Here is a 72,089-nt window from a genome sequence, read left to right on the forward strand (position 1 = left end):
TTTTTTTTTTTTTTTTGAGACGGAGTCTCACTCTGTCGTCCAGGCTGGAGTGCAGTGGCACAATCTCGGCTCACTGCAAGCTCTGCCTCCCGGGTTCACGCCATTCTCCTGCCTCAGCCTCCTGAGTAGCTGGGACTACAGACGCCCGCCACCACGCCTGGCTAATTTTTTGTATTTTTAGTAGAGATGGGGTTTCACCGTGTTAGCCAGGATGGTCTCGATCTCCTGACCTCGTGATCCTCCCACCTCGGCCTCCCAAAGTGCTGGGATTACAGGCGTGAGCCACCGTGCCCAGCCTGTTTACTTTTATTATCTGAAAAACGCATTAAAATACAAATATTAAACACTCTACCCTAAAGGAGATCACATTTGTATATTCAGCGTATTTTTTCAAGTTGGAATGTGAGTTGTCTACCAAGTCTAGAATCTACAGAATTGATAGCACTAGCAAAGCTGTGAGACTGCCCTTCTTTTCAAAAACCTAAGCCCCATCTCATGAAGAGAGCAGGGAATCCAGAGACGACCTGCCTCCAGTCCTGTTCTCAGCATTTTTCTACTTAAGATAAATCAGACCCAGGTGATGTAATCATTTCTCTTGAGCAGGGAAGGAACTAAAGTTTATTGGGAGGTTCTTAACTTCTAGGCACTCTGCTGGATACTTTTATATCCTCCACTCGTGAGGCAAGTATCACTAGACAAAGTAACTGGTCGCAAATTGCACAGCTAGAAATTGGCAGTCATGACTCAAATCTAGCCCTGTGATTCCAAAACCTATGCTATTTCCCTGGGTTCCTTACTATCTGCTTTTTTGTGTTTGTGTGTTTACCAATATAGATGCCTGCTTTAGTGTGAAATAGTCTATGCATTAAAATTTGCACTTAACTGAGTCTTCCTTAGAAGAGTCCTACAGTGGGCACATTCCTGTCATGACCTGTCTTTCTTTAACTGGCTAGTGACTCATGTATTTTTCCATCCGTCCATCCATCCTTACATATATCATCTGCATTCATCCATCCTTTTGTCTAGAATTTGTTAAGAGCAATATAGTTTATAGTTTAAAATTATGATCCATAGAACCCAATTGGCTGGGTTCAAATTGTGGCTCTACTGCTTAGTAGATATAATGGACAAGTTGCTTAAAAACTTTGTGCCTTCTTTTCCTGTAAAATGGGAATGATAACAGTACCTACCTCATAATGTTGCTGTGAACATTAAATGAGTTAATCAACATAAAGTACTTAAAGCAGAGCCTGGCATGTAATAAGCACATCATCTCCATCATTAGTATTAATACCATGCACCAGGCACTGGGCTAGATGCTGAAATTTCAAAATAGAACAAGATAGGGTTTCTGCCTTCAGGGAGCTATACTATATAGCTCTTTTACTAGTATAGCTAGACTATACCATACGGACAGAGTGTTGTGCTGGCAGCACTGGCGAGGGTGGGGCCAAGGGGGGCTTTCCAGGGAAGATGTTGTCTAATCTGAAGTGAACCCAGCAAACCTGGGAAAAGCAGGGACCAAGACCTGGAAGCAAGGATGGGTGGCCAGCTTGAGGCACAAAGTGGTGGAGAATTACTGAGGTGCAGAATGCCGGAGAGGTACTGAGGAGATGGAACTGGAGAGGGGACGTCAGCTCTTGTTCTTTGGCAACATTTTTTTGTTTTTTTTTTTTGAGATGGAGTCTCCCTTTGTTGCCCAGGCCGGAGTGCAGTGGCCCAATCTCTGCCCACTGCAACCTCCACCTCCCGGGTTCCAGTGATTCTCCTGCCTCAGCCTCCCAGGTAGCTGGGATTACAGGCACATGTCACCATACCCAGCTAATTTTTGTATTTTTAGTAGAGACAGGGTTTCACCATGTTTGTCAGGCTGGTCTCCTGACCTCAGGTGATCCGCCCGCTTTGGCCTCCCAAAATGCTAGGATTACAGGCGTGAACCACAGTGCCCGGCCCTTTGGCAACTTTTATAAAGTCCCCTGAATCTAATGCACCTGACCATACTCCTCTCCTTTTCTTGCTTTTAAACCTTTCTCCCTATTACAGCCGTTAATTATATCAGACCTAAAAGATAAGGTCAGGATCATAGGCAAAACCTCTCCTTTCATTATGCATTCAGTTTCTGTGGTTGACTAACTGAATGTTCCAGCTACACCTGTGTCTGGAAACTTCAGCATATTTAGAGTGTCAGACTGTGAAAGTGGGATCCAAAGTGTCCCAGGCTTTGGGGAAAACTGACTTCCCAGGCATCTGAGTATGGCAGGCTTTTCTGCACAAGCTGCCTCCCAGTACACAGAGCAACATCATATGCTGGGGGCCGTACCCCTGCCTTCAGCAGAAATCACAGCGTGCCTGCGGGGCAGGCTGACCAGCTTAGGCAGGCAGAGTTTATTACAGTTCTTATATTGTCCTTCTCAAAAATAATTATGTTCCAAGGACAGAATGCCAGTGATGCAACTCTACTGACTCTGAGTTTTACAAGTCTGTCTTAATCAGTCTCCAGGATTGCTCTCCCTCTATTTCTTAATTCCCCTTTAAAGTGTCAAGTAGTACATGTTTTCAGATTATTCAGCTTTAATTTATGCCCCATTCATCAAGAAAATTGTGTATTTTTAATTTTGGTCTTCAGTCATTGCATTCCACAGGTTCTCTCTGCGTAAAATATAGTTAGGCCAAAAGATTCTCATTCTATTTTGAGATTCTGTTTGAAAGTGAATCAAGGGTGCTCAAAAACTGGTTACCATTTTCCAGAAACGGTTCAAACCCTGTTACCTATATTTATCTTCAAAAGGACTTTTGTAGTTTTATCATAATACCCTTGGTGTTTCTCTTTTGGCTTCAGCTTGCTTTCTGTTTTTTGGTGTAACATCCTCCATTGTGTATTTTTGGCAACAGAGCTAGTCTGAATCAGTCTTCCTTTCATTTCTGAGGCAAACTGGTGATTCATCTTTAGCATGGGAACCACTTTCACAAACACGGCTGTTACTGTTTTCTGTCACTGAGGTTTGAGTTAGGAAGATAGATCAAGGAAAGTTGTCTCAAGAGACATTCAAGTTTGCAATTCGTTCTTCATGGTTGCTGCTGTCTACAGCACCCAAAAGAATGTGAGTGCAGGTCAGGTCCCTTTGGCCTGCCTTTGACACCACCCCTGCTTGAGGGGGAAGTTGAGATGTGTGGAGGAGGATGGGCTGAAAGTTGCATGGAAAAGTAATAAAATCATGTGCCTCCTCATGTGCTATACTGAGAAGGGCCTACCATCACCTATATTGTATTCCTGCCAAAAATGTTTAATCTGAACCTGATGGTGAGGAAACAATTGTGCACGTTCAAATTGAGAAGTATTTTGCAAAACAGCTGGCTTAGGCTCTTCAAAAATGTCAATGCAATGAGAAACAACAACAATAAAAACTTGGAGAATCGTTCTAGATTAGTTCTCAAAATGTAGGCCCTGGAACTAGCAGCATGGGTATCACCTAGGAGCTTATTGGAAAAGCGTAATCTCAAACCCCACCGCAGAACTATAGAGTTAGAATCTACATTTTAACAAGAGCCCAGGTGATTTGTATGCACACTCAAATCTGAGAAGCTCTGCTCTAGTATACAATTAATATTCAAATTGTCCCAATAATCTCAGCAATATCCCTCTTTGCTGTTCCCTGCCCTACACCCTCCCCAAGTCTTAATCTAGTCAAGTATCTCACATTACATTTAATTGTCAAGTCTCTTTTACTTTAGAACTGTGGCTCTAAAACTTCAGCATGCATCAGATTCACTTGGAGGGTTTGTGGAAACACAGATTGCCACCCCTCCCCCAACCTTATTTCTTAGTGGTGGTGTTAGTTGCTGTTGACTCTGGGACCACACTTTGAGTACCAAGATGTCAAATAATAGTACATATTATTTCAGTGTTAAATTTCTAAGTGTAATAATCATGGTTATATAGGAAAAGGCCTTTGTCCCTAAGAGAGTCTTGCTAAAGTATTTGGAGATTAAGTATCATGCTATCTACAACTAACTCACAGGTGATTCTGTAAAACAAAGAAACCACTAGATGGATGGATGGAGCATGGATGCATGGAGTGGATGGATGGATGTGATATGGACAGGCGATAGGGAAATACCGGGTAGGAGAGGGTGCTTCCCTGGCAAAGGCTCCACCCTCAAGCCTGAAGACCCATGGCCCTAAGTGGGAACAGCCATTTCTGTTTTCATGCCCAAAAAGTTGCCTTTCAGCTCACGACACCCCCTATCCTGTACCCCGTAGCTATATAAACCCCAAGTTCCAGAAGCAGAAGAGCAGATGAGGAGATAAGGAGACAAGCAAATGGCAGAATGATGTGGCAGAGAAAGAGAGAAGAGAATGTCTGAACACCAAGAGGAGTGTGACTGGGGGCGGTTGGAGAGAAGTTCGGCCACTGGACAGCCAAACTCTAGGGGAAGATCATCTTCCCACTCCATCTCTCCTTCCAGGAAGCTCCCCATCCATTGTGCTGAGAGCCACCTCCACCACTCAATAAAACCCCACTTTCATCCTTCAAGCCTATGTGTGACCCGATTCTTCCAGGATACTGGGCAAGAGCTCAGAATACAAAAAGCTGTCACAGTGGCCCTCTGCCCTTGAGAAAAAGCAGAGGTCCATTGAGCTGGTTAACACTTAAGCCTTCTGTGGACAGCAAGGCTAGAAGAGCATTGTAACACTGGGGCCACAGGCACCCACCTGTAGACACTACTGTGGTGCCAGAGCCCAAAGCGCTCACCCCAGCTCCTGCACCTGCCTGTCTGCATGCTCCCCCATCCTGTCAGGGGTTTGAGCAGCAAACAGGCGAGCCACACTCCTGTCACACGTCCTATGAGGGAAATCAGGGAACTCTCCCATTTCAGGTAGATGAGGAATAGATGGATAAAACAAATGTGACAAAATATTAACAATCAGTGAACATTAACATAGATGAACAATGAACATAGTGAACAAAATAGTTGAGGGAACAAATAAACAAACTGTAGGAGAGGAAAAAACCTTTTCCTCTACCCTCTTAGGCTCACTGCCCAGGATTCTGCAAATTAGACTGCTAAAAGACAGATCGACAAGTGAAAAGGCAGACATATTTTATTTTATGTTAATTTTTATGTAACAAGGGGGCCTTTTTTAGAAAAGAAGTGAAGACCCAAAGAAGCAGGTCTGGGAACTTATATGGCATTTTAAACAAAGAACAATACATTGCAAGATATGTGACAAGAAAAGAAAAGGGTTTGGGGCTTCCAAGCACTGCAACCTGTGGGTAGGTAAATATGTGGGGAAAACTAATGGAAGATAAAGCTATCTTAGCAAGATTTGTTTGTGCAGGTCCACCTCAGTGCTGACGTTCTGTTTTCTTCAAAGTCGTGGTACTTTTCTGGGAGAAGAGATTTATGGCAGTCCTTATTTCTCAGGAGTTTCTGCTTTTACTCAGGTAAGGGAAGCTCTGGGAAGCCTTCTTTCTGCATCTGTTGAATCCCAAATATCTTCAGCTCAAGATAATTTTTATGCTAAAGTGGCATATTTTAGTGCAGCATATTCTGATCCTCTTCAAAACAGTGTCGACCTAGAGGTTGTAGATTTTATGTGGAGTCTGGAAAGAGTAGTGTTTGGGTGGATCTGATTTGCAACTCCTCACTGCTTAGTGAGCAGAGTATAGTATGTGACTCAATAACCAGCCCTATTATTTTAACCTGAAGAGCTGAATCAAAGCTGGTCTTGTAGGTAGTGTTTTGTCCCATAATGACCAATGGGAGGGGTAACCATACTGAAATGATTTCACTAATATTAAGTCTTCAACCAACATTTTCTTACCATTTGTTTATGGCGTCAGGAATATTTGACCCTTGCCATCTCTGTCCAGTCAGCAACCATCCATGAGTGTTTAGAGTAGGCAGTGGGAGGGGTGTTCCATTAATCACTGAGATGGGTAGGTCAAAGCACCCTGGTCTAGTTGAGGAAGGAATGTAGATTCTGGTTCTGGCAATGCCAATTAAGAGGTAATGTTGTCAAGGCAGGTCACTTAGGCCCTTTGGCTTGGTGTTTCTGTGTCTGTAGTCTGATCGTTGGACTAGAGCAGGGATTTTCAAATTGTGTTTTGTGGAACCTTCAGAGATTCCCTAAAGATACCTCAGGGACTGCTGAAAGGAGTGGGGGGTACCTGTTAGGAAGGTTTGCGGGGAAGGTTCCTCCCCTACTCCAACCACACATACTGAACCATTCACCCCTGTGTGGTGATGGCAGGTGGAACACTGATGGAAGGAATAAGGTGGTGGAGTGGGGAGAGAATACAAAGAAAGGCAGGGTGCTCCTTGGCCACATATGAACCACCTCATGCTTGTGAAAGTTTATTGAGTGCCTCCTAGTTCAGGCCAGACATCCTCATGAAGACTGAAGAGGTGGCCAAGGCAGCACAGGGTCCAAGGACACAAGGCTTCTTAGAGGAGGTGTTTTTCAGTCAGATCCCCAAAAGCAGCTCCAAAACCCATGACTGATTCTAAGGCTGGTGTATGCTCTGTCTTGCTCTCCATAGCAAAAAGAGAGGACTCTTTTCATGTTTGCCACTGTAAATGCCCTGTGTGAGCTACATGCTTCAGTAAGAAATGCCCAGTATCCCTTGGCATCAGCCAAAATTTGCCTTAAATTGTGAACTAATTCATTTTTTGTTGAATTATTTCACTGTTGCTTACACTTAGCTGTAATTCTAAACAAACAACTTTGCCAGCGAGCTGTAATGTTTACACTGACCATAACTCAGTTTCTAGATTTCCAGATACTTTGTTAACAGCACCTCCTGCCACAGCATACTGTCCCACCAGTCAGGCGAGGTCTGCAGGCCAGGTCCCCTGCAGGAAGACATGGCAATGCTAGCTAAGATGTCTTGGGTTAGGCATCTGTTTCTCCTATGCATGCACACACACACACACACACACACACGCACACGCACAGTAACTAGATAACTATTAGTCGCCAAGGCATAAATTTTAAACTCTGAAAAATATAAACTGACACCACATTCCCTATTGTTACAAGTTTAGTCTAGCAGTTAGTGCCACTTTTGCTTCTATAGGAACTAGGAAATAAACCCTAATCACATTGGTGACCCACAGTCTCAGATATTACAGTAGGCAAGAGTTTGATATTACTTTTCTTTAAAATCACATATATACACAAGCATACACGCACACAAACAAGCCTCATATTAAAGATTTCTTCTTGGATTTGCATTCACTTCCTCTGTATCCACTGTTGCACTTGCTTCTGGTCACACTAATCTGCCACAGTCTTGCATAAGTCACTTAGCCTTTCTCAGCCTTACCATCTCTATTTATAACATGAGAGAGTTTGCAAGTTCCCGAGGGGCCGTGCTGTCTTTGGCCTAATTCCATGCCATGTTCTCTGCCTAGAAGCCTGCACCACTCTCCAAGTTTGCCCCTCAGGAGACATTTGGCAATATCTAGAGACATTTTTGGTTGTCACAACTTTGAGGAAAGGGGATGTGACTGACATCTAAGTAGAGGCCAGAGATACTATTAAACATCCTATAATGCAAAAGTAAGCCCTTACAACAAATACTTATCTAGTCCAAATGTCAGTAGTGCCAAGGTTGAGAAACCATTTTCTAGACCTAGTAATTCCTACAAGTTCTTTACCTTGAAATTTAAATGTCACTTCCCCCAAAGACCCCTGTCTAATACCCTAAACTGAAGAAAAAGCTATCAGAGCACTTGTCCTCATATGCTGTAATTGTTCTTTACCCATTTTTTTCTTTTTAGAAGATGAAGGAATATTTCTTGTTTAGTGCTTTATGTATCTCTCAAGCTTAGCACATAATGTGGCAGAATAAGGGAATGGATAGATGGATGGATGGTGTCTTAGTCCATTTAGTGTTGCTATACAGAATAACTGAAACTGGGTAATTTATTTAAAAAAGAGAGAGAGATTTATTTAGCTCAGGATTATACAGACTGGAAAGTTCAAGGGCATGGCCCTGGCTTCTGGTGAGGTTTTTCATGCTGGGACATAACATGGTGGAGAAGGTCAATGGAGAAACAGACATGTGCAAAGAAGACACAAAACCCAAGGGGAATCGTTGGCTTTATAACAAACCACTATTATGAGAACTAGTTCAGTCTTGCCAGAGTGAGAACTCACTACCATGAGAACAGCACCAAGCCTTTCATGAGGGATTGACTTCCATGACCCAAACACCTCCCATTAGGCCCCACCTCCCAACACAGACACATTGTGATCTAAGACTCCAGGCAAGCTCCTTTAGACTGTAAGCCTGTAAAATAAAAAAATAAGTTACAGTTAATCATTATTGTACAACATTGGTTGGAACTTCATGGGTCCACTTATACATGAATTTTATTCTACTTCTGCCACCCCTAAGACAGCAAGGCCAAACGCTTCTCTTCCTCCTCTTCCTCAGCCTATTCAAAATGAAGGATATTGACCTTTATAAGAATGAAGGATAGATCTGTAGAGGGCTGGCAGCCAAGATGGCCGAATAGGAACAGTTCCGGTCTACAGCTCCCAGCATGAGCGACGCAGAAGACAGGTGATTTCTGCATTTCCATCTGAGGTACCGGGTTCATCTCACTAGGGAGTGCCAGACAGTGGGTGCAGGACAGTGGGTGCAGCGCACCATGCGTGAGCTGAAGCAGGGTGAGGCATTGCCTCACTCAGGAAGCACAAGGGGTAAGGGAGTTCCCTTTCCTAGTCAAAGAAAGGGGTGACAGACGGCACCTGGAAAATCGGGTCACTCCGACCCTAATACTGCGCTTTTCTGATGGGCTTAAAAAACGGCGCACCAGGAGATTATATCCCACACCTGGCTCGGAGGGTCCTACGCCCACGGAGTCTCACTGATTGCTAGCACAGCAGGCTGAGATCAAACTGCAAGGTGGCAGCGAGGCTGGGGGAGGGGTGCCTGCCATTGCCCAGGCTTGCTGAGGTAAACAAAGCAGCCAGGAAGCTCAAACTGGGTGGAGCCCACCATAGCTCAAGGAGGCCTGCCTGCCTCTGTAGGCTCCACCTCTGGGGGCAGGGCACAGACAAACAAAAAGACAGCAGTAACCTCTGCAGACTTAAATGTCCCTGTCTGACAGCTTTGAAGAGAGCAGTGGTTCTCCCAGCACGCAGCTGGAGATCTGAGAATGGGCAGACTGCCTCCTCAAGTGGGTCCCTGACCCCTGACCCACGAGCAGCCTAACTGGGAGGCACCCCCCAGTAGGGGCAGACTGACACCTCACAAGGCCGGGTACTCCTCTGAGACAAAACTTCCAGAGGAACGATCAGACAGCAGCATTCGCGGTTCACGAAAATCCACTGTTCTGCAGCCACCGCTGCTGATACCAAGGCAAACAGGGTCTGGAGTGGACCTCTAGCACTCTCCAACAGACCTGAAGCTGAAGGTCCTGTCTGTTAGAAGGAAAACTAACAAACAGAAAGGAAACCCACACTAAAAACCCATCTGTCCATCACCATCATCAAAGACCAAAAGTAGATACAACCACAAAGATGGGGAGAAAACAGAGCAGAAAAACTGGAAACTCTAAAAAGCAGAGCGCCTCTCCTCCAAAGAAAGGAACGCAGTTCCTCACCAGCAACGGAACAAAGCTGGATGGAGAATGACTTTAACGAGTTGAGAGAAGAATTCTTCAGATGATCAAACTACCCTGAGCTACAGGAGGAAATTCAAACCAAAGGCAAAGAAGTTAAAAACTTTGAAAAAAATTTAGATGAATGTATAACTAGAATAACCAATACAGAGAAGTGCTTAAAGGAGCTGATGGAGCTGAAAGCTAAGGCTTGAGAACTACATGAAGAATGCAGAAGCCTCAGGAGCCGATGCGATCAACTGGAAGAAAGAGTATCAGTGATGGAAGATGAAATGAATGAAATGAAGCGAGAAGGGAAGTTTAGAGAAAAAAGAATAAAAAGAAACGAACAAAGCCTCCAAGAAATATGGGACTATGTGAAAAGACCAAATCTACGTCTGATTGGTATACCTGAAAGTGATGGGGAGAATGGAACCAAGTTGGAAAACACTCTGCAGGATATTATCCAGGAGAACTTCCCCAATCTAGCAAGGCAGGCCAACATTCAGATTCAGGAAATACAGAGAACGCCACAAAGATACTCCTCGAGAAGAGCAACTTCAAGACACATAATTGTCAGATTCACCAAAGTTGAAATGAAGGAAAAAATGTTAAGGGCAGCCAGAGAGAAAGGTCGGGTTACCCACAAAGGAAAGTCCGTCAGACTAACAGTGGATCTCTCGGCAGAAACTCTACAAACCAGAAGAGAATGGGGGCCAATATTCAACATTCTTAAAGAAAAGAATTTTCAACCCAGAATTTCATATCCTGCCAAACTAAGCTTCATAAGTGAAGGAGAAATAAAATACTTTACAGACAAGCAAATGCTGAGAGATTTTGTCACCACCAGGCCTGCCCTGCAAGAGCTCCTGAAGGAAGCACTAAACATGGAAAGGAACAAACGTTACCAGCCACTGCAAAATCATGCCAAATTGTAAAGACCATCAATGCTAGGAAGAAACTGCATCAACTAATGAGCAAAATAACCAGCTAACATCATAATGACAGGATCAAATTCACACATAACAATATTAACTTTAAATGTAAATGGACTAAATGCTCCAATTAAAAGACACAGACCGGCAAGTTGGATAAAGAGTCAAGACCCATCAGTGTGCTATATTCAGGAAACCCATCTCATGTGCAGAGAAACACATAGGCTCAAAATAAAAGGATGGAGGAAGATCTGCCAAGCAAATGGAAAACAAAAAAAGGCAGGGGTTGCAATCCTAGTCTCTGATAAAACAGACTTTAAACCAACAAAGATCGAAAGAGACAAAGAAGGCCATTACATAATGGTAAAGGGATCAATTCAACAAGAAGAGCTAACTATCCTAAATATATATGCACCCAATACAGGAGCACCCAGATTCATAAAGCAAGTCCTGAGTGACCTACAAAGAGACTTAGACTCCCACAAAATAATAATGAGAGACTTTAACACCCCACTGTCAACATTAGACAGATCAACAAGACAGAAAGTTAACAAGGATACCCAGGAATTGAACTCAGCTCTGCACCAAGCATACCTAATAGACATCTACACAACTCTCCACCCCAAATCAACAGAATATACATTTTTTTCAGCACCACACCACACCTATTCCAAAATTGACCACATAGTTGGAAGTAAAGCTCTCCTCAGCAAATGTAAAAGAACAGAAATTATAACAAACTGTCTCTCAGACCACAGTGCAATCAAACTAGAACTCAGGATTAAGAAACTCACTCAAAACCGCTCAACTACATGGAAACTGAACAACCTCCTCCTGAATGACTACTGGATACATAACGAAATGAAGGCAGAAATAAAGATGTTCTTTGAAACCAACGAGAACAAAGACACAACGTACCAGAATCTCTGGGACACATTCAAAGCAGTGTGTAGAGGGAAATTTATAGCACTAAATGCCCACAAGAGAAAGCAGGAAAGATCCAAAATTGACACCCTAACATCACAATTAAAAGAACTAGAAAAGCAAGAGCAAACACATTCAAAGGCTAGCAGAAGGCAAGAAATAACTAAAATCAGAGCAGAACTCAAGGAAATAGAGACAGAAAAAACCCTTCAAAAAATTAATGAATCCAGGAGCTGGTTTTCTGAAAGGATCAACAAAATTGATAGACCGCTAGCAAGACTAATAAAGAAGAAAAGAGAGAAGAATCAAATAGACACAATAAAAAATGATAAAGGGGATATCACCACCGATCCCACAGAAATACAAACTACCATCAGAAAATACTACAAACACCTCTATGCAAATAAACTAGAAAATCTAGAAGAAATGGATAAATTCCTCAACACATACACCCTCCCAAGACTAAACCAGGAAGAAGTTGAATCTCTGAATAGACCAATAACAGGCTCTGAAATTGTGGCAATTATCAATAGCTTACCAACCAAAAACAGTCCAGGACCAGATGGATTCACAGCCAAATTCTACCAGAGGTACAAGGAGGAACTGGTACCATTCCTTCTGAAACTATTCCAATCAATAGAAAAAGAGGGAATCCTCCCTAACTCATTTTATGAGGCCAGCATCATCCTGATACCAAAGCCAGGCAGAGACACAACCAAAAAAGAGAATTTTAGACCAATATCCTTGGTGAACATTGATGCAAAAATTCTCAATAAAATACTGGCAAATCGAATCCAGCAGCACATCAAAAAGCTTATCCACCATGATCAAGTGGGCTTCATCCCTGGGATGCAAGGCTGGCTCAATATATGCAAATCAATAAATGTAATCCAGCATATAAACAGAACCAAAGACAAAAGCCACATGATTATCTCAATAGATGCAGAAAAGTCCTTTGACAAAATTCAACAACGCTTCATGCTAAAAACTCTCAATAAATTAGGTATTGATGGGACCTATCTCAAAATAATAAGAGCTATCTATGACAAACCCACAGCCAATATCATACTGAATGGGCAAAAACTAGAAGCATTCCCTGTGGAAACTGGCACAAGACAGGATGCCCTCTTTCACCACTCCTATTCAACATAGTGTTGGAAGTTCTGGCCAGGGCAATTAGGCAGGAGAAGGAAATAAAGGGTATTCAATTAGGAAAAGAGGAAGTCAAATTGTCCCTGTTTGCAGATGACATGATTGTATATCTAGAAAACCCCATCATCTCAGCCCAAAATCTCCTTAAGCTGATAAGCAACTTCAGCAAAGTCTCAGGATACAAAATCAATGTACAAAAATCACAAGCATTCTTATACACCAATAACAGACAAACAGAGAGCCAAATCATGAGTGAACTCCCATTCACAATTGCTTCAAAGAGAATAAAATACCTAGGAATCCAACTTACAAGGGACGTGAAGGACCTCTTCAAGGAGAACTACAAACCACTGCTCAATGAAATAAAAGAGGATACAAACAAATGGAAGAACATTCCATACTCATGGATAGGAAGAATCAATATCGTGAAAATGGCCATACTGCCCAAGGTAATTTCTAGATTCAATGCCATCTCCATCAAGCTACCAATGACTTTCTTCACAGAATTGGAAAAAACTACTTTAAAGTTCATATGGAATCAAGAAAGAGCCTGCATCACCAAGTCAATCCTAAGCCAGAAGAACAAAGCTGCAGGCATCACACTACCTGACTTCAAACTATACTACAAGGCTACAGTAACCAAAACAGTATGGTACTGGTACCAAAACAGAGATATAGATCAATGGAACAGAACAGAGCCCTCAGAAATAATGCCGCATATCTACAACTATCCGATCTTTGACAAACCTGAGAAAATCAAGCAATGGGAAAAGGATTCCCTATTTAATAAATGGTGCTGGGAAAACTGGCTAGCCATATGTAGAAAGCTGAAACTGGATCCCTTCCTTATACCTTATACAAAAATTAATTCAAGATGGATTAAAGACTTAAACGTTAGACCTAAAACCATAAAAACCCTAGAAGAAAACCTAGGCAATACCGTTCAGGACATAGGCATGGGCAAGGACTTCATGTCTAAAACACCAAAAGCAATGGCAACAAAAGCCAAAATTGACAAATGAGATCTAATTAAACTAAAGAGCTTCTGCACAGCAAAAGAAACTACCATCAGAGTGAACAGGCAACCTACAAAATGGGAGAAAATTTTCACAACCTACTCATCTGACAAAGGGCTAATATCCAGAATCTACAATGAACTCAAACAAATTTACAAGAAAAAAACAAACAACCCCATCAAAAAGTGGGCAAAGGACATGAACAGACACTTCTCAAAAGAAGACATTTATGCAGCCAAAAAACACATGAAAAAATGCTCACCATCACTGGCCATCAGAGAAATGCAAATCAAAACCATAATGAGATACCATCTCATACCAGTTAGAATGGCAATCATTAAAAAGTCAGGAAACAAAGGTGCTGGAGAGGATGTGGAGAAATAGGAACACTTTTACACTGTTGGTGGGGCTGTAAACTAGTTCAACCCTTGTGGAAGTCAGTGTGGCGATTCCTCAGGGATCTAGAACTAGAAATACCACTTGACCCAGCCATCCCATTACTGGGTATATACCCAAAGGACTATAAATCATGCTGCTATAAAGACACATGCACACGTATGTTTATTGCGGCACTATTCACAATAGCAAAGACTTGGAACCAACCCAGATGTCCAACAATGATAGACTGGATTAAGAAAATGTGGCACATATACACCATGGAATACTATGCAGCCATAAAAAATGATGAGTTCATGTCCTTTGTAGGGACATGGATGAAATTGGAAATCATCATTCTCAGTAAACTGTCACAAGGACAAAAAACCAAACACTGCATGTTCTCACTCATAGGTGGGAATTGAACAATGAGAATACATGGACACAGGAAGGGGAACATCACACTCTGGGGACTGTTGTGGGGTGGAGGGAGTGGGGAGGGATAGCATTAGGAGATACACCTAATGCCAAATGACGAGTTAATGAGTGCAGCACACCAACATGGCACATGTATACGTATGTAACTAACCTGCACATTGTGCACATGTACCCTAAAACTTAAAGTATAATAATAATAAAATTTTAAAAAAAAAATTAAAAAAAAAAAGAATGAAGGGTAAAGACCTTTATGAGGATGAAAACCTTTATGATGATCCACTTTCACTTGATAAAGAGTAAATGTATTTTCTCTTCTTTATTATTTTCTGAATAACATTTGCTTTTCTCTAGCCTACTTTATTATGAGAATGCAGTATATAATACACATATAAAATATGTGTTCATTCACTGTTCATGTTATTGGCAAGGCTTCTGGTCAACAGTAGGCTATTATAGTTAAGTTTTGGGGGAGACAAAAGTTATATGTAGATTTTTGACTCTGCAAGGGGTCAGCACCTGAACTCACACGTTGTTCAGGGAGTCAACTGTATTTACTTCGAAGATAAAATGGTTGTACTGGCATTGGGTAAACATTCCTATTCCAAAAGGGAGAAATTAGTCAAAAGAAATAAATGACAAGCCCCACACAAGTCCAAAACCCAGAAAGGAAGTCATTAAATCTTCAAGCTCCAGAATAAACTCTTAGATTCCATGTTTCTCATCCTGGACTCAATGGTGCAAGGGGTGGACTCCCACGGCTTTGCTGGTTGTAGCCCACATGGCTGCTCTAACAGGCTGGAGTTAAATGTATGTGGCTTTTCCAGGCTATGGCTGAACACAGCCAGTGGCTCCACCACTGTGGGGTCCTGGCTGTAGCCCCACCTGTGTGGCTTCACTAGGCATTTCTGTGGTGGGGACTCTGCAGCAATTTTGACCTCACATTTCTGCTCAGCATTTCCCTAGTAGTCGCACTCTGTGGTGGCTCCACTCTTTCAACAAATCTCTCCCTGGGCCCACAAGCTTTTCCATTCAGCCTTTGAAATGTAGGTGGAGAAAGCCACACTTCCATAGCTCTTGCATTCTGTGAGTCTGCAGACTTAGCACCACATGGAGGCCACAAAGGCTTACTGCTTCAGCCCTCCAGAGCTACAGCCTGAGCCATATGTGGGGCCATTTGAGACATGGCTACTCTAGCTCAAGCAACCAAGATGTGGGGAGCAGTGTCCTGAGATAATGTAGGAGTGTGGTACCCTGGGGACTGTCCCCCAAAACCATTCTTTCCTCTCAGGCCTTTGGACTCATGATGGGAAGGGTGTCTTCAAAGATCTTTGAAATGCCTTTGAAACCTTTTACCCATTGTTTTGATTATTAGCATCTGGCTCCCTTTTGTCAATGCGCATCTCTATAGCAAGCAGTAGCTGAGTCACACCCTTGGATTCCTCTCCTGAAAATTCCTTTTTCGTTCTCTGTCACATAGCCAGACTGTGAATTCTCCAAGTTTTTAATACTCTGATTCTCTTTTAATTTTAAATTCTGTCTTTAGGTCATTTCTGTGCTGCCATAACTGAGCATAAGCTGTTAGAAGTAACCACACAGCTTCTTGAGTGCTTTGCTGCCTAGAAATTTCTTCCACCAGATATCCTAGTTCACTGACTTAATTTCAGCCTTCCACAAGGCCCTAGGCATGGACACAATGCAGCCAAGTTCTTTTCCCTGGTGTAACATTGGTGACCTTTGCTCCGGTTCCCAATAAGTTTCTCCTCACTTCTGTCTGAGACCTTGTCAGAATGTCCTTTACTGTCCATGTTTCTATCATTATTTTGGTCATGACCACTCAGCCAGCCTTTAAGAAGTTCCAAACTTTCTCATGTCTTTTTGTCTTCTGAGCCTCCACCATAGTCACCCTCAATGCTCTGTTCATGACAATACAGACTTTCTAGCCTACTCTTCCAAACTCTTTCAACCTCTGCCCATTACCCAATTCCAAAGCCACCTATCTTTATAGCCACACCCATTCCTCGGTACCAATTTTCTCTTAGTCTGTTTTGTATTGCTATGACAGAATACCTGAGACTGTGTAATTTATAAAGAGGCTCATTTATGCCATAGTTCTGCAGGCTGAGAAGTTCAAGGGCATGACCCTGGGCTCTGGAAAGGGCTTTCATGCTGTATCATTAAATGGTGGAGAAGATCAAAGGGGAAGTGGACATGTGCAAAGAAGAGAGGTGTCCTGGCTTTATAACCCACTCTGGAAGGAACTAATTTAGTCTTGCCAGAGTGAGAATTCACTACCACAAGAATGGCACTACATCATTCATGAGGGACTCACCTCCAAGACCCAAACACCTCCCACTAGGCCCCGCCTCCCATTACTGTTACATTGGGAATCAAATTTCAATAAGAGTTTTGGTGGGGACAAACAATATCCAAACTATGGTGGATGGATAAAGTATTATTAGTTTGCTAGAGCTGTTATAAAATGCCACAGGGTGGGTGGCTTAACCAAAATAAATTTCTCACAGTTCCAGAGGATGGAAATCCAAAATCGAGGTGTCAGCAGGTGTTATTGCTTGAATGTTTGTAACCTCCAAAACTCATGTTGAAACTTAGTCCCTGGTGTGGCAGTATTAGAAGATTAAGAGGTGGGGCCTTTAAGAGGTGATTGGGTCATGAGGACTTTGATCTCATGAATGGATTAATTCATTCTTGGACTAATGAATTAATAAATTATCATGGAATGGGACTTGTGGCTTTGTAAGAAAAGGAAGAGAGACCTGATCTAGCACACTCAGCCCGTTTGCTATGTGATGCCCTGTGCTGCCTCAGGACACTGGAGAGAGTCCCCACCAGGAAGAAGGCTTTTACCAGATGCAGTCCTTTGTTCTTGGACTTCTCAGCCTCCATAGCTGTAAGAAATACATTTCTCTTCTTTATAATTTGCCCAGTTTCAGGTTTTCTGTTATGAACAATGGAAAACAGACTAAGACAGCAGGTTTAGTTTCTTCTGAAACTTCTTTCCTTGACTTCCAGATTGCTGTCTTCTCAGTGTGTCCTCACATGAGCATTTGGTACCACTTTAGAGCCTGACTTTTCTACGTCCATCCAAATTTCTCCTTCTTATAAGGACACCAGTCAGATTGGATTAAGTCCACCCTAATTTTTAACTTGTCACCTATTTTATCTTAATCACCTCTTTACGGGCCCTATCTCCAAATATAGTCACAGTCTGAGGTACTAAGGGTTAGGTCTTTAACATATAAATTTGGGGGTGGGGAACACAATTCAGCCTGTAACAGATGGATTTTCATTATCTCTGACATTCTGAGTTTCAACTCCTTAGGAATATGTCTTAATTCAAGGCAATTCTCCTGGTCTCTTCCCAGTACTAGCAGCTTTTCTTCAACAATCTCTCCACCTTTTATTTCAAATAACTGAGGACTGTGAGATCGGCAAATAAAAATTATCTGTTGTAACCTTAGAGCTCACATCCTTAAAGAGATTATCAAAGGCAGACATCAATCCGTCGTTGGATCCTGCCTCCCCTACTTACAAACTGTGTGCTCTTGGGCAATTTCAGTTTCTGCTCTGAAAAATGGTATGATAATTGTATGAACCTCCAAAAGATAGTGCCAGGATTCAGTAACATAATACATAAAATATGCCTAAGATAGTGCCTGGCACATAGTAAGTATTCAGTGAATGTTGCGGGGGTGGGGGTGTTTGGGTGTTTCAGCTATTGAGGTTTTTTGTGTGTGTGAATTACACTTTTTTTCAATATCACAGTAAAGTTTTTCTTTCACGTTAGTAAAAACTTTGATATTTTCAAGGCAAAACATATTTTTTGCTTTCTAAGTCTTTCCTTTTAGTTGAAGTTACAGATAACTTAAGAAACCAAATTGTCATCAAGTTTTTACTCTCAACTCCTACCCTGATACCCTGTGTAACCCCAACTCTCAGAAGCTAATGATGGGCTAATGGAAAAATGAGAGGAAAGAGTATTTTAGGACCTAGATCCCCTCTGTCAACTTCATCATCTCCCTCTCATCCATCCCAGCATTCACTCCTGCATTAATCTTGTAGATTCTTGTTCCTTACGATCTCTTAAATGTTTCTCCTTCCTGATAGGCTCATCTCTCCACCTTGGCTGAGACCCTCACCACTTGTTCAGTACCACTTTAGAGCCTGACTTCCCTGATCCTGGACCATGTACCTTCACACCCACACCCTGACTCTGCCCTCAATTTGATTTTGCCAAAATATAATGCCTCAATGGCTTCCTCTAGCTTTCAGGATAAACTTCAAACTACTTAATCCATGCGCCCTTTCCAATTTGACCCCTACTTTCTTCTCTAGCTTCTTCCTCTCCCTGCCCCTCCTTCTGAAGGCTCTGTGCTGTCTCACAGGTCTGTCCCTCTCCACATGTCACACTTTCTACTTCAAATCCCCTTCCTCTGTCCTTCACCTGGTCAACTCCTGCTTGTTCTTCAAACATCCACCTCCTCCAGGAAGCCTTCTTTACTCTCTAGGCTCCAATAGTAGCTTTTATTTATTGAGGAAAATTTGCATACAATGAAATGCACAAATCTTAAGTATTAATTCAAGGAGTTTTAATAAATGTATACACACCCATGTAACCACTACCTCAATAAAAATATAGAAAAATGTTTGTGCTCCTTCCCAGTCAATCCTCACCCCCACCATTTATAAACACCCACCCCACCCTCCTAATTTCTACCACCACAGATTAGTTTTGCCTATTCTTGAACTTCATATAAATGGAATCATGGAATGACACTCTTTTGTGTCTGTTTTCTTTTGCTTAATATAGTGTTATTGCCATTCATCCATGTAGTATGTTACAGTAGTTCATTCTCTTTTTTAAAATTGCTGAGTAGAATTCCATTGCATGAACATATTACAGTTTGGTTAAACATTCACTGCGCTATTGATGGGCATTTGAACTGCTTTTATTTTTTGGCTGTTATGAATAAAGCTGTTATGAACACTGCTAGCATTTTTTACACATCCATGCTTTGCTCTTGATCTTAAGAGAAGAGTTTAATATCTCACCATTAAGTTTAGTGTTAGCAGTAGGTTTTTTTAAATTTTCCGTTATCAGAATAAGGAAGTTTTCTCCTTAGTTTGCAGAGCTTTTTTTTCTTTTTAAATGATGAAGAGGTGCTAAATATTTTCAAAAATTCTTTTGCATTGATTAAAATAATCATTTGTTTTTTCTCCTTTATTCTGTTTATATAGTGAATTAATTGATTTTGAATGTTACACAATCTTTGCATTCTTTGCATGAATCGTAGTCATGATTAATACAATTTTATATATTGCTAGATAAAACTTGTCAATTTAAAAGTATTTTTTGCTTCTATGTTTATGAAGGATATTGGTCTCTGATTTTCTTTTCTCAAAAGCTTTACTTAAGTTTTGGTATCAGTATTCTGCTGACCTCATAAAATAAATATGGAAGTATTCCCTCATCCTTTGTTTTCTAGAAGAGTTTTTGTAAACTTGATATCATTTCTTTAAAAAATGATCAATATAATTCACTAGGGAAGCCCTGGGCTGACAGTGTTCCTGTGAGACTGTTTTTATTATTATTATGAACTCTATTTCTTTAATAGATATAGAGCTCTTCATATATTCTATTTTTTCTTGTATCAGTTTTAGTAAATTTATCTTTCAAAGAATTTGTCCATTTTATCTACTTCTTAAAATGTAAACAAATTTTAAAAATTATTTTAAAAATTATAAAATTAATTTTATAATTGGTTATCTAAACCTCATTTTTTATTTGTCAGTCTTGCTTGGGATTTGTCCTTTATTTTATTTTTTGAGACAGAGTCTCGCTCTGTCACCCAGGCTGGAGTTCAGTGGCACAATCTTGGCTCACTGCAACCTCCCTCCCAGGTTCAAGAGATTCCTGTGCCTCAGCCTCTTGGGTAGCTGGGATTACAGGCACACTCCACCATATCCAGCTATGTTTTTGAATTTTTAGTAGAGGCGGGGTTTCACTATGTTGGTCAGTCTGGTCTTGAACTCCTGGCCTCAACTGATCCGCCCTCTTTCGCCTCCCAAAATGCTGGGATTACAGGCATGAGCCACTGTGCCAGTCTGGATTTGTTGATTTTATTAATCTTTTCAAAGAACATATTTTTGGCTTTTCTTAATTTTTTTGTTTGTTTTCTATTTCATAGATTTCTGCTCTTTTCCTTATTTTCTTCATTCTACTTCCTTCAAGTTTATTTTGCTCTTCTTTTTTTAGCTTCTTAAGATGGAATCCTAGTGATTTTAGACCTTTTTTTGTATTATAAGTATTTAATGCTAAAAAGTCCCTGCACAGGATAGGTGCGGTGGCTCAAGCCGGTAATCCCAGCACTTTGGGAGGCCGAGGCAGGCGGATCACAAGATTAGGAGTCCGAGACCAGCCTGGCCAACATGGTGAAACCCCGTCTCTACTAAGAAAAAAAAAAGCTGGGCATGGCGGCTCACGCGCCTGTAGTCCCATCTACTCGGGAGGCTGAGGCAGAAGAATCGCTTGAACCTGAGAGGCAGAGGTTGCAGTGAGCCAAGATCATGCCACTGCACTCCAGCCTGGGCAACAGAGCAAGACTTTGTTCAAAAAAAAAAAAAAATTAATTAGCTGCATCCCACAATTTTGGTATGTTGTGTTTGTATTATTACTAATTCAAAATATTTTCTAGTATCTTTTGTGATTTCTTCTTTGACTCATGGGTTATTTAGAAATCTATTTCTTAATTTCCAAATACTTAGGACTTATCTAGCTATCTTATTATTAATGATTTCTAATTTAATTTCATTGTGGTATAAAATACATACTTTGAGATTTTGAAATTTATTGAGTTTTATTTTACGGCTGAGAATATGACCTGTCTTGCTGGTCATATTCTTGAATATTCTATTTGCAATTATAAAGAATGTTTATATTGAAGTTGTTGTTAGTGTACCATAAATAGTAGTTAGAGCGAGTTGTTTGATAGTTGTATTAGTCCATTCCTCCATTCCTGTGTCACTATAAAGAAATACCTGAGGCTGGGTCATTTATAAAGAAAAGAGGTTTAATTGACTTACAATTCTACAGGCTGTACAGTGCTGGCATTTGCTTCTGGTGAGGGCCTCAGGAAGCTTACAAGCATGGCAGAAGGCGAAGTGGGAGTAAACATGTCACATGGTGAGAGAGGAAGCAAGAGAGCAAGGGGAGAGGTGCAACACATTTTTAAATAACCAGATATCATGTGAACTAACTGAGCAAGAACTCATTTATTACCAAGGGGATGGTGCTAAACCATTCATGAGGGATCTGCTTCCATGAGCCAGTCATCTCCACCAGGCCCCACCTCCAATATTGGGAACCATATTTCAACATGAGATTTGGAGGGGACAAACATCTGAACCATATCAACAGTGATATTCAAATATTCTGTATACTCGGTGATTTTTTTTTTGTCTAGTTGGTCTACAAATTACTGAGGGAGGTGTGTTAAAAATTGCCAATTATAACTGTGGATTTGGTTATTTGTTCCTTTAGTTTTTTCAGTATTTGCTTCATGTATTTTGAAGCTCTGTGTTAGATGCATACACACTTATAATGTATTCCTGATGAAATGATTCATTTATCATTATGAAATGTTCAATGTTCATCTCTTTCACTGGTACTACTTCTTGCTTTGAAGTGTATTTTATCTGATGTTAACATTAGAACACACCTTCTAATACTTAATGTTTTTATCACATATCTTTTTCTGTTCCTTTAAACCTACCTATGATTTTATATTTAAAGTGTGTCTCTTGTAGAAAGCATATAGGTGTGTTTTATATTTTTACAAAGTCTGTTTCTGCTTTTTAATAGTGTTTAGTCCATTTTCATTTAATATTATTAGTTATATGGTTGGATTGAAGTCTATCATTTTCCTGTGTGTTTTCTCTTCATCCCATCTGCTTTTTATTCTTGTGTTTCTTCTTTCCTGCCTTCTTTGGGTTAATTAAATATCTTTATTATTATATTTTAATTTCCCTCATATTTAAGTATTCCCTCCTTTTTTTTGAGACAGAATCTTGCTCTGTCGCCCGGGCTGGAGTGCAGTGACACGATCTCGTCTCACTGCAACCTCCATCTCTCGAGTTCAAGAGATTCTCTTGCCTCAGCCTCCCGAGTAGCTGAGATTACAGACACCCGCCACCATGCCCAGCTAATTTTTGTACTTTCAGTAGAGACGGGGTTTCACCATGCTGGCCAGGCTGGTCTCGAACTCCTGACCTCAAGTGGTCCACCCACCTCGGCCTCCCATAGTGCTGGGATTACAGGCATGAGCCACCATGCCCGGCCTGGTATTCCTTTTTTAATCCTTTTGAGCTACTACTAGGATTATGATATTAATTTTTAATTCATCATAGTCTGTGTAGTGTTAATTTGTACCACTTCATGTTAAATTTAAGAATCCTAAACAATGTAATTTAATTTACCACTACTCCATCTTGTATGCTGTTATTATAGATTTTTTATAATCTCCACAAGAAGATGTTATAATTTTAATTTTTGGCATTAAACAGTTACTGGTCTTTGAAGGAAATTAAGAGAGGAAAAATGATATAATTTAATATTTACCCATATATCAACTATTTCTATTATTCTTTATTTTTTCCTGTATATCTGAATTTCTTCTGAGATCAGATGCCATTGGGCATGTTCAGGGCGATATGGCCATAGACAAATTTCTATCTGCTATTATTTCCTTTAGTTTGAAGAACTTCCTTTAATAGTTTTTGTAGGAAATCTATTCGCTTTTAAAACTTTTTTTGAAAATACATTTATTTTGCCGAATTTTTGAAGGATATTTTTATTGAATATAGAATTTGGGGTTTAGTTTCTTTGAGGCATGCTAAGGATGTTTTTTCATTGTCATCTTTTTAAATGTTTTATTAATATCTCCTCAAATTTTATCAGTTTTTTCATTTTCTTCTGTCTTTGTTTCTGATGAGAAGTCAGATATCATTCTCGTCATATTTTTCCCGTAAATAATGCATCTTTTTTTCTCTTCTGGACGCTTTAAATTTTTTTCACTTTCTCATTGGTTTTACCAGTTTAACTATGGTAGGCATCATCATCTTTGCATTTATACTGCTTGAGATCCTCTAAGGTGCTTAGGTCCACACATTAATGTTTACCCAATTTGGAAAATTTTTGGCCACCATTTTTATAGACTTTTTCTGCTTCATTATCTCCCTTGTTTCCCTCTGGGACTCCAATTTCACATTTTAGACCAATTGATATTGTTCTATGTCCCCAAGGTTCTAACCACTCTTCAACTTTCATTCTCTGTGTTCTTCAAATGGGAATGTTCAAATATATGTGTACAAGTCCACTGACCCTTTATTCTGCTATATTCAACCAATTAAGTCCATCCAGTGGTTTTTTTACTTCTGATATTATACTCCTTGGTTTTATAATTACCACTGCTTTTATAATTTCTGTGTTTCCTAAGACTCTCATCTATTCACTCACTATAACCATTTTTCCTTTAAGCCCTTGAGCACATTTATAATAGTTGCTTTAAAGTCATTGTCTGCCAATACCAATCTTTGGATTATCCTGGGGTATATTTCTCTTAAGTGCTTTCTATACTCATATTTTCCTATTTCTTCGTGTGCCTATTATTTTGTGTATACTGATATTATGCATGATACATTATAGAGACTGCAATCTGTTATCTTTCTCTAGAGATGATGGCTATTTGTTGTAGTAGGCATTTAAATTACTGGCTCATCACTTGAATTTGTGGAGGCATGATTTCACATTTTTGTTAGGATATGTTTGTTTTTGTTTTGCTTTTAGTCTTAGGATTAATTCCTATATCTTGACTGCTAAGGACTAGCCTCTGTGGGGTTTCAATGGAAAGCCCAAGGTGTTTGCCAAGTCTCTCTGACTTGATGGGAACTATATGCCAACTCTATCTACACTGAAGTGAATACCAGCTGAAATCTCTGCTGAGCCTTTCAGATAGTGCTGTCCATTGGGCTCCTGAAGTCTCTCTTGTCCATGCACAGTTCAGGGACTGCTCAAGGATTTGAGGCAGTTTATGGGCAGGTTTAGAGGCTCCCTACTCCAACTTTCTCCCTCAATTCCCAGCTACTCTGCCACCCCAAACTGTGTTCTCTGATCCTGCAAATCAATACACTGAAGGCTTCTGCTTGAGTTCTGGTTTCTCTACATCTCATGGATTGGAGAGAGCCCCCAAGGCAAAAGTCATGTAAATGTAGCTCTCACTCATTATGATTTTCTTCTTTCAGTAATCAAACTCTCTTCACTTTTGCCTACTTTTCACTGTTCTTGGTGGGTGAATTACAAATAGTGGCTTTTCATATTTTATTTGAGGCTTATCGTTGTTATTTGTGGGATAGTTGGTCTAAACTACTTGACCATTACCAGAATCGGAGCTTTCCCATAGTATTTCTTTTAGAGATGGGTCTCACTATGTTGCCCAGGCCAAACTTGAACTCCTGGGCTCAAGCAATCCTCCAGTCTTAGCCTCCTGAGTACCTGGGACTACAGGCATCCACCACCACACCTAGGTACCCATAGTAGTGAACATTCACCTATCACAGAGTGTGCCACACTGTGCTGTAATTATGAATTTTAATTGTATGTCTCCCCAACTAGACTCTAAATCCTTTCCAGCAAGATCTATTTTCTGTAAAATAGACCAGAAAAAATAGAGGACATTACACCAAATTCTGTATGTTTTAATATGGTACCAATCCATGCTTGACAAAGTGATGTTTTCTGATTGTCAAAGGAACATAAACAGTACAAACAACTGTGGGATCTCAGAATGTTTTACTCAGTGTAACTCCTCTACATGATTAGGGACTTTTCTGCCATTTTCATGGTAATGTAGCCTTACTACAAAGCATGTATTCAGGGAGTGGACTCTATATCTGGCTCTGTAACCTGCAAGAAGCCAACCTACTACTGCTAAGACCTAATGCTCTAAGTTGACTGGTAGGCTTCATAAACTGACCGGGCTCATTTTACAAAGAGTGGGAAGGGGATTCTACATTCTTGTTTTCTATAGTTGGTTAGCCAGAGAGGATACTCCTAGAGGGGGGGTTACACCTTAATTTCATTTAACTGGGGGTTTGGTGAGGATCTGAATACCATCATTCTTTTATAAAAGTTGTGTGGAAGATAATTTAAAGTGTGGAATTGAGGAGTCTATGAATTCAGCACTCTTCAATTGTAAGTGACAGAAATACAATTGAAACTGGCTTAAATATAAAAGGGGATTTTTTTTTTGGCTCACGTAAATAGGTTAGCGGTGAACCTTCAGGCACAATCTGTTTCCCTTTCTCTTACTCGGCTTTTGTCTGGACTCAGAAAGCATTCCCCAAAGAATGATAAAGATGGCCACTGGTACTCTAGCCCAAATCTCATCAGCTTAGCAACCCCAGTAAGAAAATAATATCTCTCTCTAAATAATTACAAGAAATGGCACAGAAAGTCTTCCCATTGCTCTAGCTTGTGTTATGTACTCACACCTGGAGCTGGGGATGGAGTGAGACCAACCCCAGTTGACCACATAGACTGATAGTTGAGCAATGAGGGATTTGCAGAGAAAAAGAGGGATTCTGATAATGGAAGAAGGAGGATAGATGTTAGGCAGACAAAAACAAAAGGTTTTGGTTTTTTGTTGCTTTTCAACAGAGAAAAAGAAGTTACAACATTAAATGTAGAAGCAACAGAGGCTAGACTAGAAGTGAGCAGAATCAAGGGATAAAAAACACTAAATAATGCAGAAATAGTTAAAACATTGAGACTATATTGAGGAAACCTATATTACGCAGAAAATAATGGTAAACTTTTGTAAGAAGGAAGTATGATCAAAGGCAGCTGTAAAAGAAGATTTAATTTATGTGTTTAATTAAAATGCTGCAACCTCAGATCTTTCTTCTGTGGCAAACACTAGGAACATTTTTTTAAATGACTTCTTCATTTATTAAGAAACTGTGTATTAAAATACAGTTCAGTGAGGCCAAGTTTGTAGAAAGGAGGTTCTCACATGGGCTATTTGTCATGAAAGAAATTCCCTAAGTGGGATGAGGTGAGAATTCAGCACAAGCTATTGTCACTACAGGCAAAATAAGTCTGAAAACGAGCTTCTACATTGTTGAATGTGTAAACACTTTATAAGACATTTTCCCATACCTTATTCCATTTTATCTTTGTGAACATTCTATGATCTTAGAGAGGCTGATTTATTACAGCTATTTCACAGATGAGGAAATCTGCAGCATGTTTCTGGCTTCTTCACAAATGAAGGATAAAGCGTAACAATTTCCCGGTTAAAGAACTAAAGAGAACCCCAACCAGATTAAGGTCACGTTACCAAGAGCCAGTGACCAGGCATTCTGCCAGTTTCAGGATCCTGCAAGCTCCCTTCTCCGCTGTTTCTGTGTGAGCAGGTCCATCCCGAAAGGTATATCACAGCATGTTTCAAACAGTCCTGTTCTTCTTCACACTTAAGTTCTGTGGATCCAAGAAGAAATGATTTTCCTGGCCCTGAGGATCCTTTTAGAACTGATTTAGGTAGTGGAAATCTTTGTAAAGTCCAGGATAGAAAAAGTTGAGAATTTTTTTTAGAATTTATATTGTTTGCTTTTCGCCAGGTACAGGGTGACAAGGTCCTGATGTTCTTAGAACTGGGTGTCTGTATGTATTTGCATTGTTTCAATAGGTGGCAGCATGTCCTCTTCTTTAAAAGGTATCTTTTTAAAAGGACATAGTGAAAGCTTCTGTTGAGAAATGAAAAAGTGACAATAAGAGAGGCAAATAGGAAATGTTCCCTGTGACACACCATACATATGTTGCTCATAGTCACAACTCAAGTCATTTAACAGGTTTTGATCCATCAGTAATAACTTTAGAACAGAAGTTGTATCATGGCACTTCTACTTCAAACTATAATGCCACTTAGGTCTCTCCTCACTGGGGACTCAATATATTGGAAAAGTTTCGGGTAAGCAATGTGAAGCACTTTCCCACACGCCATTTTGTCAATGATTCTGTTTCCATCTTGGCTGCACCCTTTCCTTGTCTACCTTCTTCAGTGTGAGCAGCTCCAATCTCTCTTCTCCCTTCAGGATGGATTTATTAATCAATAGGTGTAAATATTTTAATTCTATCTGCAGTGGAGTTTCTCCCAAAGGGACCCTCCAAGGAATGTTTGGTTCTCACTGGGTCAAACAAGAAAGGGAGAGGCTTACTAGAAGCTTAGAAACTGTCAACTGCCCTATGTTCCAATAATATTGAAAGAAGTTAGCCAGCTTGCTTTAGGCAGACAGTAAGGGAAGGGTCCCCTAGAATCTCTGACCCGTCCTACAAGTGTTTATACCAGATGTTTTGCGCAGGTAAGGGAGCTTGCCTAAACATGCCTGCAGTGGAAAATTCCGTTCCTTAACACAAGTGCAGTAAGGGAAACAAATCAATATGGAGTAGCTCAGTCTAAGGGCCCGAATGCGCACTGAAAGGACGGGGTAGAGCCTCCAGGAATTCATGCCTTAAGCTGGGATATTTAACTGTGAAGGAGGCAACTGGCTTTCAGGACCCCTCTCTTTGCTGAGAGCTTTCCTTTTGCTTAATAAATTCTACTCTGCTCACTCTCTTGGTTCAGTGCACCTAATTTTTCCTGGTTGTGAGAAAAGAAGCCCAACCTAGCTGAGCTAAGGAGCAAAAATCCTGCATTAATATAAATATCCCTATCTGGGAGCATTTATTCAGTTTGTGGCATGGAAGTGATGGCTGCCCTGGGGTAGGGGTTGGTTGGTCAGGAGGATGTAGCAGGTCCTCTTGGTATGTAGGATGTAGGGTACACATCAGTAGTGTCATATTCTCTCACTTGAGCACTCGCTCTTCGTGCTGCAAGTGTATTCATCTCCGTAAACTGGACTCCTTTAGGTTAAATGGGCTTAAAGACAAATTGTGACCAAAAAAAGAAATAATCTATATAAAATATATATAATAAATATATGTAATTATACATAATTTTACATGAACAAATATATCCTGACTTTCCTGAAACTCCCTCTATTATGACAATATAATTTATCTTTGCCTTAAGCCCTCTTATTTTAAAAATAAACTTTTTAAAGGAAAAAAATGCACTCCACCTGCCCAGATTTCCTTGGATTCTTTTTATCAGCTCTGTATGCTCATCCCCCAATCTTCTGCATGCTTTGATATCAGCTTGTGTTTGGGACACTCAGAGGATTGCCCTCTCTTTATTATGCAATTGGTATGCACTGGAGCAGCCTTTTCAGAATTCTGAAGCTTGGTAGAGGTGAGTGGCTAGTGTGGGAGGACAAAAAGCCGAACCCCTTTGCCTCCAAGCACAGCTGACAACTCCGCAGGGTAATTTATGCTCTGAGGATCCCACAGGATCAGGCTGAATCTGGGGAGTCACCTAAAATCATGCCCTGGCTTGGCTTTCCCGTTCCCTATCCTGCTTTTCTCACTCAATTACTGATTTATCTGGGAGTGTCTCCTTAGTAAATCACAGGCACCTGAATCCTTGACTCATCATCTACTTACCTATGATGTGTGAGGAACTTGACCTAGGACACTTACTGTTCTCTCTCTCAGATTATTTTTTTTCTTTTGTAAATTATTTTTGGGGAAATTACTTGAATTTTCAAGATTATAAGGAGCCAGATGTGGTGGCTCACGCCTGTAATCCCAGCACTTTGGGAGGCTAAGGTGGGCAGATCAGTTGAGCCCAGCAGTTCAAGACCGGGCTGAGCAACATGGTGAAACCCCATCTCTACTAAAAATACAAAAATTAGCTCCACATGGTGGCACTCGTCTGTATTCCCAGCTTCTTGGGAGACTGAGGCAGGAGAATCACTTGAACCCGGGAGGTGTAGGTTGCAGTAAGCTGAGATCACATCACTGTACTCCAGCCTAGGTGATGGAGCAAGACCATGTCTCAAGAAAAAAAAAAAAGATTATAGGGAAAAAAACACATATACATATACACACACACACACAAACACACACAAAAAAACCCTTTCCTCCCCAAACTGACCACTTCTCGGCCGTCTCTCACCAGGAAGATGGTGACGTGATCAGCGCTAGTTTTAAAAGAATCTTAAAGTTGGTCTTGTTGACTGAAGTACCACAACTTAGAATCCTGTGGCAACTGCTGGGCTTTTACCTCACTTTCTTCCCAGTTATCACCTAGCCAATTGTTTTCCCTCTCCATAGCCTTCTCCAGCTTCTGCTGTGTGTCATTTATCAGATAGAACTTCTTAAAAAACACTTTTCCATCATTTATTTTCAATTTTTTATTGAAATATAACATAGAGAAAAAAATGGTATTAATCATAAGTATACAACCCAACAAATACCATCTTATAGGTCAAGAAATACAACATTACTAGTACCCCAGAAGCACCCGTTTATACTCTCTCTCAACTTATTGATGTGTTCTATTCCATTATATGATTGTTCCACAATATTTCATTTTGAGAGAAGGTAGAGACGAACTCCTTTAGAGACTCATAAATGAACATATAGATGCTTCGAATTTTCTATTTTTGTAAAGGGGGAGGAGATACAATATGGAAGGGTGTTCGTTGTATGATTGGATATTTTATTTGCCAGAAGAATTCTAGACAATATAAACCCAGAAGTTTTCTATAGAAAAATATTTTTGCTAAAATTGTAATGATAAGTGGGAGAACGTTTCCATTTTTATCTTTCAAGTTTCATACTGCTGAAGGCCAGTTTCAAAAATAAAGAAGAGGTGTGGTTACATCTGATAAGAGAATGGGGGAATATTTGCAGAAGATACAAGATGGAGAATAAGAAGAAGTTATAAGGGAAAAAATCAATAGCACACAAATTGCATAATAAATAGAAGGCAAACTGTGTGTTAGGAATGAAAACCCTGTGGGAGACCTTCATTGCAGAACCCACCAATTCTTTCTGCAAATATTTAATGAGTTTTTTCAATGTTCAGGACATTGGTCTAATAGCCAGATATACAGCAGTGAATAAAAAAGACAAAAATTCCTGTCCACATGGAACTTATATTCTAGTGGAAGACAGAGACTGTAAACACATAAATGGCTAAAATATATGTGTCCAGGGTGGTAAGTGCTATGAAGAAAAATAAAGCAGAGGTGTTTGGGCAATTTAAAGTAAGGTGGTAGTGAGGCAAGACCTGGTGGAGAAGATGACATTTGAGTGAAGTCATAAAGGAGGTGAGGGAATGGGCCACATGGACATTTGGCAGGAGAGCATCCAAACAGAGGAAATAAAAAGTGCAAATGCCTTAGGAGAGAGTGTTTCTATGATGCCGGAGAACAGAAAGAATGCCAATGTGGCTGGAGTCGAGTAAAAAGAGTGAAAACAAGGTTAGAGAGGCTGGAGGTGGAAGAGATGCGACCAAGTAACCCTTGTAGGACTCAGGTTTTACTCTGAATTATATGGGAAGTGTTGGAAGATTTTGAGCTGAGAGGTGGTATACTCTGATTGGTTTTTAAAGGGACCATTCAAGTTGTTTTGTTGCAGATAGATTTTGGTGAGGGACAAGGACAAAAGCAGGAAAACTATTTGGGAAGGTGACCTGGTTTGGATCTGTGTCCATACCAAATCTCATGTTGCATTGTAATCCCCAGTTGGGGGTGGGGCCTGGTGGGAGGTGACTGGATCATGGGAGCGGAGTTCTCATGAATGATTTAGCATCATCCCCCACTTGGTACTGTATACTCCCCCTGCCCCCTGCTCCTGCTCCAGCCATGTGAAGATGCCTGCTTTGGCTTTGCCTTCCACCACGAGTAAAAGCTCCCTGAAGCCTCCCCAGAAGCACATGCAGCCACCATGCTTGTACGGCCTGTGGAGCCATGAGCCAATTAAACCTCTTTTCTTATAAATTACCCAGCCTCAGGCATTTCTTTAAAGCAACGTGAGAACAGACTAATACAGAAGACATTACAGTCATCTGAGTGAAGGATTATGGTGGCACCAACAAAGTAGAAACTGGAGGTGGTGAGAGAGGATTTTAGAGATATTTTGAAAACAGAACTGACTGGCTTTGGTGAGAATTAGATTCAGCATGTAGGAGGGAGATGTCAAGAAAGACATCAATGAATAAATCATGTGTTTCGTGTTTAGTTCAATTTAATTTTGCCAACATTTGTTTTCTACTAGATGTTATTTACTGTGTGTGAGGCACTGTGCTTGCCTCATACACGGTAATTTCTCTTTCCATTTCTCTGGAAAGATAAACTGACATATAAATAAATAAATATGCATATACTATATTAAGTCTAATAAAGTATGCTCAAGTTCTGAAAGTGGGAAGGGGTCAACACTGTCACAGAAATACAGTAAGATGGCAATGGAAATCCTTTGAGAATGATGACTAAGTTGCATATTGATGGACACCTGAGTGTTTTCTTTTCTTTTTCAGGTTATGTGTATATTTTTTCTTTCTTTTTTTAAATTTTACTTTAAGTTCCAGGATACATGTGAAGAACGTGCATTTCTGTTACATAGGTATATGTGTGCTATGGTGGTTTACTGCACCTATTGACCCATCCTCTAAGTTCCCTCCCTTTACCTCCAACCCACCAACAGATGCTGGTGTGTGCTGTTCCCCTCCCTGTGTTCATGTGTTCTCGATGTTCAACTGCTGCTTATAATTGAGAACATGTGATGTTTGGTTTTCTGTTTCTGTGTTAGTTTGCTGAGGATGATGGCTTCCAGCTTCATCTATGTCCCTGCAAAGGACATAATCTCATTTCTTTTTATGGCTGCATAGTATTCCATGGTGTATACACACCACATTTTCTCTATCCAGTCTATCGTTGATGGGCATTTGGGTTGGTTCCATGACTTTGCTATTGTAAATAGTTTTGCAATAAACATATATGTGCATGTGTCTTTGTAGTTGAATAATTTCTATTCCTTTGGGTGTATACCCGGTAATGGGATTGCTGGGTCAAACCTGAGTGTTTTCTAAGCATTACAAGGGGATGGAGGAATAATATTCTAGGGAGAGGTCACTGCCAGTGTGAAGTTACAGAGGAATGAAACAACATGGTGTGTCTAGGGAACTAGAAGCAGATTGGATTGGCTGGAATGTGAAGTCCAAGGTGAAGAGAAGCTGGGAGCTGAGTGCAGCATAAGAAAAAAGGACTTACATGCCCTGCTTCAGGCCTGGGCTTTGTTCTAGAGGAGAGCTAGTGAAAGATTTTAAATAAGGGAAAGTTGTGATGATGCTTACATTTTATCAAATATCACTCCAGCTGCCATGTGGAGGTGGATTGGAGAGAGTAGATGAGATGCTAGAAATCCAGATGGAAGGTATTTTAACTATTGCAACAAGAGCTGAGAGCCTGAATTAAGGTGATGGCAGAGGTAGTAGAAAAGAAATAATGAATTTAAAAGATAGAAATAACAAGGCCCAGTTAGTGATCATGGTTATAATGAGTAAAGGAGAAGGCAGAGTCCAGGAGGCTAGGAAGATGTAGTCCCCTCAATTAAGTTTAGGGAACTCTTGAAAAGAAGAAGGTCATGGAAATGGGAGAAAGTGAAGAGATCAATTTTAGCATGTTGAGATGAAGAGCCTGGGAGATAAAGAGGACATCTCCAGGGAGCAGTTGGATATATGGCCCTGGGAATTAGCAGAGAGGTCTAGCCTTTAGCTATAGATTTAGGGGTCAACAGCATAGAGGGGGTATTTAAAAGAACAGGAGCACATTTGACTATCGAGGAGGAAGACTTAAAGTGAAAAGATGGCCAGAAACAGAATCATCAGGAACACCAACTTCTAAGGAGAGGACACAGGAAGGCAAATCAACAACTGACACTGAGTATGTATGGTCAGAGAGTAAGACCTCAGCCAGACAAAAAGGGGCCTCCAAAGTCATAAGGAAAATGGAGGGGGTTGTTGAGAGTAGCAAAAACCATGATAAGATCAAGTAAGCTAAGGACTTGATACATTGTGAATTGGTTATTAGGAGGCCATTGTTGACCAGAAACAGGGCAATTCCAATGATACAATGACAGTGTGTGAGATGGGTACAAATCAGATTATAGTGGTTTGATTAGTAGATAGGAGGTGAGAGAGTGTCTAGACACATGTATGTATGGACTATTCTTTCAATGAGCTTGACTGTGAATATGAAAATTCCTTTCCTGCACACAGGTGAGGCTATGCCCAGGCTGACTGGGGACTGGAGTAGATGGAGGGGTCTCTTATCCAAAGCTGTGGCAGATGTTGAAAGCAGGTAAATATTCAGAGCTGAATGTGAAGTGGGAAACTGACTCCAGAATGCCAGGAAGTGGAGTTTGAAAGGATCTCCAAAGGCAAGGGGCTGGAGCCAATGTCTGAAGCTGGATTAGGGCACCGAGGATAAGATAGCCAGCTAGAATGTTTGCAGGCAGCTACTCAAGAAGAATGAGGAGGGCAGGGGATGGTGTGTGCTGCTTGGCCTGTAGTTCAAGGGACCGATCAGGGATGCTGGTTCTGTGAGGGAGGGAGTAAAACTAATAAATTGAGAGAATGGGGAGGGGTTAAGGCCTAGCTTCAGAGTCTCAGGACAGACACAGTAGAAGTAGGGCAGTTTGAGAGCTAAAAAACTAGCAGTCGATGGTTTTATATTTACATATATAAATCTTTACATAGATTTCTGAGAGAAAGGGGTCCCAGGTGATAAAGTCTGGGACATAGTCATGGCAGCGGACCACAGGATGGGGTAAAAAGATGCAGGTGCTCAGAACTGAGGAGGCTAAGGTTCTGAGACACTGCAGTGCTGGTGGAATTTTCCCTGTGGGCACTGAAGTCACCCAGATGATGGCAGACGTTGGATTTGAGAGAAGGAGCATCCTCAGTCCCCAGTGAACATGGAGGAGTGGCCAGGAAATGACAATCATTAGTAAGAAGAGGACAGAAAAGCTAGATAGGATAAACTTGAACGCAGGAGAGAATTTTGTGCAAGAGTGTAGGTGCAGTGGTGGCAGTGGGCATTGGGAAGAATATCTCTAACTCCTCCTGAATGTGCCATACATTTGGGAGGGCTGCAAAGGAGGTGATATCCTTGAGGCAGAGACAGGATCCATTTCAGTGAGAACAGATGAGAAGAGAAGATCATCTTTACCATGTACATGTAAAAACTATATGCTCCCAGAGACTAAGGATAATCTTTTATTTTCAGTCAGGACTATTGAATTAAGGGTTTCCAGGGAATCACAAAGACGGTTGTACTGAGCGGGTAGTATTTAATATGATCAGGTCTTAAATAAGAAGCCATAAACATGAACATTTAAAATCAAATATATAATAAATAATTATTAAGTTATAAACTACATAGTTCATATTAGCTAAATTCTCAGATGCATATGTAAATACAACAGAGCAATAATATAGAATAATAATGCTACAATTTTATACAAGTGTCCCAAGAAGACACTTTGAACTAAAATAATAAAGATCATGATTAATTTTCCCTGAACTCTCATGACCTACAGTAATGTTTCCTTTTCTCCCTTCCTTCCTTCCTTCCTTTTTTTTCTTGGAATATGTCCCTTGTTGCTGCAGTGAGTGTTGCTACAAATGTTATTGAAATAATATTGAGCAACTGAACATCAGTCTCAGTAGAAAGTTTTACTCAGAAGTATGATCAGATGTTTCTGTAAGAATACCCAGAACTTTAAGAGACTCATAGACATTTAAAGCTTTAAAAAAGAAAGAATAGACATTAGAGATTGAGTCCAGCACTTTCATTCTACAGATAAAGAAATAGAAACCCAAAGAGTTTAAACAGTGACCACTATTTCATAGTCAACAAAATTTCATGTCTCCTGTATTACTGTCCATAGGTGAACAGTTATATTTATGGGTTATCTTTATATTCCTTTTAAGAACTGGCCGTCTTGAACATAGAGTAGTGAAGATGGAGCTGTTCAAGTCTCACTGCTTCATCTTGTTTATTCCAATGCATTGCCTTTCCTGGAGTGCTGGTGGGTTTAACTCTGGTTAAACAGCAGAGTTTATCTGGGTGTTTAAACTCTGTTTAATGAAGGCTCTTAGCCAAACCCTCATTAAATTATTTTTACTTTTAAGATAGAGACCCTGATCAAAATAATTGGAACAGAAATTTTTAACAATAAACATGCCAAAAGAAATACATTATTTTAAATATAAAATACAATATCCAAGAAGTTAATAGCTATAAATTCAGAAACAAGAAATACAGATTCCATCTTTCTCACTATCTTTGTGCCTGCTTCCACATTTTGTCACAACCCGGGCTGGCGTATTTGAAACTGAGGCACATTTTAGATATATGTTATCATCATCAGGCACATAATTCCTTTGTAATACATATTCTAAAATGTTAAAAGAGAGTACCTTGTTTCTGATGATAAAACTTTTTTTCTTTTTTCTGAGTCTACTTGCTGATGATAAAACATTTCATTGAGATTTGATTAAATAATTCTCAATATATCTTTTAGAACTGTAGGTTAAGTCTGTATTTGTTTTAAGCACATAATTTTTCTTCTCAGAGCATAAAACATTTCTCATCCCACATCCTCTTGCATACTCACAACTATTTTAACAATAAGAGATTCTCAAATAGCTTATACCATTCTAGCGAACATTTTATTTTTCTAGAGTTTTTAACTTCACGTTTAAACAAGCTGTGCTGGAGTTGATATGAAATGGCAGTTAGAGTAGCTTGCTTGTTTTTACTACCCAAGTTTGAAAGATTGGAATGCTTATACGAAGTCTGTTTTCAACTTGGACAGGAGTCCTGGCCTCTTGGTTTGTCTCCTGATTTTTAAATTATATAGGCGATTGAATTTGTCTTATCCAAAGTATAGTAACTATAAGTGTCCAAAATGTTAAACATGTTTTGAAATTTTGTCAAAGCAGAAGTTTCATTTTAAAAAGAAGGAAGAAAAGAAAGGAAGGAAGAAAGAAGGAGATAAATATTTGGAGTTATTAGCTTGCTCATAATATGATCATTATAACAGTTTGAGAAGAAAGCTACAATACTTTTAAAACTATGTTTGGTTCCAGAAGACAACCTGGCATATGTCCCTCTGTAGGTTTAAATTGCCATTTCCACAAGCTTAAAATGTTAGCTTATAAGGGGACTGGGGGCTGGAGGAAGGTAATATTAAATCCACTTCTTAATACTCTGTTGCCACTGACTAAGAGTCTATTCCATAAATACATTCATATCTATAGTATTTAAATATTTTTATAAACCCCAATAAAGAAGTAAGGCTTTTATAGCCATCTAGTATCCCCCGGTGCATAAATAAATTACATATTTATATGTTAGACATTCTGAGATTTAAAAAACTATTCAGATATAAGTTTTTAAACACTCAGTTTTCATTTCCTTAAAAGAATAAAGATGTCAACTTTTCATTTTGCTTTTATATATTTTGCTTCTCTGCTTCTATATTATCAGCTGGAATGAAGGTATATATGTTTTAAGTTATGATCATAATAGACCTCATTCTGGTGGTAATCAAGCTCAAGGTTAATATAAAATCAATAGATGTCAAAACTATATTTTTGGTTAAAAATTTTAGCCTTCTCCTTCAACCAAGAAATGTCAAAGTTGGGCAGTGAGATAAAGTAAAAACTTCAGAAGTCATAGAAATCAATAACATAGGAAATCAGACTATTGTATAGTGATTATGGGGAAATAATCCTGACTTTGCACACTTATGAGTTTTTTTTTCCCATCGCTAATATATTGTACTCCTCCACTTGGAATACAAAGAAATGAGTTTCACTGCTATATTAGAGTATGTAACATAGTGTCCAACTGCAAGTTAGATCCTCAGGAATCTTCACTTCCGTGTGTTCTAGAGGACAGATGCTGATGAATCATCTGTGGAAATAGTATACCATGAGTAACTAAGAAGCGAATCTGGATAGGTAAAGATAAAGCAGAAAATCAAATGAAACTTAAGGTAGATACCTTTTGGAGAAGTGATTTGAATCTTTCTAGGAATTCTTTGGGTGGTTTTTTCTCATAAGAATCACATGAAGGGCATGTCTAGAAATCAATGAAAAAGTAACAGTCTTCTTTAAAATTTTTTTCGTAATAAAATGTTTCTTAAAATTTTTTTTCATTAAAAACATAAATTATGTTCACTGAAAAACATTCGAGAAGTACATAAAACCGTTTGGAAAGTGACAGTGGAAAAAGTCCTTGTAATCCCATTCCCAGAGATAGGAATCCCACTGCAATGTTTTAATGTATATTCTCTCTGTGTTTTGGGTATTTTTAATTATTATTGTGCATTTACATTATTTATACCAGTTGGTGATTTGCTTTTTTTTTTCCACACTTAACATATCACAGGATTTCCTAAGTGTTAAATAGTCTTCAAAAATATGACATGTAGTGGTTGTTCTGTATTCCAACATAGGATGCAACTATTACTATTTTTGGACCCAAAGGTTGCATCTAACTTTTTTTTTTTTTTTTTTTTTTTTTGAGACAGTCTTGCTCTGTCACCCAGGCTGGAGTGCAGTGGCACGATCTCCACTCACTGCAACTTCCACCTCCTGGGTTCAAGCAATTATCCTGCCTTAGCCTCCCAGGTAGCTGGGATTACAGGCACGCACGACCATGCCTGGCTAATTTTTGTATTTTTAGTAGAGACAGGGTTTCACCATGTTGGCCAAGCTGGCCTCAAACTCCTGATCTCATGTGATCCGCCTGCCTCAGCCTCCCAAAGTACTGGGAATACAGGCATGAGCCACCACACCCAACCGTATCTGACTTTTTACTTTTGTCTACATTACTCCAAAGAACATCTCTGTAAATAATTTTTCATATATATCTTTGCTTATTTGATATATTCCTAGAAGTAGAATTACTAAATTAAAGGGATAAAAAATTTTAAGGCTTTGATGTCATTATAAAGGGTTTTACCTCTCTTCACTTGGAGCGTTCTTATTATTATAGGGTATTGTTTAAAATGTTTAATTGGAAAAAACAGGATTTCCTTGTTTTAACTTGCATTTATGTGATTACTAGGGAGATTGAACAGTTTTTCATATATGGATTGCTCACTTACATTTTTAAAAAACTTTCTTAGTTTATGCTCTTTGTCTTTATTCCTATTTAGACACCAAACACCAAGCCATTGCTTGGTAGTTAGCATCTCAATGCCAGTGTGATGTTGTAGTAAGAGTATTTCACTAAAAGATAGTAGATATACGTTCTAATTCTCATTCTGACACTATTTATGGAACTTGGGACTAGTGACTTAACTCCTTTGTAGATCTCGCTTTCCTCATCTATAAGATGAACATGCTTAACTGGAGAGGTCTAAGTTTAGCTCCAAAGCTACCACTTCATGAGTTTCAAAAATATGTTCAGCTCGTTTCTTTCTGAAGAAAGATTTAGAGGGATATTTTTCACATGGTCACCAGGCCAAGCAATCAAAGGAAATAAGAATAATTTTTGATAATACAATTAACATTTCATTTGAATCACGTGGAATTTTTTTGGAGGCAAAAGAACTAATTTAAAAAAATTGAGGCTGGGTGGGATGGCTAACACCTGTAATCCCAAGCACTTTGGGAGGCGGGAGGCCGAGGCGGGCAGATCACCTGAGGTCAGGAGTTCGAGACCAACCTGACCAACATGGTGAAACCCCGGCACTACTAAAAGTACAAAAATTAGCCAGTTGTGATGGTGTGTGCCTGTAGTTCCAGCTACTTGGGAGGCTGAGGCAGGAGAATCGCTTGAACCGGGAGGCGGAAGCTGCGGTGAGCCAAGACCTTGCCGCTGCACTCCAGCATGGGCGACAGACTGAGACTCTGTCTCAAAAAAAAAAAATTTTTTTTTGAGAGTAATTTATTTTATGTATTTTCCTGCTGGCTTTAATCTTTTAATTACTCATGTTCTTTGGTCTCTGCATTGCTCATGAGTTGGCATATACAAGAGGATCTCAGGGCTCCTAAAAGCTAGGGACTGTTAAAATTCCCCAGCCGAGTAATGAGGCCTGCCTATTTCAATTCAATACTGACTCTGCTAATGTACAGGATAGTAATATGATTTAAGAGAGGAGGCAAAGTTTAAGATTTGCCCTAGTCTCTTGTAGGCTCTTTTCTTGTTAGAAAGCTAGGATCTAACTCCTGTTAATAAGAATACAAGTTATCTGTGACCATATGAGAGGAAATAGTTCTTAACTCCAAAATCACAGTTGGATTCTCTGCCTAATGACTTCCTCACCTTGAGAAGCTATATTAACGTATTCCAGCTGCCAAGGACTACTAGGAAATTATAATTGGGTTTTTGAATACTTTCAAGTCTGTGGGCTTAAAAGAGTGACCCTACTTCTTAAAATGCACCATGTATAGGCCAGGCGCGGTGGCTCACGCCTGTAATCCCCACACTTTGGGAGGCCAAGTCGGGCGGATCACGGGGTCAGGAGATGGAGACCATCCTGGCTAACATGGTGAAACCCTGTCTTTACTAAAAATACAAAAAATTAGCCAGGCATGGTGGCAGGCACCTGTAGTCCCAGCTACTCAGGAGGCTGAGGTGGGAAGAGAATGGCGTGAAACCGGGAGGTGGATCTTGCGGTGAGCAGAGATCACGCCACTGCACTCCAGCCTGGGTGACAGAGCAAGACTCCGTCTTAAAAAAAAAAAAAAAAAAAAAATGCACCATGTATAATTAGGCATAACTATAGGTAACGAAGACACCAGCAGCTCTGGCTACAGGTGTGTGTGTGTTTATGTAATGCAAGATATATAGTTTATAAGTACAAATAAGAGAGATGACAAATGACAATCTTACTAGTCTGTGTTTCTGTCTTCTCCCTGCATTTGTGGAAGGTGGTTTCCTCTTCAGCTTTTTAATTGATACATTGATTATCCTTTCATTGTTTCCTGTATTTGCTGACTTTAGTTGGGCCTTCTGAAAACAGGAAAAAGCTGACCACTCACAGTTTGTCTGAAAGATAAACAATTTATATATATGTTAACAAACATTATTCAGAAAGTGAAAGATAGCTTTCCCATTCCTCTATTTCTATCTCTTCTGCAATGTCGTGCATTACATCATTTCAACAGATGAGTGAGGTATGATTTCACCTCCTACTTAATCTTTGGGATGGGAAAAAGGGACAATCCTCTGCCTCGCAGATAAGAGAGAAAGGAATCTCACTTCTTCACAATGCTTTATTCCTGATGCTATACAGAGGACCATTTTGATGTCTGGGTGGTGGACAAGACCTTTGTGTTTTATAAGGGAGAGTTAGTTCGGTTTAGGAGCACATTTGCTGAATTATGAGGCTCTAAAACTTACACTGTGACTAGTGGCAGCTTTGGGTAAATTATGTCATAGTCTGATGAAGAATATTTTTCATTTGTTTGTAGTTTCCATAATGTATCTATCATGACATGTCTTGAGCAGCATTTTATTCTGTACAGCGCCAGGCATAGTGTCTTGCCAGTTAATGATCAACATATATTTGTGAAGTTAACAGATGAAGAAAATGAATTAAAGCCCCTCCTTTGGAGAAAGGAAATGGGTACCTCCCTCTGATAGCATATTTTACATCTAAGATTCAATATACTTGCCATAGATCACACATGACTTTTCTAAAACCCTTTTCATACTCCCAGCTCAGTTAGGGTAGGATTCTGCCTGAATCAAGCAGTTGAGGAACAGTTTGAGGCTTGCCCAACCAATGAGAGGGAAGGTCATTTCTTAGAAGGTAAGAGTAGGGTCTCAGAGAATGGAGGAGTGGATAAAATAAGCATCAAACACATCTCTTGGTTTGGAAAAATAACTAATGACTAACAAGCCAAAAGCTTAGCCATCAAACTGGAAAGGAAATGGAATTTACTGGAAGAACCAAATATATACTGACTTGGTGAAAAATTTTAATGCTGATCCAAAAGCTTATATCCAGGTTACTTGTATCCAACTTACTTTTTTCTTTCATCAAACGTGTGTATGTGATGCTATTTTCCCCCTGAAGTTGCTATATTTTCATTTCACTAATGCATATGGAAGCTACTACCTTATAACCAGAAGCCTCAGTCCCTCCCAGTCTCTACAAAGGCAGGCCTATACGTAACAATATTACCTGAATCTGCTTATGGACAATCAGCTGAACACAGCATCTGGCCTGCTTTGCATTTTCCAACCCATATGCTTACCCAATATGAATGTTGATTAATAACATGCATCTCTAAGACACAAACCTATCAGGTTTGCTTTGCATATATAGCCACAAGCCGAGAAGCAGCTTATCTGGTTTCCTTATATCAAGGCAGATTGCCTCTCATAAGGGCAAGGTGGTGTCCTTTCCATATGTTTGCCAAAATGCTTATTTAATAGAAACTATTTATAAATGTTCAATATAGCACTTTTTTTTCCTTGAAAACCACACGTTCATGTTTGTTGAAGTTTTTTCTTTTCTCTTCTTTTTGACCACAACCGGCTTAACTTACTGGAAAAAATAATATTCATATTTAAAGAGGTAAATTTTCCAGCTGAAACTGAAAATACTGACTGCTTCATCCGTGATGATCTGAAAAACCAGCATTTCTCACAGAGGCTCATTTTGCTGAGTTAACATTTATATGTGTATGCTGAAAGAAAATTAGGTTCCAAAGAAGTAGAGGGGCCCTGCCAGCCAAATGAACTCCCTTGAGATAATATTGCCAGGAATGGTCAGTACCGGTACTCAAAGCACTGAAATTGTAAAACTACAATTTCAGTTGTAAAAACAACTGAAAATCTTTTCTGAAAGCCTTTGAATGGCACCTGGACACTGACGCCCGTATTGATGGGGCTGTGCTTCCTCTCCCACCCTTCCTTGTTTACCTGTGTTAACAGACAATGGGCTTTTGTTTTCTTTTGTTCTGCAAGCAGCAGAGCTGTGTCTGGCAGTATGTGGTCCAGGATAAATAACTGCCGGAATTGGCTTTATATGCACATCAAAGGCAGCCTCAGAAGAGGAAAAGAAGTGGAGGGCTGTCGCCACTAAACTGCCTTAAGGATGTATTGAGAAGGAGAGTGAAAAGATTAACCTTGATTTAGGCAGCCTCAGGTGCCCTATCACTCAGGAGTCTACAGGATGCCCAAGTCCACATTTAGCACCGTCTGGAAGCATGAACATTGCTTTCCTTTGCTATGCTTTGGTGACAATAGACTCCAAAGGCAAGGCTTTGTTTCCCTCATGCTTTAACATATGAGAACATGAGGAGTTTTCTGCTGCTACATTAGTTTTGCAGACTAGAAGGAGCGGTAGTGAAGTCAAAAGCAAGAATTAACAAACCATGCCTCTTCAGCTGAAGAACAAGTTAAGTGCTGCTTTTGCCAGGAGTCACACTTGGCTTTGTTGTTTTGCAATTGAATTTTTGAAATTTTTTACCTCCTTAGGGCTTTTTTTTTTCTTTTGTAGAAACAGGATGTCTCACTATTTTGCCCAGGTTGTTCTCAAACTCTTGACCTCAAGCAATCCTCTAACCTTGGCTTCCCAAAGGGATTACAGGCATTGGGATTATAGGCAGGAGCCACATTACCCAGCTGAGGCCTATTTTTACATTTTTTTCCTTTTGCAAAGAAAGCCCTGGCCATTCACACTAAGAAGTCTTGCTAATTGGGCAAGACTACCTTTGACCTGGCCGGGCGCGGTGGCTCACGCCTGTCATCCCAGCACTTTGGGAGGCCAAGGCAGGTGGATCACGAGGTCAAGAGATTGAGACCATCCTGGCCAACATGGTGAAACCCCGTCTCTACTAAAAAATACAAAAATTAGCTGGGTGTGGTGGCGTGCGCCTGTAGTCCCAGCTACTCGGGAGGCTGAGGCAGGAGAATTGCTTGAACCTGGGAGGCGGAGGTTGCAGTGAGCCGAGATCGCGCCACTGCACTCCAGCCTGGCAACAGAGCGAGACTCCATCTCAAAAAAAAAAAGATTACCTTCGTCCTACACACAAACTAGGTTTATATGAGGGTTTCTCAACGGTGATACCACTGATATTTGGGGCTAGATAATTCTTTGTTGTCAGGGCTGTCTTGTGCATTCTAGAATGTTTAGTACCTGACATCTACCTACTAGATGCCAGTAGCACCCCCATTTCTACCTCCAGGTGTGACAACTAGAAATTTTTCCAGCCAATGCCAAATGTTTTCTGGGGTACAAAAATCACCACCAGTTGAGAACCACTGGTTATATGATTAGACAGAAAGAAAAAGAGAAAAAGAAGGATGCCTGGCTAGGCCAATTAGAGATCTTAGATAATTACTATATGCATGCAACATTAGATGGTTTTATTTTCATTAAACTTTTAAATCTTTTAAAATCTCTTACAGACTCTACTTTGAAGCTAGCTTGATATAATGCTAATGTGACCTTGAACGATTTCTTTCTTCCTGAGTTTGCCTACTAGTATAGCTTAAAGATCCAAGTTACACTATTACTCATTTATATCATAGCCAGCATTGCTTGATCATATTATCAGATAGATATAGTATCACGGAGACAAAATCCTCTCATTATGATGTAAGATAAAAAATATCTTTCATTAACAACACATCTAAAGGAAGTACCCATTGGACCAACTCAAGTTAGAAGGTGGAATCTCTTTCCTATTTCTTATTTTGCAAGTTATAGACTACAGCCAGGAAACTCTGGAAAGAACTCTAACCATAACAGTTAAACAAGTTGCATGAGATGCCAGAAATGTATGTTTTGATAATTAGGCACATTGATTAAGAAGTATTTTCAGTTATTGGAAAAGTCTTTCCAATAAGCTGAATGTGCTACTTTCATTTTAGATGCTGCTTATTAGAAAAGGACCTAGTAAATGAGAGTGTTTGGGTTCAGAGCTAGAGAGTGAATTTTAGAGAAAAGCAATAGTTGTGACTCATTCACTTTCTAAACTTTTACACATAGTCATTTACGATAATTGTTTTCTTTGCAATGTATCTTCTTAAGTCTCCCCCTTTGTAGTGTCCTAATTACTGGTAGCACTTTTAGTTATTCTAATTTATGCAATTAAAGGTCTGTGACAATGAAAACATTTCCCCAATTGCATTTATACTCTCAGGATACCAGACCAAAAGATCAGAACGTAGAAGTTACTGGAGAAAAAGATCAGCGGACAGCACACTTGAACTACATGCCAGGCCTCTTCTTCTTGGAACTCTAATGGATTTAAATGGCTTAAGAGACGGGATGAATTGTTGAAAATGGTTCTTTCAAAAGACCTCACGGAAGGCCAAAGACAAGACTCACTGAGGCCAAGGTATATGTGAATTATATTCTAAAGGACGGCTTTGATTTCCACACCACCATTTCTCCATGCTGTCCCTGTAATCTAATTCTTTCTTTCTTTCTTTTTTAAGTTTGTTATTAAAAGGTTAATTCTGCTTCCTATTGTATGTATCTATGTTTCTTCAGTAGGATAACAAAGAGGGCTCAAAAGCCTTCATGCCCTAGGGCTCTTAAAGAGTAACTAGCTGTGCATTGTTCAGAAACTGATCAGAGTATAGATTTTGTTTCTAGTTTTGTTATTCTGTCTCAGCAATACTACTTAGGAGTACTCTTAGAGATTGTTGAAGATAAACATAGTTTATGAGGAATATAATATAGCATTTTTTTAGTTGGTTTTTGGTAAATCAATGAATTTAACCAAAATATAAATAAATATTTCATCAATTATTAGACCGCTAACTTCATTAAAATTCAGTATACTCGTATATAATCATGCTAATGTCTTTCTTATTGGACTTAAAAACTTATGTCCAATGTATTTTCAGAAATAAATTCAACTGGTCTTACCTCTACATCTTCTGGAGCTGGCAGAAATTCAGGGACCTAGAGCAAAAGAAAATTTGTTCTGAGTTATTTTTATAAGCCAAACCCTCGTTTTATATTAATTGAAAAGTATGATTTAGATTTTGTTGTGACAAGTATAGTCTTACCAAGTCATTCACATAATTTTTCAGCTGATCAACAATATCTATAAGTTGACGCATTCTAATCATGTGGCGATCTTGACCTTGGGAGCTTGATTTGTGGACCAGTGTCCCCAAGAAGATGACCATCAGACAGATGACAATCCTCTCCATGTTGCCAGGACTGGATCTCATAAGTACCAACAGTAGAGCTAGACCTTGGTCTCGTTTTCACTTCAGCTTGACTGAGAACAGGTTGTCAGTTAAGCTACCTATTTATTCATCCTTCAGGGAGAGGTAAAGCCCTCCCATTGCAGCCTGGAAATCTTTGTAAAATGGATGAATGTGAGTAACTCTTTTTTCTTTTCCACTGGCTAGGTATACGTGTGCATGTGCTAATGTGTGGGGGCAGGGATTGATGGAGTCAACGAAATGTGCCCCATCTGCATCTTTGACAGGAAAAAGAGAGAATGGGTGAATTCCAATTTTCAGCATGAATCAAGAAGTATGTATAATAAACAGTAGGTACTACAAGGCTTCAAAAAAGTAAACAAAAACACTTTGATCTTTTTTTCTCGGCCTCCCCTGGCATCTTACCTGTTCTCTCTGACAGTCATAAGGGCACTTTGATAATGAGTAAGATGGCAACATGTGCTTTCATGCAGGACTTTTTCTTATGGTAATAACTATGTCTTTTGACTAAAATCATCCAGTATTCCATCATAAAAGTAGGAGGAGAGGCTACCTTTTAGGAAATTTTAAATAAAGAGGTATTTTCCAAATTAGCAAGAATATTTTAGGTTCTTACTAAGTTTCAAGGGTTTAAAATAGAATTTGCTTCCAACTGTTCACCAAAGCATCTTTACTAAGCATTTATTTTGGCTTCTGTCATGTTATTTAACAATCTGATTTATTAATATCACAAATGATTCTAAGGGACTTGATAGAAAATCTATCCTTCCCAATCAAGATCTTACTCTACCATCATTTTAAAAATTATCTGATGTCCATCTCTTGTATATAATGCATCAATTAAATGAGCCAAACTTGCTAATGCTCATTCTTGTCCAAACCAAAAATATTTCCAAACAGCAAAATAAAATATACCCATAAATGATTCGTTTTCTCTTAGGGTAGTGTTACTTATTTCTGTTAGATACTATTTCCTCTGGGTGTGAGCAACACATTTCTAACTGCATCTGTGACCAGGTAGAGGTTAATTAAAGATCCAAAGCCCAGAAATGGTTTTATCATCCTCCTTTCTTCTGCTTCTCTTGTCCCTGAGACTCTTTTAACCCATTTGAGAAAGTTGAATATAATATTCTAGCTAGAGAGTCATGTACCATATAAGACCATAGGTCTTATAAGTGAAACTCTTGACTATAGATTTTATTCATTCATTCATTCATTCATTTCGTTACATACTTTAGAATACCATACTTTATTCTAGACTGTTATGTAGCCAACATAAATTGGAGTTTTGACTTGATTTGCTCTGAAGTTGACTGTAATCTTTTTATTATGGAATATCTATTCAAGAGTATACAGGTTTGGCCTTACACAGTAGATAAGAGTTCATACAACATGATCAAGAATTCCTCCGTGTAATAGTTAAATTCTATATGACAAGATTCTGTGCAAACTTATGAATGCATGTGGACTAAGGGTTGCCACTTGGTGCCTCCACGTTGCCTGTATGGTCTTTGTACATGCACTCCTTATCCACCTAAACAGATGTGCATCTCCTTGAAGACACTAACGACGGTGGTTAGGAGGTCAATTTCTAAAGCTTGAGTTCAAATCAAGGTCCTAACAATTAATAGCACATATGATCCTGTGTGTGTAATTGCAAAAGAAGGCAAGTACAGAATCTAATCATAGGGTTGTGATAAGGCTTAAATGAGACATTCCAAGTAAAAGGGCTAAGTACAGCACATAACATCCCAGGAGGTTTGCATGCTGATCGTGGATGAGGATGAAGGGGAGAACTTAAAGAAGCCTAGGGGAGGCTAAACTGATCAGAGAAGGAAGAGAATGGACAGATCAGTGTTCAGCCAAAATACACTTGTGTGGTTGTACTGGTGGTTTAAAAAAAAAAAAGTCAAATATCTTTCATACTGCCTAGAGAGAACCATTGCTCCTGGCCCTGGAGTGCCTCACCACTATGTTAGACAACCCAGTCCCTCCCTGAGACATCCTAGCCCTCTCCATAATCCATCCACCAGTACATCAGGGGTCTCAGAGTCTTGCTCCAGCACTATGACCAGAGGGCTTTCTGAAAGTCAGAATTTCTGCCTTAAGTGGCACGTCAGTTGTTAAGCATTTTTGGATATCATCTCTGGTGTGATAGACTTACCAAGGGCCCAAAGACATCCATGCCCTAATCCCTGGAACCTGTGAAAATGTTACCTTACAAGACAAAGGGGACTTCGCAGATGTGAAAAAATTAAAAGATTTTTTACATGAGAGGATTATCCTAGATTATCCCATGGGCCCAGTGCAATCACAGGAGCCTTTATAAGAGGAAGGTAGGAGAGTCAAAGTAAAAGAAGGAGCTGTTGTTTCAGAAGTAGAGGCTGGAGTGATGCAGGGCCAGAAGCCAAGGAATACAGATGGCTTCTAGAGTCTGGGAAAAGTAAGAAACAAATTATTCCCTGGAGCCTTCAGAAAGAATGCAGCCCTGCCAAAAACACCTTGACTTTAGTCCCATAAAGCTCATTTTGAGTTATTGCTTCTGACCTTCAGAAATGTAAGATAATAAATTTATGCTGTTTTGTTCTTACCTGAATAGATACACATCTCCTTGAAGTGTTTGCAGTAATTTGTTACAGCAGCAATAGAAATGTAACATACATAGGTATGGAATTTTTAATCTCAGGGAAAATGGCAGGAAAAGAAGGAAAGAGAGGAAAGGGTGATAACAAAAGACCCAGCAAAGGTTGGAATTTTGTTGGGCTTTTGGGAGGTGCAGGTAGAGGGTATAAGGAAGTGTGGACAAAAGAGGGAGGTAAGATTAGTGTAGTTGCCACATGGTATGGGCCCTCAGGGATAAAAATGGATAATGAGGATGTTCCAGGAAGTCTTGTGTGTATTGTAACAACTCCTCCCTAGCCCTGAGAAAACTTCACTCAGGATTCACAGCATCATTTAAAGTTATGGATCCCGATTTGCATTTCATTTGAATTTATCACTATATGGAGATGAACCTTAGGGTGGGAGCAAGGAGGCCCAAAAGTATTTGAGTCACTAGGGCAAAGTAAGTTAGTCACTGCTCAGAAATATTAACGTTATTGCTACCTTTACAGTATCATTTCTTTGGGGTTTTAAGGGCTGCTTACTCTTTAAATTATAATTATTTTTATAATCTAGATACAATCAGTCCTGCTATAAGGCTCATCTTGAAAATGATAATTTATTCCAATGGGGTTAATATATCAAGGAACAATTTGAGTATAACAAGAACTTTGTGTTTCTTTATGTTTAATTTCATCTGCAAGAGATGCTAGGTGAATGCAGAAAACTGCATCCAGCTGAACTGAGCCATGTAGGAATACATAAGATATCCTCACACCTCTGACAGCCACCAGCATCCTCAGTTCACTGCATGTATAATGAGCCACACCTATCTACATCTGGTGTCACAATTTTCCATCCCAGAGAACTCTCCTTCGCCATGTCTCAATAACTCACAAACTGTAACCCTTCCAACACCCACCTCCATGAACAAACTTCAAGTCCTTTTCTAGGTGAAACAATGTGTTTATTCTGTTATTTATGTATTTCTTAACCATTTAGCATGCCTAAAACAGCTATCTTTTTAAATTAGGTTGCTATCTTCTTTTTCAGTGTCACCGATGAAGTTTTTGAATGCTGTGCTCCTAATCTCACTTTCCTGTAAGCATGTGATTTTTGATTCTATGATTTTGTATAGTGCAGTGATTTTTAGAAACACATGGGTCACATTATAGCAGAACTCACTGTATTTTGTCTCAAAGTGTCACACTTAAGCCCCAACAGCGACTACTTATATCCAGGCAGTAAACAAGACTAGAATATAGAATTTATTCTTAAGGCGGGGAATAAAAGGGAAGGGAAGAGAAAGGGAAGAGGAAGGGAGAGACAATGAAAAACAATTTGTCATTTCTACACATGGCCCATCTGAGTTATTAAAAAACCCCAGTGTCCATTTCTTCCTTGATCCTTTCCTGTTAGCACACGGGGACTTAGCTTGGCATCTGTGGATTTCCTGGGTTCCATACATGTGTTTCAGAGATCCTCTAACCTCCTGAAATTATTTGCAAAATTTTGTATTTATATTGTGAGCAAAAGAAAACCTTAAGTTTCATCAGATTCTCAATGGAAATGTCATGCAACTGCTGTTTATTTTCCAGCCTCCAGAGACTTCAGTGAAGGGTGATGCAAACCGTGTTTCTTCAGCATGTGAGCACCATCAGGCATGAGTGTGGCAGCTCCAGAATGTCTATACCGGAGTGGCTGAGAGTCAGCAACTTGACTGGAAGCTACACTTGAATAGCAAACAAACCACTTTTACTTAGCTTCCATGTCTATTTGGTACCTTGGAGTAGAGTGATGAGTTTTACTAGATGTGGACTTTCCAGGAATATAACCAAGGTCGTCACCGTGAAAGTATGAAACTTTAGTCATTTACCCAGGGGGATTCATGGACATATAGTAAGAATTTTCTTTAATGGACTGTGTTTATAGAACACCTGGTTAGGGCAGAAATGAGGCCAGGGAACTAAAGGGGTAGAAGTCTGAAGGGGAATGGTTTTGCATGGGAAAGCTGTGCCAGGTCTAAAACTGGGCTGAACACTATTTGTCCCCAACTCCCTGGCCCGGTCCTCATAGTTCTTTCTGTGATCCCTGTGTGGTGAATATTCCTTTTCTGCTTTCACTGGCTTTGGCCCCTCATGGATAGAATTAGATGTTCTGCATGGCAAACTGTGGGAAGAGAGGCCTCCAGTGTTTAGAGTGATATTATCATGTGTACCACTACTATTATACATACTAAAGATATTCAGACAGGTGGCTTGTCTCTGGGCTTTATATAGATCTCTGTCAAACTAGAAGAAAAATGTCACTAAAATAATTCAAGACAATTTTTGTACTTTCCAACAATGTTCAGGTAACAGCTGAAAATATTCTCACTTATTTGACTTGAGGAAGAAAATTCGAACAAGGAAAATCATCAAGGTTTTGCTAAAGTCCCTTCTGTAAAATCTTCCTTAAGGAAGTTTAAACACTCCTATTCTCTCTTCTCTGATTCTTTTGAACTCACTGCATGTATTGATATCACTGACTTGGTTTCTTTTCTAGAATATATGTAAAAGTAAGAGTGTGTATGTATAACCCATTATGTACATAACAAGAACAGTTCTTTCCAGTATTCACATTTCATGATTCTAGATCACTACTGTGCATTCTAAGAAGGTCAGGGACTCATGGAGACCAAAGGGTCAATCCTGGTCATTGTTGTCTTACCAGAGAAAAACAAGAGCCTTCTCGGGCCCTGTGTTCTCTAGCTCTTGATGTGGCCTCTTTGGTATCACTGGCAGCCCCACAGTCTGGTGGTCAGTGTGTCGCAGCAGAGAGTCACTCACTGATGCTGCTTATCCAGAGCACCTTTTCTGTGGGGAATGGGGGCCTCTATTCTGCTAGTAGACTCAGGTGTGTCACTCTGTGATACTCTTAAGACGGGGTTCATTGAGGACAGGTCTCTTTGCTGACATTCACACAAAGTCATTGTTTGGAAGCACAGTCCTGCTTTTGAAATGCTGGGTCTGGAGGAGTTCCAGCAGCAGCCACATGGGCCGTCTCCTCAGATCTTGGCTCCAACATGGGATACTCAGCAGTGAGGCTAGAGATCAGATGTCCTTCATTTCTTGACCACTAAGCCTAGAGGATGGAGAGAAAGAACTGGAACATCTGCACTCTTCAACCTGAGTCCAATCCAACTCCATACCACAAGATGAGACAAGTTCCACCAGCCTCTCCAGCCTCCTGTCTAATATGATCAGAGAAATCCTCTTCTCTCTGGACTCAAGGCCCATCCCTGTTTCCTTCCCTAGGGCGACAGGTGGCTATAGCACCCTTTGTCTTGGCCGTGCAGCCACCAACACACAACCATAAAAATAAAGTGGTCCAATTGTTAGCCTTCGCTGTGTGCTGTGTCCTCCTCCCAAGAGATCTGTGGAACCTTCATTTATCACCTGAATGGGAGCCTCCTCCCCATGCTTTCCCAGGGGGCAGCCATAGGACCTCACAGAGAGGTTACTGTGTATCACTCTAGACTCTTTTCCTATATACATAGAACAATAAAGGAATAGATAGGGACACACAGACACTTAAGGAAATAGAATTATATATGGAGATAGAAACATAAAAATAAATAGCACAGACATATAGATATAGAAAACTGGTATTTTTACATAAAAACTTAATCTCACCATATGTAGTCTATAACTTTTTTTTTCACTCAACCTATGTTAGGGACAGCAGTTCATACAGGATTCACACACAGGGATATCTCATTAGATTAATATTCCATTGTATGGCAGTACCACAATTTATCCATTCATAATCCTACTGATAAACATTTAGATTGTTTCCAGTTTTTATCCACTGCAAACAATGCTGCAATGAACATCCTTAGACATATAGATCTCTAAGCGTATGTGAAATATATTCTTTTAATGTTGTATTTTAAAATACATGTCTTGAATTTCACTTCCTGAGTGGAAAGATACTTTGAAAAATTTTATAGAAACTGCCAAATTTCCCTCTGACATGCCATACCAGTTTATACTCCCAACAACATAGAGTTTCTTTTCCTCCCCAACTCTCATTAATACTTTATGTTATGAATATTTTAAATATCTACCAACATATTGGGGCAAAAATAGTATCCTCTCATTGGTTTGTCTTTCCTTGATCAATAGATAGATCTGGTATATTTTCATCAGTGTGTTTATTTTTCCACAAATAGTCTGATTCATATTATTTGCCCATTTATTCATTTGTTTCTTATTTACTTATAAAGGCTCTTCTTCTATTAAAGATATGTTAAACATGTAGAAATTATTTTCTCTGTGGTATCCTTTGCCCTGCTGAGGTTTTGAGCTTTCATGTTATTGTGTCTGAGAATCTTATGTTTTATGTCATGGACCCTAGTTTAATAGAAAGGGTGTCTCACCTAACAAAACAATAAATGGCAGTAATTAATTTAGTGTTCCTTTTGGTTGAAGAATTCTAATGCCAAGGAGTCATGGTTAATTCAGGAGCGCTTTTAAATGAATTTGCATTTCATTTGTCACAAGATTAGCTACATACTTCTTTGAAATATAATAATACATTTATGGTTGGAAGTGATTTAGTCAGTTTACAGGCAATGTCCTTCCTGTGCAGCAGTGAATTCATGAGCCCTGTGAACATCATTATTTTAGAAAAAGGATTGGATATAATATATACTTCTTATATATAGAGAGATCCAATCATATACCACATTCGGGAGTGGGGAGGACAAGGGATCATGGAATCCTGAAATGGCATCTGAGCCATCAAAAGTCAGTGTGCTCACTACAGTTTCAGTGCTGAATGTTTTATTTTACTTCAGTTCTTTAAATATGGTTTCTCCATATACAGGGTGTATGGTAGTTCTAAAAATGTGAACGACTAATTAGCAAAGTGCAGACCAGGAAAACACAGACTCTGTGAGATTTACCAAATTGGCTCCAAGACTACCCTGAAGTCACCCTTTAAACTGAGAAATAGTTATATCTGATAGACTCTGTTGCTGCTAGTAAAGGGAAATGGGATGGCTCTTTCTGAAAAAAGACTTTGGGCCAATCGAAAAGATAATATTGATGATTATTCTAGCAAACACTTTTGTATCTAAGTGGTTTATAGACATAATCTCATTTAAAGCAACAACCATGAGAAATAGGTATTTTGAGTGTGCCTCTTTACTACTGAAGCATAAAGAAGGTAAGTAAGACATTGAAGTGATTGGAGGAACTACCTCCAGAGCCTGACGACTTCTCTCTACAGCAGGGAACTGCCTCCATTGCTGATGTTGGATTAAACAGAACAGCCTGTGCAGTTAGTTCATGAGATTCCATAAAGGGACTGGACCTTCATGAAGACATTCCTGACATGGGTTTGGGGTAAGAAGGAGAGTCTGCAAAATTATTGTTGATAATATCTATAATTTAAATGTATATCTTTTCTTGGTTAATTAAATAAAATAATCAGCTCCCCATCTGGGCCAGAATATCCAATTGCTTCTCTTTCATTGACTTTAACTAGTGACAACCTGGTCCAGTGTAAGACCTAATAATAATTTTCCAGTGTTTTATATCCATAAAAGAAGAGAGAAAGAAATGAATAAACTTCTGCCGTCATTTGGGTCTTGAATAGCATAGACAAAATCAATCAGGAAATCAGTTATCTTGACAACAAGAAAGGGCAAAAATATGACTTAGTTATTTACATTTACTTAATTATTTTTCATTTTCTATGTTTTTCAAGCCTTTTCATTGTTATGAGAACATCGAAACACTCACCTTTTGCTCCGTTTAGCTCTCAGAACTTTAAAATACACACCAAGGGGGATATCAGTGCAAAAGAAGAAGGAAAACCAGGAATACAAAAGAAACATGCTTGTAACAAGAATCAACTAAAAGTAAATTTTCATGAAATTAAGAGATAGATGGTTCAATGATTTTGGATATCGGCAGTTAAGTCATCACAGGTCAGATTAACGTATTTAGTCAAAGCTGTTCTGTCATCAGTATCTGCATCAACCGGAAGCTTTAATGACATGACAGGGATGAGGGACTCTCTGGCCCTTGACTTGACTTATCCAGCTCTCAGAACCACTGTTCTGGTCATTGCTACTGTGTTCAGAGAATTATTTTTAATGGCGCTGGTGTTCAGGTCTGCATTTAGAAATGTTTACATTTAGGTATTAGAAATGTCAGGATTACAGAGGCTGAGGAAGGTCAACAGTAATCGTTAAGAATGAGGACTGCTAGCAGCCACCACCCAAGGGAGCCGCAGACCTGGCAAAGCTCTGCTTGTCTGCCTCCCTCTCCCTTCGTCTCCCTCCTGCTTCCTCTCTGGGTCTCTCTATTCCTCCTTCCTCTTTTGTTGCTCATTCCTCCCAGATTTCTTCTCCTCTTCTCTTTCCTTCACTTTTTTTCTTCCACTTTGTTTCATATTCAAATCTGCATACCATGAAACTAAAACATATTTTAATTGTAATTGTTTTATTAAATAAACCTTTCTAGCCTCTAAATAGTTGTTTAAAATAAAACAAATTGAATACTATAATCTCTCTAAGGACTAGAAAGAGGCTCTTTTAAATGACTTTTGGTATTTGATCTTTGGGTTTTTTTTTTTTTTTCCTCCCTTGAATCAATGATCCTGTGCAGAAAAACAAATAACACTGTTTGACTTCTTCTAATTTATGGAAATATAAGTGAAGGAAAACTTTTATAAAGAGACAATATCTGCTTAGTATCTAGGAGAAAGATGATTTGGGAATATCCTGCTTACTTTCTGAATCCCTAAAGAGCAATTTTATTTTAGAAAACATTCTCTTACCTGTTGTCAATTGTTCTCTGTGTCAAAGCTCTCTGAGTTTCCACAACCGTGGGCTTCTGTGGAAACTGCCTTCAGTTAGCTCCTATTGTACACTGCACATAACTCATCCCAAGCCTGAGTTATTCACATATACACAAATCCAGCAGGCACCATCAGAGAAGAAACACTTCACACAATTTGTGTGGGATACTGAATAGAGTAATTCTATTTTCATTTATCTGCTAAGCTATATGTGAAGAATCCAGGAAAAGAAAGTTATGTTTCCCATAAGCTCATAATGGATACACAAAAATAGTTAAATTAGGCCAGGCGTGGTGGCTCACACCTGTAATCCCAGCACTTTGGGATTTGAGGCTGAGGTGGGCAGATCACCTGAGGTCGGGAGTTCGAGACCAGCCTGACCAACATGGAGAAACCCTGTCTCTACTAAAAATACAAAAAGTTAGTCGGGTGCGGTAGTGCATGCCTGTAATCCCAGCTACTCAGGAGGCTGAGGCAGGAGAATTGATTGAACCCGGAAAGTGGAGGTTGTGGTGAGCTGAGATTGTGCCATTGTACTCCAGGCTGGGTGATAAGAGCAAAACTCTGTCTCAAAAAAATAAAAATAGTTAAATTGAATCTGTTATTGGGTGGAGGCTTCCTGAGATGGAGCTCAAGGAGAGTTTCAAGAAGAAGACATTAGAATAAAAAGTCCTTGAGAGCAGAAAGCTTTATATGGAATAAAATTTCAACGCCCTTCATGTTGTGTCTTCTGCGAGCATTACACTAAATCTGGGAAGGGTCATGAGGTGACCTGACTGAGATGAAAATATGGTCTCAGTTATGTTAGATAGATTGGAAGGAGTTTGGAGACCAAAGTGGAGGAAAGCAAGAAAAGTATAATAGAAAATGTGGCTGTGTAATGCACATATTAAGTACTAAATGATTCAGCCCAATAAGGTGAAATATGACAAAGTTTGGAGTAATTAACAAACACCTGTAGGCGTGTTGGGAGACTCATGATCTTACTATGACAACAAGGTGAGATGACTGCCCTGAAAGGACTCTTGGTGGGGTTTCCCTGCAGGTAAAGGGGAGGAAAGATGATAGGCAGAGCTTTGTGCTCCTCCAGCCCTGCTTCAACTAGAACAAATCCTTTTATCTGTTTTACACTTCGGGTCCTATGTAAGATTTCATTTGGAAAAACATGTTTCCCTGCTAGGAAAAAAAAAAAATTAAAGGTGACTAATCTAGCCCCCTATTTACAGAGGCCCAGAACAGTGGCATGACCTGCCCAGTCAAACTCAACAAGGATGTGCTCCAGGTGTTCTTCCTCAGATGAAGAATCCATATCGTGGCCCACAGGAGGCTTGACAAGCCCACTTTTACCCTGTTGCCCATGGGTTGCTAATAGATAATCTCAGTTGGCATCTATTGGACACATCCTATTGTGCCAGGCACTATTCTTAATTTTGTACTTAGATATTTTTTAGCTATTACTATATGTCATCTATTCGTGGACATTATATTCATAAATTAATATTTCTGAAACCAGCTGCCTCTTACAATCAATGGCAATGTAGATTCAATGAAGTACCATAAACCTAAGCCTCACATTTGTGAGGTAGCTACTATTGTCATCCACTTTAGAGATGAGAAACTGGAGACACAGAGAGATGAGGAAACCTGCCCAAGGTCACACTTATAAATGGTGATGGGATAGCTACTGCTAAGACACGAAGATTGCTACTGGCACGGTGATACAGTGGCCTAGGATGATTTCTGTTAGTGTTAGGAATGGACGTGATTAATGCGGGAACTGTGGGGAGGGTGGCAGAAAATCACTGGCATTGTATAAAATGAAGAGCACCTTGTTGGCAATGGGAAGCCTAAGACTCACATATCTGTATGTTTTCTATAAACTCTGCTCACTCTGACTAACTCCTTTATTCACAGGAAAAACTATCAGTCTTTAATGAAAAAGCAAGAAACTTTGACTTTAAATGATATATGTAAGTCCATTAAAACTTTCTTGCAAATAGCAGGGATGAACTCATTAAATGTTAGTTCCCTGCCTTTTTTCAGAAATTGAGAAAAATCTTTCTTGTGGATCACACTTTTTTAAAAAATGTGATAGTAGTGGCTACTATCGCTGATGATAGAAAGTAAGCTTTGGGGAATGTGGTGGTTAGAACTTTGACAGTCCCAGCCAATTTCTAAATAGATTTATAACGTGAAATAATTTTCCTAGCTACACAAAAGATAAGAAAAACATTTTTGGCAAAAGAAGAGTATCTATAATTGTTTAAGCTCGCTGGAATATCATGGTGGAGGGGAGCGGTGAAGGTAATTTAAATTAATTGCTAAGGTCAGGTGCAGAATGTCTTAATTGCAAGAAAGGTGAATAAGAACAAGACCAACAGGGGAGCTTAGTGTACTTCCGCTTTGTGTGTGTATGAGGTGGGGAAAATACATGGTTTCCCTGTCACTTAATGAGAGCAAATAGGCAAATGACGTGTATTTAGCATACATCACCTAAGAGGTCTGCGGCTTAGGAACATGCTGAGTCAATTTGTTACTTGAGAATTTACATAACTTTGGTAATGGACTTCCCCAAAAATGGAATTCTAAGCAACCTCATATCCCTACCTGGGGAGGGCTGAGATTTCCTTTTTCCTCTATCTTGGACAGTCCAAATTATGAGGTGGATACAAACCAGACCTCATTCTCTCCACCCACATTTTCCTTTACCTAACAACAAAAAAGGTTTTTCCTACAAGCTTAGTCACTGGCAGATTAAATAGCATTCTGAAAATTAGGAGGTAAGGTGACAAAATTGCTTTCAAGGAATTTTTTAAACTCTAAGTTGAGGATTCTTAAATTCATTATTCAGCATTTACCATAAAAATGTGCCAATCTGAAAGATAAAATGACTTGCCATTAGAACAATAAATAGGAAGCATTACATCATCAGAAAACATTTATTGAGCGTATGTGTGTTTGGTATTTCTCTAGATGCTATCAGGTCACTACTCTGTGAAGACACGAGCCAAACCATAATTACACACATGCTTGAGAAAACGAAAGCATGCTGGCCTTTATGTGTGAAGATGACAGAAATCATGATGAGACCAATATGCATTTGAGATGATTTTTCAGTTACATGGAGTTTTCCTTCCATAATTTCTGTAGGCAATTTACTGCTAGTGACCCATGTGAATGTCATGATTTTTATACGATGAGCAAGAGGTAGAAGGGTAGCCTTTGCTCATAAAATGATTTTTGTCTTTGAGATCTCCATAGTAATTAAAACCATGAGCAAACACTTAGCATCATACTATGACTGAAGCTTCACTAAAAATAACCTAGACTTATATGAATTTGGAGAAAGGCTGGTAAAACACATATTAGTGTAAAACACTAGTAAGATACGGAAGTCATGACATTAGTTACTGTTTTGTATTTTATTTTATTTTATTTTAATTACACGTTAAGTTCTGGGGTAAATGTGCATAACATGCAGGTTTGTTACAAAGGTATACACCTGCCATGGTGGTTTGCTGCACCCATCAAATCATCAACTACATTAGGTATTTCTCCTAATGCTATCCCTCCCCCACCCCCCGCCCCATGACAGGCCCTGGTGTGTGATGTTCCCCTCCCTGTGTCCATGTGTTCTCATTGTTCAGTTCCCACTTATGAATGAGTACATGTGGTGTTTGGTTTTCTATTCTTGTGTTAGTTTGCTGAGAATGATGGTTTCCAGCTTCATCCATGTCCCTGCAAAGGACACAAACTCATCCTTTTTTATGGCTGCATAGTATTCCATGGTGTATATGTGCCACATTTTCTTTATCCAGTCTACCACTGATGGGCATTTGGATTGGTTCCAAGTCTTTGCTATTGTGAACAGTGCCACAATATACATACATATGCATGTGTCTTTAGAGTAGAATGATTTATAGTCCTTTGGGTATATACTCAGTAATGAGATTGCTGGGCCAAATGGTATTTCTGGTTCTAGATCCTTGAGGAATTGCCACACTGCCTTCCCCAATGGTTGAACTAATTTAACTCCCACCAACAGTGTAAAAGCTTTCCTATTTCTCCACATCCTCTTCAGCATCTATTGTTTCATGACCTTCTAATGATCGCCATTCTAATTGGCATGAGATGGTATCTTGACATTAGTTACTTTTGAGTTCATCTATTGGAGAAAATTAATTGGAGACATTATTATGGAACAAGAGCTCACCTATATTAACATGCTGTTGGCACTCCTTTGTTAGGCTTTGCACTAGAATTCATCTTGACAATATTGGGTTACATTATTTGGTCATTTTTTTCACTTTATTTTAGGGAGGAGAACCTCAGATAACTGCCTTCTGCACAATGCCTGGCATAGAAAGGTCCTTACTAAACATTTGATGCATAAACAATTGATTGGATTAATTAATTGATTATTGGCATGTACAAGAAATATAATTAGATATAGCAGGAAACCAATCACCAGCTCAATCCTGATTCTTGCAGATAGAATAAGATTTAGTGAGCATCAGAATGGGAGACCACCCACAGCCTATTAACCCAGGCATCATGAAAATAGATGACCCTGGTTCTAGAAAATTATGACGATGACTTCCCTATAGTTACATCCACCCAAAAAAGCCTGCAAGTGTACTTTAGATAAGATGAACCGTTTTCATTCGTGAAGCAGATGCACTTGTTAATTAACAAAGAAGCGGTCAGTTAAGCAGGGCTAGGCAAATGCCTTGAGCAGTTAAAAAAATTTCCTGCAGAAAAGCATTTCTTTTGATGATAACTTTAAAAAATAATTTGTGTAGTTTCTTTTTCAGTAGCTGGGCTTGATCTGTACCGTGCAGTATTATTAGCATTTGTTAACAACAGAAGTGGTAAGGAAATTACTCACCACAATTGTTATACCGGGTTATTAGAGGCAGAGAGAGAAGACTGGCCTTTGTGAGTACTCAGTTCAGATCACTGCAGTCAGCAGAGGTGTGGGCCACAGTGGGGAAGGATGTGAGAATGGAGGAAGCAATCGGCTTGCCTAGGTTTCTTGTGAAGCGTTAAAATAGGTAATTGCAAGCCACCAAGCTTGGCGAGGGCAATCGGTTTTATTTGTTCTAGAAGAGAAAAAGCGTCACTGGGGAGTAAGTTCAGATGGGGAATAATGCAGCTCTAAAGTTTCTTGTAGTTTGAATTTCATGATATAGAAAATAGAAGTAAGAAATATAATATGTATGTTAATATAGAAATCATAGAAATGAGGTGATGTCTTATGGAAACAGTGTACGTACTTTTTTTTATTTTTTTAAGTGTGCACAGATCAGATAAGTGTGCACAGGAAATCAGTTATTTCTCGTGGATGAGTTGGTGCCATGGATTTGGGTTCTGGCTATGAATTTGTGTGTCCCCTGTGCTTTGGTCCCTATGTGTCTGTGTATAACGAGGGCATCTTTGCTCATTTAAAATTCACTCATTCAACAAGTATTTACTGAGCACCAACTAGTCACACTTCTCATATTTTTTTGTGTGTGAAAAATTGGGACACTCTTTAGCTGTGTTTTATTGGGCACAGTTTGCAAGTGTTTTAGCAGGGACTTCCTAGCACATGTGGTGCTTTTGTGGAAATGCAAAAAACAAAACAGCTCCTTTTCTGTGCAAAAAAATTATCTTCAAAAGTACCTCTCCCTCTGCAAGGAGGAAGATCTATGCCAGGACACAGGGCTTGGTGAGGGGGGTGCACTGTAGATTTCAGACCCTACCCAACCCTCACCTGGGCACCATTTTGCAGTACACAAAAGGCATACCTGTATGTACAAACTGGTCTTAGATGAAGCCTCACAAAAATCAGTGTGAGTTTTGTTCAGCTTTTGGTGGTTTGGACCTAGAGGGGAGAATTCCTTTAAACTTTGTTAGTCAAAGAATCTCTACACCAAATACTTCTGGCTCTCAGTTGTCCATCTGCCAAATGAGGGAGTTATACTAAATTCCTTTTTCTCTTTTTCTGAAAAAATAAGTATTTGGTTACAATAGTAGAGAGGTCAAGAGCATGACTCCAAAGAGTCAGACTGCCTGAATTTGATCCTGGCTCTATGACTTAAGCACAATTTGACCTTGAAGAAGCTGTCTGAGCCTCAGTTTCATTATTTGTAAAATGGAGCTAATGATATTACCTAATACCCAGTTCATAGAGTTATTATGAGAAATGAAAGAATGCATGTAAAGCATGTAGTATGACTGGAAGTGAGTGCTCAATAATCATTAGCTATCATCACCATCATTATTATGTAGTCAGTGTGATTCTGTATCTCCAGAAAACCAGGGGCAGCCAAGCCCCATCTTCTACCTAAGAGTTCTAGCATCACTCATGTCACCACCCCACAGTCTGTCTGCATTTGCCACTCACCCAATTACAACACCCTCTAATCACTTGTCTATAGTAAATAAGAGCATTCATTTTGTAAGCCTTGACAAGGCTACTTCCTCTTTCTCCTAACACTACTGTAATACCCTGCAGATGTTTGCTGCCTTTCTAGGAGAAAGTCCAGTGGCAGACAGTTTTGCCTGAAACAAATGATTGTTATTTATACTAAGACTACAGCATGCTCCCCAAAATGGCCTCTAGAGATTCTTAAAAAGTATTCCCTCAAGCAGAGAAAATCCTAATGCACCTAAGAAGACAGTGTATTAGCTAGCTACAGTTGTGTAACCAACACCAAAACTTTAGTGGTTAAAAACAACCAACATTTATTATTTCTTATGAGCCTGTGGGATGGCTTCATAGCTCAGCTCATCTGGGGTAGGCTTAACTGATCTTGGCTGGGCTTGCTCATTTATCTGGGATTAAAGGCAGATTGGCCTTGGCTGAGACAACTCAGTTCTTCTCAACATGGCTCTCATATCCCTCCAGCAGGCTAGCCCTGGTCATACTCTGATGGGGGTCCAAGAAAGAAAGTGGAAACAAGCAAATCCCTTTCCAAGCCTTTGCTGGCGTCTCATTAGCCAAAGCAAACCACATGGCCAAACCCAGAGTCAGAACGGAGGGCTAGCACCAAAGGGTAAGGATAGAGGGAGGCATGAATATTGGGGCCATTATTGCAATCCAGCACACATGATGATGATTATGTCATTTTTTAAAAATAATTTCAACTTTTAGTTTAGATTCAGGGGATACACGTGCAGGTTTTTTACATATGCATATTGCATGACACTGTGTTTTGGGGTAAGAATGATCACTACCTAGGTAGTGAGCATAATACCCAATAGGTAGGTTTTCAGCCCTTGCTCTCTTCCCTCTCTAGTAGTCTCCAGTGCTTCCCATGTTTATGTCCATATGTACCCAATGTTTAGCTCCCACTTGTAATCATAAGAGAAATGCAAATCAAAACCACAGTGAGATACTATCTCACACCAGTCAAATGGCTAATAATAAAAAGTCCAAAAATAACAGATGTTGGCGAGGCTATGGATAGAAGGGAATGTAAATTAGTTCAGCCACTGTGGGAAACAGTTTGGATATTTCTCAGAGAACTAAAAACAGAACTACCACTTGACCCAGCAATCCCATGCTTGTTATATACCCAAAGGAATATGGATTGTTCTACCATAAGACACATGTGCATGTATGTTCATTGCAGCACTATTCACAATAGCAAAGACATGGAATCAACCTAGGTGTCCATATTCAGTGGATTGGATAAAGAAAATGTGGTACATATACACCATGTAATACTACACAGTAAATATTATTTTAAAGATTTCTAGCTTATAATTTCATCTAGTAGTTTCATTGTTTCAAAATTTAGACACTATTATAGTTTGTAAATATAGATATATACTTGAATGTCTTGTTTTAGTCATAGAAGATGTAACTGAAAAGCAGTACAAAACCCAGGAACAAGTGTTAGTTTCTAATTAAATGATAAAATAATGTCTGAAGGGTTCTGTTTTATTTTTGACTTTTCTGCACACCTCAGTTGAGGTGATCTCACAAAGATGTTAATTGCCAACTGCCAGAGCAGCTAAACAACCTCTCTGTGCCCCATACAGTGCTTTATGGAAGTTTCAGTCTGGGAGAGCCACAGGTTGCCCCAAAAGAGCCTATGGGCTCTGTGAATGCTTTAGACGCAGAACAGAAAGCAAGCAAACAAGCAGGCATCTAAGGAATGTTAAAGATGAAGTGAAATATTGATCAAATTCTCTTCATGATCTTTTAATTTGTACTTTTGGAAATCAACGAGCAAAGTTCTTCTAAGGCTGATAAAAATGTGACTTTCTCTCTACTGGTATAAGAATGAATCAAGCAATGAATTGTGCAGTTAAATCACCTGGTAGAGAATGCCACTTAAGACAGTGTGGAAGATGAGCTCCCGTTTACACACAATTGGCTGCAACATCCAACTAAGAAGGGGCAGGGGCAGAGCGCACCAATCAAAGAGCTGGCTCCAGCTGGTTTGCAAACCCACGGTTATTATGACCCACAAGTCTTCCAAGGTGGTTTTCTATTAGAATTCTCATTTGGACTTTAGCTGTAGGAGCTGCAAAAATATTCTCAATATTAGTAAATATACCTTCTAATTAGCTTTACATCTCCACCCTCTGCCACAGCAACACAATTGCTCACACCCTTAAATAAACCTCCACTTGTTTATTTGAAGACACCATGTGGTCTGTTCTCTAAATATTTCACCAAATGGGCTTAACATTCTTTTATAGGACCTAGTTTCCAATAATGCTATCATTTTTTCCCTAGTTTTTATCTAGACATCACACTTTGCTACATCTGCTCTTAAATGTGGTGACAGTGCTGTCCCAGGTGTGGTAAGTTGGGATAGTTCCCAGGCCCCACATTTTGTTTGCCCCCTCCCCCTGCCACCACTTCCTCCTCTCCCCACAATATAATGACAGGTGACTAGGAAATGACTCAAGAGGTGGAGTGTGGAGGAACAAGAGGAGGCTTCCAGCACAAGTGTGGAAAAAAAACTTGAGAGTTTCATATATGTGTATTCAGTTAATAAACTCCTCCTTCCTCACCAAAGGCAAAGATAGTAGCAGAGTCCTTTCCTCATTCCACAGACTTTCAGAATGGACATGTCTAATTAAGATTCCTGTCTCCTTCTAAGTTTATCCTTAATAATCACTGTAACAAGAGATTGCTTATAAACTGAAAGCACCAAATGATGTGATTTGCCCCCACCTGTCTCACTGCACCAACTACAGTGACCCCAGGTGATAGCCAATATCTGTTACGACTCTCTTAATTGCAAAACAAACAAATACACAAAAAAACTTCAGCTTTTCTAAGTCACTTTTCTAACAATGCAGCCTGACACGTGTTTCTCTTTTGATCAGTGCTCCAGAGCCCACTATATTCAGGTTTGGTCTACTCCAACTCCCAGTTCTTTTTTTTCCTTGTTTCTTTTTTCCTTCTTTCCTTCACTACTGAAATCCGAGTACTTTCTCACAAAAGTAGCTGAAGTGGGTTGGTTGTGTGCATGTTGAGGAAGGATATCCCTACAGGTCCAGCTTTACATGCTTGCCTAGAATGTTGCTTCATTCTATTCTAATTTGGAGTTTCTACAAGCGTTTTTCAAATAAATGGTAAGGAGTTATGAATAAAAGTTCTCTACAATTGAATGTGTACGAGAAAAGAATGAAAGTAGGCTCCTATATTGCAGGGCTTTTCTTAGTGTCTAATACGCTATTTCAGCTATGACTATCCAAGAGTGCGAATGTGACCACGGAGGCTCCTCCTTATGGAGCATCACTGGGACAAGTCCTCCAGGATCCATTCTGGGAACTCTGGTCCTACTTGCCACAGGCACATCCCCAGCAGAGATGAGGAGTAGCCCTCCCAAGGGACGCTACTAAAACAGAACAAGCTCCCTCTGGCCAGGCTTTTGTCCAGTCACTGGGCCTCAATAGCTGATTTTCAGCTGCCACCCCTCAGGCAAATGGGGAGAGTCTATAAGATGCCTTTAAATTGGTCTTTGTTAGTGATCTAGCATGCAAGATCTCCCATTTATTTTCTCCCATTTATTTTCTCCCATTTATTTTCAGAGTCTAGAGTTTTACATCATTCACTCATTCAAACAATATTCATTGAATACACACCTTGTGCCAGGCAAATGAGCAAATGGACCAAGAATCCCAGCCCTTATGGAGCTTATAGTCTTGTGGGTAGAGACAGATAATGAACAGACAATAACATAAAAAGTGAAATATATCAGACACAGATGATTTCCTAGGAGGAAAAAAAGCAGAGGAGGATGGGGAATATGGATGCCGAGAAAGCAGTTAGATGTTCAAGTCTGGAGTTTGGGAGAGAGTTCTGAGTACAGACATAAATCTGGGAGCAATCAGCATGCTCAAAGTGCATGTTCAAAGCAGAGAAGCTTGTTGAGATCACCGAGGAAGCTAGTGTGGATTGTGAAAAGAGGAGGTATGAAAACTAAGCCTCAAAGTTTAAACACTTCAAAGTTTAAAGTTTGGAGTGATGAGGAACAATCAGCAAAGGTAACTGGAAAGAAACATACACTGACAGGGGAGGAAAACCAAGAGTGGAAGCCAGGTAAAGAAAGACTGATTGATCCAATGAAAGACTGAGAGATGAAGTAAGATGTAGTCTGCTAGTTGGCTGGGATATAGCAATGTGCAAGTCATTAGTGAATTTGAAAATGGCTATTTCAATGAATTAGGACAAAAATTCAGTTAAAATTGGGTTTAAGAGAGAATGGAAGGAAAGAAAAGACAGCAGGAAGAAATAATTATTTCAAAGACTTTTGCTGTAAACAGGAGCAGAGAAATTAAATAATAGAAAATGTCAAGGAGTCAAAACTATTTTTCAGATGGGAAAAGCAATAGCCTGTTTTTATGCTAATAGAAATGACCATTAGAAACGGGAAAACTGAAGATAACAGAGGAATGGGCGGAGAATTTCTACAGTGATGACTTTGAGTGATGAAGTGAAGATGGGACCTAGTTGTGCAGCTGGAAGGCTTGCCCTTAGGAGCACAAAGTGTTCCTCCAGTGTAGCAGGAGGAAAGGCTGAATATATGGACACAGATACAGCTAGGTGAGACGATATGACGGTGGGGGCATGAACAAGTTCTCTTCTGGTTGCTTCTCTTTTCTCAGAGAAAATGGAAGCTAGGTCATTAGCTGAAAGTAGGGACAGGGAAGGAAGTACTGGAGAAGAGGATAAGATACAAAATAATATGGGAGTTGGAGAAAGTAAATGGACAAGAGAATTTGGTGAGATTAACAGGCAGCCCTAGAGCCCATTTGAGTCTGATGGTCATGTATGGGTGCATATTTTTCTCCAGCCAAGTGCATTTGTATGCATAGGAGCACAGAGTAGGTGTAGATATGGATTCAAATAGGGCTGTACTTTAGTCAAGCAAAGACAATGACGTGAGAAAGGAAATGATAATGATAGATAAGGAGAGAAGTAATGACATGAGGATGGAGTAAGAGACAATCCATAGCTAGTAGGATCAATAAGTTGTAAGTGATGAAGAGGAGGATTTTTGGAGGTGGGGCACTACAGAAAGTAAGCTGGAACAATAAGATGTGGTGGTCAGTGGGTTGGATGCTTGGAATTGAGGTTATAAAGGGATTTAAATAATTTATAATGACAAGATCTGGTGGAATATGACTGTGAAAGTGGGTGGCAGAGAATGGTGTAGACAAGATCTTTGAAATGGATGAAGTCAAGGCACTGACAGGCCAGAATAACAGAAGGATTATATGAACATTTAAATCACCAAGGATTGTCAGGAGTAACTGTGAAGGGAATGACAGTTAGGAGCTAAAATTTTAAGGGCTGAGGGAAAAGGACTCTGATGGTGGGGGAGTGTAGAAGACTGAAACAAGGAGATGTGGCTGGGCATGTGGGGCTTATGGCACGCAACTCCAAGCAGGTGTTGTATTTTTAAGGTGAAGGGAGCAACAATAGACTGGAATTAGCAATGAAGGGCAAGCCGTTTGCCAAGTTGTCTTCTTTCCTCTTTATTTCTAGTAACTTCTATAGTACATCCTTCCAATGAGGTATTTTAGGGGTATATTCCTTCTGGGTTTTCTTTTCTTCTAAACTTTTTTCTTTTCTTTTTTTTGAGACAGAGTCTCACTCTGTTGCTCATGCTGGAGTGCAGTGGTGCGATCTTGGCTCACTGCAACCTCCATCTCCTGGGTTCAAGCAATCCTTGTGCCTCAGCCTCCCGAATAGCTGGGATCACAGACACATGCCACCACACTTGGCTCATTTTTGTATTTTTAGTAGAGACAGGGTTTGCTGTGTTGCCCAGGCTGGTCTCGAACTCCTGGCCTCAAGTGACCCACCCTCCTCAGTCTCCCAAAGTGCTGGGATTATGGGCATGAGCCACCGTTCCTGGCATTTTTTTCTATTGTGTTCAATTTACAGGCACTTATTCTCAGCCTGAACTATACATTACCACCACCTGAAGAGATTTTTTAAAATTATACTGTGCCCAAGCCCTACTATGAGCTATACTGATTTAGTTGTTCGGGAATGGAGTCCAGGTGTGTGCAATTTTTTAAAGTTCTCCAGGTGATTCTAATGCGCTGACAAGTTGAAAACCAAAGTCCTAGGGGAAAGTTTGGAAAGGTTTGTCTTTGTGAGCCTATGCATTGTTATAGAGTGTGGTCCATACTTTTCATCATATCCTTGAAAATATTCCTGACCCAAGAAGATGAAGACAAAGCCCCTTATTTTTTTAATGAGAAAATGTAACTTTACTTGGTTTTTTAAAATCTTTCTTAATTGGGGATGGCCGTGGGACTTGGGAATGGGAAGCTTGTTAAAAATCTGTGACATACCAAATTCAGTAAAATGTGGTGGTATCTTTTCCATAACATTCAGGTTTTGAAGCCTCCATGCAGCGGAATCCATGGGGCTAAACCACTGCTCTGTGCATCTCAGATCCTTTCTGTCCTCCCTTCCCACCCTCTAAAAATGCAAACTATGCTGGTGTAACTGACTCTGGGGTTCTCTGTCACTGCTGGTTTCTGCGTAGGAGTGTTGCACACACCAGGCTCAGTTAGCACCTGTGTTTTTATGATGTGAAAACTGCATATCCACCATATGAGCATTACCCCAAATTGTATAATTTTTTTCTCACAAAGTGGAAAAAAGAAGTTTCAGAATATGCATTCAACCTCTTCTAGCTTCCTATAGGGACAAGGTGGGTTAAGAATGGGGTTACTGAAGTTGAGGAGCCCTGAAGGCAGAGCCCCTTCTGAGGTGGTGATGTGGTGCCATTCAGCTTGCCTACTGCGTCCACTTTCTTATTCCTTCACTTCCACAGCAAGGCTAGACCACCAGTGAATGCGGTTTCGTAAATTTACTTGCTTACTTAGTAAAATGCTGGTCCTGGTTCCTTCACCACAGAACTTGGTCCTAATTACAGTCTTTACATTTATTTAGCCACCCTTTTCTTTTCAGTCAGGTTTCTGAGGTGCCCAAACCAAGCCTGGGACATCTCTAAGCAGTTAGCACAAAGACAATAGGGGACAGTTTATAACTTGTTAGGAAATAAAGATTCTGGAGAAAACAGGGACCAGAAAATAAATCCTGAATTTAGTTCCCTTAGTAATACAATTGCCCATTTCTGGCCTCATGAGCATTAACACCTAATTGCCCCTGCATATATTGAGGGAAAATAAACATTAGCAGATAGAACATGTCTGCGAATGTACTCAGTGAAAGTGGCTTCTCCTTTCTCTCTCCTTTCTTTCCCCCTTTTTAAAAAAATTTACTATTGGCTGTCATTCTCCTCCCTTTTCTCTTTCTACTCATCTACACGCTGATCTCATATGCACACTCAACTCACACTTCCACATGTCATCCACTGACATGCGTTCTCACCGCCAATTTTTCCCTGGGCAGTTCTAACAGGTCAATTTTTGTACAGATGCCTTGGTTTTAAGCTCTTACCTGAGTCTCATCAGCAGTGGCCTGCAGGTGTGCAGGCTTCTTAGAATCCAAAGCAGCCCAACCAACCACAGAACTGGGTTGACCTGTGACCCTCTCCATCCCAGTAGTATTTGGATCAACTTTTGGAGGAGCCTACAATGATGCGCAGAAAGCCATGGAAGTCAGGAAAATTCTCTCTGGAGTGGACTTTTTCAAATGAGCAGCTTTGAGTGCCTCTAATCCGTGTTCTGGTTAGCCCATAAAGCAGCTTAAAATACTGTTAGGACCACATTATCTTTAACAAAGGTACTGAGTCAATATTTAAAGTCAAGAGATATCACAACTTCTTTTATGTAATGTTGGGTCCTCATTCCAGCCAGAAAATCATTGGCCAGAGTTGATTAACTCCTGTGCGTCTTAGTTAGAGCACATCTCCCCAGTTTGCCACAGTCCTCACCACTTCTCATCCATCCCAACTCCCTATCTTTTCACTCATTTATGGTATCTGACTGGCTCAAGGAGGCATTTGTGTTGGGCACTGACTCCAGAACTACTGCAAGTGGATCACCAGCCCAGCCTGACAAGAGCCCAAACCTAGAGAGGTAAACTATCCAGCTGTTGGTTGTGAAAACCCAAAAGGAAGGGCAGCCCAGGGTTCTACGCTGTTCCAGGCTCTTTTAGTACAATATATAGAACATCTGCTTTGGGAACAAACACTCCTAGGTCTAAGTTCATCTGTTTGATAGTTTAGATGGTTCACTTAGCTGCTGTAAAATTTTTATAAAATGGAGATATTAACTGAGATATTGTTGCGAGGGTAAGAGATAATAGCACAATAAGTGTTAGCTATTATCCTTATCTGCTTCCTCTCTCCTTTCTGGCCCATATACCTTCTCAAGTATTAATGAGAACATAGGTGCAGTACCAATAAGTGTATGTCAGCAGGGGACAAGACTGATGCCAGCAATATTGGCCAATAGTGATAAAGCTAAACAACCTCAACCATGTCCCAGAGATTTCTGGGTGCCCAAAAGAGCAAGATGGGCAATACCCTGGCATAGCAGATGGCTTTCTGAAGTGCCTACAACCAGGACTTGAAACTTGTGAAATGTCTTATGTCTCTGCTATGCTGATAGACCAGGAAAAAGAGGCCAAGAATCTGAATTGGAGCAGTGATAACAGAGAAAGAAAGGAAGGGGTGGATATAGTTAGAAATCTGTACAAATTAAAACTGATTGATATGTTAAGAGTATGTTGGTTTTTTACTCTATCAACTTAGTTAAACTGGAATTACATTTCCCAGGATTTCCTTCTCTGTATGGCTCTGGGTTAGGAGTGGCCACACATTTTGGTGTAATCTGGAAGGTGGAAATGAAACAGTAGCCATTATTTTATCACTGATCTGCTGGCTCACTTGGGCTGGGCTGGCTCACAGCTGGTCTAGCCCCCACCCACCTCCTCCTTCAGCTTCTCCATATGGACAGCTCTCAGACTAGTGATACCAGCTTTTCCTGTTCATCATCAGGTGAGATGCAGTGAGAGACAAACATGAGTTCAAGTTTTTCCTTGTAGATTCCCGTTTACCTTCATGATTCTCGTTTTTCCTCACTTTTTCCCAAGTACATCCAGCTTTCCTTCCTGACTTCCAGCCCTGCTGGCCAAGAGTGACCCCAGGCCCACCACCACATGGTTCACTGGGATTCACAGAGACAGTTGCCACAAAGACCAAAAAACCTTTCATAGACTTCAACACCAGCCTTCTTCATAGTTCCACTGCAGCAGCTGGTTAGTGGCTTTTCTTTGATCATTTTCAGGCCTTCATTTCCCTAGTTCCTCCCCACAGTTGTATAAAATCTTCAGTTCATTATGTCCATAGTAGCTCTGCTTCCCTGATGGTAATCTGACCAACGCAGGGAGTGAGGAAAGGAGATGTTGGAAGACTTCTAGGCTCTGACTTGGAAGATGAACCGAGAAGATGTATGTGAAGAGTGCCCAAAAGATAGCTAGAGACACGGACCTAAATCTCTTGGAAGGACTCCCCTTATGGCTCTCAAAAGAATGAAAGAGACAGTCGGATTAACCTAAAGAACTCAGAGATCTAGGGAAGCTCTCATTCCCAACCCGGGGCTCACTACAATTAAGGCTTCATTGCTAGGTCACAGACTCATCTGCCCTGCTAACCTAGCTGTGTAGAAAGAGATTCATCCCTAAAAGAATTTGACTTTGGATATATCAGACCACCACTGTCCTTGTAAGAATAATGGCCAAAAATATTTATCCTAGATCTATATTAATATAACTTTATTTATAATCCATTTGTATATTTGTTTGATATTTTTACTTTTATTTCTATATGTCTATCATATGCAGCCCCAACAATCCTAATAGATACAAAAGATTTACAGGATGTATTGCTGGGTGACTGTGTGACCTTAAGGAGACTAAACTTTATTCTTTTGGGGGAAGGGGCTCCAGTGGAAGGTAGTTCCCACCCATTGTCCTTATACTCTTCTTTTGAAAGGGAGAATTTCTAAGAAGAAATGGTTAACCCAGTTTGAAATATACAGTTTATTTCCAAGATCCATTTTCAAGGCATATCATGATGGCCTCCTTTAGTTTTCTCCTACTGCTCATTAATTATATTGTCTACCACAGTTATATACTTCTGCAGTGGAGAGGAAAGGGGACATCTGAGAGATGTGCTCAAAGAGCAACACTGCATTTGGTCTAATCCTTTATTTTAACACCAAGATTTGAGGCATACATAACTCACAATCATTGCATGTGTTTAAAGGTAATTTTTTCTAATTGGATGGGAATGGCCCTATAGTGCATGAACATTTTCTAAATATGCAAAATAATACATTATAACTTTGTTCCTAGAGTACCAGAAAGTTGTTTGGTCAGCTGATTGTTATTTGAGAATCAACTCAGAAAAGAAAAATAGCTTAGAACAGTCTGAGCTATATAAGGTATGCAAAATTTATCAGGCCCAGAGAGACATTAATTAGTGTGGAATTTCGGTCGCCCTCTTACTCTACTTTTTGTTTTTTCCATTGCAATTATCGCCATCTAACA

General features: G+C 39.8%; 1 protein-coding gene and 1 long non-coding RNA gene across 3 annotated transcripts; one reads left to right on the forward strand and one right to left on the reverse strand.

Moving 5' to 3' along the window:
- The first annotated feature begins 33,696 nt into the window (after positions 1-33,696).
- On the forward strand, positions 33,697-52,549 carry LOC134739463 (uncharacterized). 2 transcript variants are annotated; one of them, XR_010126130.1, is made up of 6 exons: positions 33,697-33,778; positions 44,602-44,799; positions 45,503-45,706; positions 45,830-45,956; positions 49,298-49,345; positions 49,843-52,549. It is a non-coding gene; the product is annotated as an uncharacterized LOC134739463 (long non-coding RNA). The 2 variants fall into 2 exon arrangements; XR_010126129.1 differs by lacking the exon at positions 45,830-45,956 and having other exon boundaries at positions 45,503-45,796.
- Positions 34,753-45,701, reverse strand: IL21 (interleukin 21). The gene is made up of 5 exons (XM_054484989.1): positions 45,479-45,701; positions 45,336-45,371; positions 40,334-40,489; positions 37,493-37,570; positions 34,753-37,402 (listed from the first exon to the last, which is right to left on the reverse strand). Exons 1-5 carry the CDS (start codon positions 45,644-45,646, stop codon positions 37,352-37,354), a joined length of 489 nt encoding a protein of 162 aa, XP_054340964.1. The 5' UTR covers positions 45,647-45,701; the 3' UTR covers positions 34,753-37,351.
- Positions 52,550-72,089: the final 19,540 nt, after the last annotated feature.

The sequence above is a fragment of the Pongo pygmaeus genome, chromosome 3 (genome assembly GCF_028885625.2).
Source record: "Pongo pygmaeus isolate AG05252 chromosome 3, NHGRI_mPonPyg2-v2.0_pri, whole genome shotgun sequence".
NCBI lineage: Eukaryota > Metazoa > Chordata > Mammalia > Primates > Hominidae > Pongo > Pongo pygmaeus.

Coding starts and splice junctions, on each gene's coding strand:
- IL21 (XM_054484989.1), bottom strand. CDS start 45,646: ATGAGATCCAGTCCTGGCAACATGGAGAGGATTGTCATCTGTCTGATG. Junction 45,372..45,478: donor AAAATTATGTGAATGACTTG/GTAAGACTATAC, acceptor CTTTTGCTCTAG/GTCCCTGAATTTCTGCCAGC. Junction 37,571..40,333: donor GAAGACAGAAACACAGACTA/GTAAGATTGTCA, acceptor ATTGATTTCTAG/ACATGCCCTTCATGTGATTC.